The 72,089-nt window shown below is 42.0% G+C and overlaps 1 long non-coding RNA gene across 1 annotated transcript; it reads left to right on the top strand.

Annotated features, from left to right (window-relative positions):
• The first annotated feature begins 24,958 nt into the window (after positions 1-24,958).
• On the top strand, positions 24,959-69,603 carry LOC148147630 (uncharacterized). Its single transcript, XR_015759475.1, has 3 exons — positions 24,959-25,109; positions 44,666-44,803; positions 69,538-69,603. It is a non-coding gene; the product is annotated as an uncharacterized LOC148147630 (long non-coding RNA).
• Positions 69,604-72,089: the final 2,486 nt, after the last annotated feature.

The following is a 72,089-nucleotide window of genomic DNA, read 5'->3' as shown; positions in this document are numbered from 1 at the left end:
CTCTATGGATCTACATGCGAAACATAATAGAATGGATCAGCTACATTCTCATTAGATTTTATTTCAACAATTAACAATTAAAGCAAACATATCCCTCAAACAATGATTTTCAACAGAAATGCTGTAAAAGTTTTGCAGATGCATGCATTTAAAAAAGTATCATATTATCAGAGTGAAAGTCTTAGAATTTACCATACATGGGTACAACACTCAAATTCTGTATAAAATAAAACAAATCACAGCTGAAAAAATGTATCATTAGTTTAGTTGGCTGAACTGCAGGCTTACGATATAGAGATGAATTCCTAAACTGGCTGAGGTTACTATGAAGGATTCTCCTACTCAATCTCTCCCCTCATCTGAGGCATGCTGACCCTCAGGTTAAAACATACCAGGTATCTCTCTCCATTGAGTGACTAGCCCTATGGTCTGGGAAGACTATGGTGACTTTATTCTTTATTAACTGTTCTCTCCACCTGTCTTGCCTTATTACTTTGTGTACATGACCTGTGTACATATACTCCAAGGTCCATCTGATCCTTTGGCCCCTCACAATGTTGGATTCACCATTCAAGTGATCAACCTCTTAATCTATGCTGCATTCCTCTCTTTCATTGACTACTCCACTTCCTGGATGGTTTTCTATGCTATTGCATGCCTAAAGAAAAGGTATCCCATTCTGCTCCAAAGCCCAGTCAATCCAGCCCTTAAACTCAGTCTAAACTACATTCCTAATTCTTACCTACATCATTGAACTCTATGAGGTCTGACCAAGTCCATTTTTACTGCTATTTACTTCGTCAGTGAAAAGTAATAACCTAAAGGCAGTAACAGCAACTTAAGATATATAAATTAGTGGTTAATCCACTAACCAATTAGTGGTTAACCCCTGTGAAACTGTGTGCAACAAAACAACGTGGCTCATACAGTCAAACGCTGATGAAATCAACTGACACACCAAAAGTCATTCTTAGACTTTCCTTAAATTGAGCCGTGTATTGAATTTGAGTGAGTAGGTCTGGCTGATCATAGCTTTTATATTTCTTTTATATATTCTAAGATCATTTCCTTATTTTTGAATCCAGGATATCAGGATGTAGATGTTCCTGCAAACAGTGCACTGGATTCCTGGCCTCTTACTATTGAAGGTACTCTTGTCATGTTGATTGAAGACATGTCCTATTTATAACTTCAAAGAAGGACTGGGTTTCTTTTGGAGCCATTTTTTATATGTTTAAATTGAGGACTGAAAAAGTAATAAGATGACAACTAAGAGTCATGTGATCTTTGATTATACAATTAAGACTATCTCAATCTACAGAAAGTTCTATTTTAATCACTGTCCCTCCAATCAGAATTGGATTTACAGGATAAATGTTATCTATGGACTTCACTTGCCATTGTTCTATGTCTATTTCCAATACACAGTGATAGATCTCTAGACTTCCTGTCTCTAAATTTAATGCTTTCTGAAATAGATATTAAGAGCTATTAAATAGTGGAGTCACAGATGGATAGAATAGTGAAGAAGGTGTTGGGATGCTTTCCTTTATTAGTCATTGCATTGCAAAATATTGCATTGAGTATAGAAGTTGAGAGGTCATATGCAGCTGTACAGGACATTGGTTAGACCATTATTGGAATACTGCATGCAATTCTGGTCTCCCTGCTATAGGAAGGACCTAGTGAAACTTGAAAGGGTTCAGAAAAGAATGTTGCCAGGGTTGAGGGTTTGAGCTATATGGAGAGGGTGCATAGGCTGAGGCTATTTTCCCTGGAGCATCAGAGGCTGAGGGGGACCATATAGAAGTTTATAAGGGCCATGGATAGGGTAAACAAGGTCTTTTTCCTGGGGTGGGGGAGTCCAAAACTAGAGGGCATAGGTTTAGGGTGAGAGGGGAAAGATTTAAAAGGGACCTAAGGGACAAAGGGCAGTGGGTGAATTGAATGAGCTGCCACAGCAAGTGGTGGAGGCTGGTACAATAACATTTAAAAGGCATCTGGATGGGTTTACGAAAGGGAAGGGTTTAGAAAGATATGGGCCAAATATTGGCTAATAGGTTTATTTGGGATATCTGGTCCGAATGGAAGAATTGGACCGTAAGGATCTGTTTCAGTGCTGTATATCTCCATGACATTATGACGTTATAACTGCACAAAGGCCGTTATCCCATTGCCAAGTCACCCTTTATTTACATGTGGGTTATACAAGGTTTCTGACCAGCCAGCTCAGAGCCAGTCCCTCAGATCAGGAGACTCTCTGAATCCCCTATTTATTTATTTATTTTTTCCTTTAACCTCCACACTACCACCTAAGTGCGGTAGTGCTTATTCTTTTCCCCCAGCACCCATGGTGTGTGTGTGCAGGTGTGAGACAGTGAAAGACACAAAGTGCACCAATCTTTATTCAAATTCCACCACCAGGAAGATAGGAAAACACCCAGGTGGCCAGTGACAAACACTGCCCTTCACATCAAAGGGCAGTGCTGTGTGATCAAAACAGTGAAGGGGAGGGTAGGGACTAAATCAAAATAGAGTTGGAGGGAGAAATGATGCACTCCACTCCCTGCGGCGCCCACCTCTCCCTGAACAACTCCAGGGTGTTGGTCGACACCGCGTGCTCCTTCTCCAAGGACACCCGGGCTCTAACGTAACCGCGGAAGAGGGGCAGGCAGTCGGCCCTAACGACCCCCTCCACGGCCCGCTGCCTGGACCTGTTGATGGCCAGTTTGGCCAGGCCCAGGAGCAGACCCACGAGGAGGTCTTCAGACCTGCCCTCGTTCCTCCGTACCGGGTGCCCAAAGATCAGGAGCATGGGACTGAAGTGCAGCCAAAAACAGAGGAGAAGGTTTTTCATAAAATCAAAAAGGGAGTGCAAACACCCACACCCAATATATACATGGTCCACGGACTCCACAGCGCCACAGAACAAGCAGTTGGGCTGGGAGTCCGTGAACCACCCCCCTATTTATTTATTTATTTATTTTTAAAATCTTTTTCACCACCTAAGTGCGGTAGTGCTTATTTTATCCCCAGCACCCATGGTGTGTGTGTGCAGGTGTGAGACACAGTGAAAGACACAAAGTGCACCAATCTTTATTCAAATTCCACCACCAGGAAGATAGGAAAACACCCGGGTGGCCAGTGACAAACACTGCCCTTCACACCAAAAGGCAGTGCTGTATGATCAGAACAGTGAAGGGGAGGGTAGGGACTAAATCAAAATAGAATTGGAGGGAGAAATGATGCACTCCACTCCCTGCGGCGCCCACCTCTCCCTGAACAACTCCCCCCCTATTTATATCTGTCAACCAAGGCTCCCTGATTGGTCCAGGTTAACAACCCCAATCAAGGATCTCATATTCAATGAAACCCACCTGGCTCTGGTTCCATCACTACAGATATAAATGGTAAACAGGCAGTGGGCCGTGGAGGGGGTCGTTAGGGCCGACTGCCTGCCCCTCTTCCACGGTTACGCTAGAGCCAAAGTGTCTCTGGAAAAGGAGCACACAGTGTCCATCAACACCCTGGAGTTGTTCAGGGAGAGATGGGCACCGCAGGGAGTGGAGTGCATTATTTCCCCCTCCAACTCTATTTTGATTTAATCCCTGCCCTCCTCTTCACTGTTTGATCACACAGCATTGCCTTTTGATGTGAAGGGCACTGCTTGTCACTGGCCACTCGGGTGTTTCCTTTCTTCCTGGCAGTGGAAATTTGAATAAAGATTTGTGCATCTTGTGTCTCTCACTGTGTCTCACACCTGCACACACACAACATGGGTGCTGGAGAAAAAATAAGCACTACCGCAGTTAGGTGGGAGTGTGGGGGTAATGGGAAAAAAAAGAGAAGACAAAGAAAAAAAATAAATAGGAGTGTCAGAGGTTCTGTTCACTCTGAGAGCTGACTCTGAGGGAGCTGGATCAGAATCAAGGATTCTCCACGTGTAAATAAAGGGTGACTTGGTGACGGGATGCAGAAAAAAGAAAAATAATGGTAAACAAACTGTGCAGATAACATTTATCAGTTTGTTTAAAGACCACCATCTAAATTTTATGGGTTAGTGATGTCTTTGACCTTCAAAACCATCTGGTTAGACAATATCAGAACTGGTCAGGTGACTACATCTAACTGGAAATAACAAATTTTGATCTAAAGATCCAGAAAAGGCATGTGCCACCATCAAAAGACCACAAAAGACTACAAAAAAAAAGCAGCAAAAAGACTGTATCATCTTTTTGATTTAAGAATTAAGAGTTGCAAAATCTTTAAATTACTCTCAGAAACATTCCAAAAATGTCAAGTCCATGTCGAAATAAATTTGTCATCCTGGTACAGAAGCCACAAATACCTTTTGTTATGACCTGCTTAGCATTCATTTTTTTCAAGGGAATTGTGAACCAATCTCCATATCTGATCTTAGCTACTTTGGACCCCATCAGAATTACAATTGAAGAGCAAACAAATAGTCCTCTTTCCCAGTCTCAGATTTGTTAAACAAGTGAACTTTTTGTTTAACACTTGTTGAACTTCACCACATCTTTTAATGGCATCTTCCTTGATGGTGTGACACATGAATAATGTAGCATTTAAATTTTTTTCAGGGTGAAGTTTCTTTATTATTAAACTCATGAAAGTTTGCTGCTGTTTCTTGACCACATGCTAAAGGGGTCTTTGAGACACACGTCTCCCTTTAAAAAGACAACCAAACCATTTGCAGACAGTAAGCAGAGGGATCGGAGAGTTTCAAATTATTTCTCTTCCCACGTCTGTAACAAACAAATTAGCTGCGTGCGGGTTTGTCATCCATGGATAAGGCAGAAACAGCAGAGCAAAAGCAACAATCTGTAATCTCTGGGGAAAACAGTCACAAAGCATGCCCTTGCAACCAGCTTCCTCTCTGAAATTGGCTGACAGAACATCTCAGTACAGGTAAATCAAAGTTGAATTGCTGTTCTTTATGATGAATAAGAGCCTTGAGGGTAAACAACAAGATAGATCCATCACATAATTCTGCAAAGCTATTTCATTGAACCTTTCAAATGTCTTCATTCACAAAGCTTAATATTTCAAGATGCAAATGTCATCTGTTGTAGGAATGACAGGAACTTGGCTACTATAAAGTAAGAGACAACACACTTGCAGATTCCGGAATCCAAAGTAGACAGGCAGGAAGCTGGAAGAACACAGCCTCAGGCAGCATCAGGAAGTGGAGAAGTCGATGTTTTGGGTATAACTCTTCAGTCTTGAAGAAGGGTCACACCCAAAATGTCAACTTCTCCACCTCCTGATGCTGTCTGGCATGCTGTGTTCTTCCAGTCTCCTGCCTGTCTACTATAAACTAAGAGACAAGTTGTTGCTTCATGTTTCCTTAGAAGCAAGAAACATAGATTTTTGAACAAAGAATAAATGTGTTGAATGCATCCATTTATTTGCAAAAGTTTTCTTATTTATCTAAGTGCAGTTTAAAAATGAGTATTCAGTGCTTCTCCTTGAATTTGCAAAGGATCACTCCGATTGTGATTTATTATAATCAGCTGCATTTCCTAGTGCTTGTCTGAAAGTATATTTTAACATTGCGATTTTGACATAAATATAAATGATATATTTATCTCATTTGGCTCTCTACACTGGGGCACAACAAAAAAATGCAAGATTTGAACTAAGCTAAAATAATTGGTTTGCTAATTTCTTTGTTTGTACAAATTATTGCTAGAAAGTGGCAAGCCTAGAATGCACTGATTTATAACATCATTTCTAACTAAGTCTTTGTGAGCTTGAATTTGGAGAGCAGTTAATACTGGACAATCAGGCAACCAGTGCTGACATTTGACACTCCTGCAGAACATATAGTTCAGCTATGTGCAGAGTCTCTTCCATGACAATATGCCTCTGACCCATTCTAATGAGATTTTCATCTAATTAATCTGATTCAATTTGACCAAAGCCAGAAGGAAAAGCCAGTGTTTAAGGTGCTGCACAGTTCTCCAATGCTTAAATACTTCCAAAAATTACTTCCTTTATATTTCAATTTTATCAACACTCTGTATTCATCTATTTAGTCAGATTTCCATGCATGAGCAGAGATGATAGTTAAAAAATTCAGAGGTGTTGTTTCTAGATTACATTCCCTACAGTATGGAAACAGGCCCTTCGGTCCAACAAGTCCACATCGACCCTACGAAATGTAACCCACCCAGACCCATTTCTCTACCCTAGACTAATGCACCTAACACGATGGGCAGTTTAGTACGGCCAGTTCACCTGACCTGCACATCTTTGGATTGTGGGAGGAAACCGGAACACCTGGAGAAAACCCACACAGACATGGGGAGAATGTGCAAACTCCACACAAACAGTTGCCCAAGGCAGGAATTGAACCCAGGTCCCTGGCTCTGTGAGGCAGTAGTGTCAACCACTGAGCCACCCTTGCTATGAATCCAAATTTTCAAGATGACAGGGCAAGCAGGCATATTGCAACCCGAAATGCTCCATCTGTAGTATTGGTAAGAAGAGGAAAACATGCATCCAGAGCCTGCATCTGAATCAAACATATGCAAAGTAAATGTTTCATTCCTTTATTCAAAACAGCAAATCCTTACTCACACTTCTGACAGTAATGTTTTACATTGGTTGCAACAACATAGCTGAAATTTTAAATAAGTATAATTTACCATGTAATTTTAGTTGGTCCTGTTTTAAGTTAGAAATGACTGCTACCAAAAACAGCTGAAATGATATTCATTCATTTGCTATCAATGGAATCTTGCCATGCACAAATTGGCAAGTTCATTGCACTTCATTCTTCTTGTTGTCTGAGATTTCCTTAGGATGAAGGGCTACATAAATGCAAATTAATAATTTGCAATGAATAGATACATTTACTGACCTATTCCATTATTGTATTTTACTCTATCCTTACTTGTGCTCTGTTAAACAGTGCACACAATTTATGATGGAAGTTATGACCATACATTCTTCCAAATCCATGGTAAGCATTTTCAGTTAAAAGTTTGTACTTCTTCAAACAAAATATAGCAAATAAGCATTCTACTCTAGCTTTACATCTCCAAAGGATAACACCATCTTTTTATAGCACTTCACTGAACAGTTTGCCGGCTGTGCACTGCTTCTGTATCAATCATTCATTTTCATGAAGTAAATTCCTTTATGTGCTTCTACTGTGGTCACCACACAGGAAGGTGTGTTCAACATTTTTTCATCTCTGAATAGTCTGATGGAACGAAATGAAAATGCTGAATAGTAACAAAATTGTTTGGTTATTTACCCTTACAATAAATGAGTTAATATGTTTGTTAAAATAATTCTAATGAAATTTGATCACAATGCTTCAAATATTTAAATTACAATACCACGTGCAATAATTTCTGGTCATAAATATTGAACAGCAAAAAATATTGTTGTGCTAGATCCTATGTGCATAAAAGGAGAGAAGTTTTTTCCTTTTTTAAAAAGTTGACAGAGGCTATCAGATTGACAACGTTCTTGGAGCTAGAATGCACAATTAATGAATAACTGAGTATGCTCTACAGAGTACATATACTAGCAGTGATTAATAATGGAAGTATCTCATAGCTCTGCAAGAATAAAAGGTGATAATGAAGGTCTGAAATGGGCAGCACTTACAAACATTTGGCCCAAATTAGCTGGACCAAAATATTAGTTATAGGTTGATGAATAATTAGAAATCTTTAAACATGGGATGAAGAGGGTGACAACATAATTGGAATAATTTTAATTTTGTGCAATAGTATAAATTGAGCAATAACAAATCCCAATTTTCATTTTCATTGCCTTTAATAGAAATAATAATTGGAGAATTGGGATTATATATAGGGTCAGGATCCATACAGAGCATCACCATTTCCAGTTACCAGCTAGAAATGGAAATGCACAATTGGCCAAAAGGATTAGGATTGTCAGACATGAGGGGAAAGTGTCTCAAAATCAACAAGCATAAAAATTGTTTGGACCCTCTCGAATCACAAAAAGATTAGTGATGTGTATGCAGATACAACACATGATCAAGAAGGCTATGGGATGCTATCATCGAAGTAAGGATGTTGTGTGTCATTTATGCAGGGTATTGATGAGACCTTGGCTGAAAATGTGTTGCTGGAAAAGCGCAGCAGGTCAGGCAGCATCCAAGGAACAGGAGAATCGGCGTTTCGGGCATAAGCCCTTATTCAGGAATCTCTATTGATGAGACCTTGTCTTGAAATACTGTCTGCAGTTTGGTCTTCTTATTTCAGGGTTTAAATGCGTTGGAGGTAATGCAGAGGAGGTTTACTATTTTGATGCTGGCAGTAAGCGATTCCTCTTTTGTGGAATGGTTGGACAGGTTGAGTTTGTTTCTACTGGAATTTTAAAGAATGGGGGGAGGGGTTACTTGATTGAACTGAATAACATTCTGAATTGTTTTGACAAGGTGGATGTAGAAAGGCTTTTTCTGTTGTGGGTGAGTCCAGAACTAGTGACACAGTTTCATGACAGAGGTTTGTTATTTTCCTGAAAGTGTTGTGTGGTTAAGGAACTGTGCACCGCAAAAGGCAGGGGAGATGGAGGTCATTAGATATTTTTTAAGACAGTGATGGATTGATTCTTGTTCCACAGGGGAATCTACAGTTATTGAAGGTAGATGGGAATTGGAGTTGTAAATACTAACAGATGATCCATAACCTTATTGAATACAGAGCAGGTTCAAGTGGCCAAATGATTACTTCTCCTATTTTGTATGTTTTCCAATGCTGTTAATTAAGCCCTGAAGTGTTTAATTATCTATTGTTTCCACTGGCTGGATAACCAGTCCTTCTATCATTCCACTTCCTACAAAATTCAGCAAAACCAAGTCTGTGTCTCTGAGCCAAACTGATGGGAGTTTTCTCCTGTTCTCAGCCCCAACCCCTTCACCATCATCTCCAAGTTCTCTTGAAATATCTGCCCGAAGTAACTCCCTTTGTTAGTATTGAAACTGCTGTGCAGCAATGTAAGATCTGCATTATAATTTTCCTAGTGTCAATCTGTTTGTGCTGCAACAAAATTCATACCTGTCCAAAATGAAGTTGACAGAATGCAGTGATAAGTTGCATTTAATGTTCATGCAACATTTGACTGATCGTGACATCAAGGAACCGAAGCAAAATAAGAGACAATGGGAATAAAGGCAAAGCTCTCTGCTGGTTGCTTGTAAACCTAGCACAAAGGAGGATGGTTATGATTGTTGGAGGTCAGTCACCTCAATTCTGGGGCATCTCTGCAGTAGTTCCTCAGGGTTGTGTCCTTGGCCCAACCATCTTCAGCTGCTACATTAATAACCTTCCCTCCACCATAATGTCAGGAGGAAATGCACAATGTTAGGATCATTTGTGACTCCTCAGATGTGGACGTAGTCCATATTGAATTTCAACAAGACCTGAACAGTATCTAGGCTTATACTGACAGCTGTCATGTAATATTGTCATCACACAATTACCAGGCACAGTGGATCAGTGGTTAGCACTGCTGCTTCACAGCATGAGGCTCCAGGTTCGATTCCAGCCTCGAGCGACTGTCTGTGTGGAGTTTGCACTTTCTCTCTGTGTCTGTGTGGGTTTCCTCCCACAGTCCAAAGATGAGCAGGTCAGGTGAATTGGCCGTGTTAGGTTGCCTATGGTGTTGGGTACATTGGTCAGGGGGAGGTGGGTCTGGGTGGGTTATTCTTCGGAGGTTCGGTGTGGACCAGTTGAGCCAAAAAGCCTGTGTCCACGCTGTAGGGAATGTAATCTAATCAAAAGCAATTACCATCGTCAAAAAGAGAGAATCTAACCGTTGCCTCTTGTCATTCATTCATTTAATATAGTAACTTGTTATGGACTAGGCCAGACCCCCTCAAGATGCTTCAAGAAGATAGCCCAGACCCTAATTTGTTTAGTTGTTTTGAGCAGGTGGAAAGTGGATCTGCCAGGAAAGTTGCAGCTGGTCAAAACCCGTCAGTTTTAAGCATAACATAACTTATTCACTGAGTACCGAATGAAACACAAATAACAGAGAAAAGAAAACAGAATAACTTAATCTGTTCAAAAACCCAACAGATTATCCCAACTTAATAATGCTATTCCAAATCTTGCAACAATCCCCATGAACATCCCTTGGCAAAAAACGAAAAATCAAACACTGAATCTTACAGGAAAGAGGGATGGCAGAGAGATTCAGCATGGAACACCTTCTTCCATTAGCTGTTTCTTTGACCAGCAGCTTCAAACCAACTGACTGCTTGCTCTGAACAGCCAGACTGCTAAAACCCAAACCAAACCAGAGAAAAGCTGAGCTGGGAAAACTGGCCACTGCCCTTTCATTGGACAAGTGTTTTGTTTTAAACTTAAAAGCTTTCTGTCGATAAACACAGACAAAATGGAGCCTCTGAGTTTACGATCCCTCTAAAAATAAAACAAAGACAACCTAACCTTGCTAAGGGAGCAGCATCGTCATACATTTAATTATCCCATTATGATAATTCTGGGGGCTTATTGAGTAGCAACTGCAATGGAATCCCATATACATGATGCTACAAGAGTAGTTCAGAAGCTAGGAATGCTGCAGTGGGCAATTTACCTCCTCAGATTCCGTCCAACCCCCCACCCCCTCCAAACAAAACCTGTCTAATATCTACAAGGCACAAGTCTGTAGTGCAAAGGAATATTCTCCACTTGTCTGGATGAGTGAAGCTTCAATAACACTCAAGTACCTTGACACCATCCAGGACAAAGCAGCCCTCTTTTTTGGTGCTACATTCACTCACTCCAGCACTAAGGCACACTGGCAACAGTACCTATCATTTATGAGATGCACTGCAGAAATTCAATAAGGCTTCTTTGACAGCACTTTCCAAACCCATGAGCACTACTATCTAGAAGGACAAGGGCAGCAGTAATATGGGAACACCACCACCTGCAAATTCCCCTCTGAGCCACTTACCATCCAGAATTATCACTCTAGTATCATTCATTCCTGATGAAGGGCTCCGGCCCGAAACATTGATTTTCTTGCTCCTCAGACGCTGCCTGACCTGCTGTGCAATTCCAGCAACACACTCTCGACTCTAGTGTCACTGTCAATGGGTCAAAATTCTTTATTTCTCTCCCCAACAACAATGTGGATGTACCTACAACAAATGAACTGCAATGGTTCACCACCACCACATTCTCAAGAGCAACAATGAATGTTGGCCAAAGCATGAAACCCACATCCCCTGACTGAGTAAGTAAAATCTAAACAATCATTTCAGCACTTGCTTAGGAAGGTGCTTAATAACAAGTAGAACAGAACTTGCATTGGGTCTTTTAAGAGGGAGTACAACTCAAATGTAATTCTGATGAATGATCTATGTTTGAAATTATAAGACAAATGTTTTGAAAATGCTATTGAATTTTGTTCTCTGCGTTGTATTTTTAATTTCAGATTTACAGCATTTATCAATGTTCTTTTTCTTTATTGTGTTTCTGTGTTTTGGTTTTGGTTTTAAATGGATTCTGCCTTTATTTACCCCAAGTCTCTATCTTGCTGTTATACTAACTTTGTAAGTTAATTCATCCTACTTGTACTATCAGATGCAGTAAGACTTCAAGCTAACTTCCTGATTAATGAATCAGCGGAAACTGTTTAAAATAAAATATTTTTTTTTAATCACCAGAAATAAGGGAAACTTTTGTGGAAGTTTTAGTTTTGCTATACCGAAGAGTTTGATTTTTAAGGAAATTTTGGAAGTTCTATTCTAAATTCTGAAAAGGGGCAGGCATGGCAAAAAAAAATGAGGGAAATGTGAATTGTAGCTTTAGCTCTCTACATACTGGTTATTTATTTTATTGGAAATACTACAACCTACTTGACAATATCTGCTCATTCATTCATCAGATTGCTTTAGTAGTTACCAGAATGAATGAATACTTATCTTTACATATTCAAGCATATATAACATTGTAACTACTCTTGGAATGAATTATGGTATTGTTCATTTGCCAGGTTTGATTACTCTCAGAATTTTATGATGAAAATGGATCGAATTTATTTGGCCTCTGGCACTACAGATGATTTTGTCATTAACTGCGCACAGGAACACAAGGATTGTGAAAAGAGAGAAAAATTAAGGTTCATACCACATCATTACATTGTAGATATGATATCTTCTGTGTGGTTATTTTTGCTGGGAGCAATTATGCACTTAATGACTGCTGCTCTGACTTATGCAGTGCAATTGACGAGATGTTACTGCTTTCACTGACTGTATTTGTTCCAGGGGTAACAAGTCCAAACAGCTGAACAGACTTTATGAAATGTCTATATTCACTAGCAAAAGTCAGGGACTACAAGACAGTATATGTACTGTAGCTTTTTTGTTACAATAACACTGTAAAACCCTTCATGAGAAACCCAGGTGAGATTATACTACATAGGGTGAAACTGCATCTATTTCTGTTGTATTAATTTATTGACTCCAGATCAGACAGGTTGTGTACCTTTAAGACAATGAAATGAAATCATGGCATGTGACATTCCTGAATAAAAGTACCTGACTCATCCACAGTAGCTACTATTATTGTAGCAACAGAAGTAATCACAGTGACACCAGAGCGAACAGCATCCGAACTTTGAGTAATTCTGAAATTAATAATAGCGTAAATAGTTAAGGTTAATAAACTTCATGACAGCTGTCTCATCAGGAACTCAGTCTTCATGGCATCTTTACAAGAGCTAATTTATGAAAAAACTTTGACCATATCATATTAACAGTGGTCTTTCACCCAGGAATCACATCATGGTGGCAGCTAATTGGTATAAAAAGATGATAGGAGCAGCAGAAGTTGTAAAAACTTTTCCTAAAAATCCCTAATCATCTATGTGACATAACAGCTGGAGTTTACAGCAAACCACCCACGGCCAAAGTGAACTGATCTCTAGGGAAGTGCAGCAATGTTGTTTTCAGAATCAAGGTAAGCACCTTCCCTTTTCTGAAGGACCAATGTTCCCAGCTTCCCCAGTCAACAGTGCATTGTCTGGCCAGCAGATTCATAGTTGTTTTCTTGGTGAACTATCAGGATCTCTGTTCACACCAGAACACAGCTACTCTTCATTAACCTTTGCAGGGTCTCGGCAGAATTGTAGGTGATACTGCTCTCTCCACAGTTCTTTCCTGTCATAACACAGGGCGATTCTGCTATCTGGTCTTATTAAACATGATCTGAAAGCCACAAAAAAGCCCATGCGATAAAATCCAGGCTTCTCTTTAGGTATGATTTCTACTCACAGGCACAAGACCACTATTTTTAAAGTGACATTAAAAAAAATGAAGACAGTAATGAAAGAAACCAAGGAAACTCAAAGAGTATTTTTGTTTCTGCTGGCGTTTTCAAGAGCATAGAGCTACAACAAAATTGGAAAACAAATTATCCAGCCTGGCTGAGCAATCTAATGATATCCAATCTGAACTCAGGTTATTTAAATAAAGAAATCCTTTATTTCACAGAGCAACAAAAGACTAATAAGGAAGGGCAGGGAACCAAGCTCCTTGGAACACAGCGGATTAAGTATTTCTAATTATGACTGAAAATGTCCTGGCAAAAAGAAACAGCAGTTTCATAAGACCAGTTTAAATTTCAGTCAACTTTAAAGTATATAGGCTTGAGTTTATGTCATACCCACAACAGACAGATGAAACAGTTGACAAGGTCATAGGAAGATGATGATGCAAATGAATTTCATAGAATCCCTACAGTGTGGAAACATGTCATTTGGACCAACAAGTCCATACCCACTCTCTGAAGATTAACCCACCCAGACCCATTCCCCTAGCTTATTACTCTACATTTATCCCTGACTAATGCACCTAACCAAAACATCCCTGAACACTATGGGCAATTTAGCATGGCCAATCCACCTAACATGCATACCTTTGGATGGTGGGAGGAAACTGGAACATCCAGAGGAAACCCACAGAGACACAGGGAGAATGTACAATTTCCACACAGTCACCTGAGGCTGGAATCGAACCTAGGTCCCTGGCACGGTGAGGCAGCAGTATCAACCACTGAGCCACAGTGTCACCAAAGCTGACTTAACTGAAAGTCTTTCAAAACCATGGGCCCGTGATGTCTCAAATGCTGTCTTTGAAGTCCTGAAGGGAAAGAGTGACCAGCCCCAAGTCGTGGTCCACATAGGTACTAACGACATAGGCAGAAAGAGGGATAGGGATATGAGGCAGGATTTCAGGGAGCTAGGGTAGAAGCTGAGAGCTAGAACAAACAGAGTTGTTATCTCCAGTTTGTTATCTGTGCCACATGATAGTGAGGCTAAGAACAGGGAGAGATATCAGCTGAACACGTGGCTGCAGGGATTGTGCAGGAGGGAGGGTTTCAGGTATATGGATAATTGGGGCTCATTCTGGGAATGATGGGACCTCTACCAATAGGATAGTATTCACTTGAACCAGAGGGGTACTAATATACTGGGTGGGAAATTTGAAAGTGCAATTCAGGTGGCTTTAAACTAACTTAGCAGGGGGAATGGGAACCTGTGGTGTAGTTCCAGTGCACAGGAGGATGAGCATAGGGAGGACAGGGACATGATTTCACAGTCACTGGCATGTGCTGGCAGACAGCAAGCTGGTTTGAAGTGTGTCTACTTCAATACCAGGAGTATCCGGAATAAGATAGGAGAGCTTGCAGCATGGATAGGTACCTGGAACTTCGATGTTGTGGCCATTTCGGAGACATAGATAGAGTAGGGTCAGGAATGGATGTTGCAGGTTCCAGGGTTTAAATCTTTCATTAAGATCAGGGAAGATGGTAAAAGAGGGGGAGGTGTGGCTTTGTTAGGCAAAGACAGGATAACGGTGCCTGAAAGAACTTTTGACGAGGACTCGTCTACTGACGTAGTATGGGCTGAGGTTAGAAACAGGAGAGGAGAGGTCACACTGCTGGGAGTTTTTTTAAAGGCCTCCACAAAGTTCTAGGGATGTGGAGGAGAGGATTGGCAAAACAATTCTGGGTAGGAGTGAAAGGAACAGGGTGGTTATTATGGGGGACTTTAACTTCCCCCATTGACTGGAAATGCTATAACTCTAGTACGTTGGGTGAATCAGTTTTTGTCCAATCTGTGCAGGAGGGTTTCCTGACACAGTATGTCGAAGGACTGACAAGAGGGGAGGCCACACTGGATCTGGTGCTTGGTAATGAACCAGGCCAGGTGTTTGATTTAGTGGTAGGTGAGCACTTTGGAGAGAGTGACAATAATTTGGTTATGTTTAGTTTAGCAATGGAAAGGGATGGGTACATGCCACAGGGGAAGAGTTATAGATGGGGGAAGAACAATTATTCTGCAATTAGGCAAGATTTAGGAGACATAGAATGGGGTAGCAAAATTCAGGGGATGGGGACAATTGAAAAGTGGAGCTGGTTTAAGGAACAGATATTGCGGGTCCTTGATAGGTATGTCCCTGTCAGGCAGGGGGCAAGTGAGAAGGTAAGGTAATTGTGGTTTACTAAAGAAATTGGATCTCTTGTTAAGCGGAAGAGGGAGGCTAATGTGATGTTGAGACAAGATGGTTCAGATGAGGCGATGGAGAGTTACAGATTGGCTAGGAAGGATATACAGAGAAACTTAAGAAGAGCAAGGTATGGACGTGAGCAGTCTTTAGCAGGTAGAATAAAGAGGAACCCTAAAGCTTTCTATAGTTATGTGAGGAATAAAAGGATGACTAGGGTAGGAATAGGGCCAGTCAAAGATAGAAGTGGGAAGTTGTGTGTGGACCCTGTAGAGATTGGAGAGGTGCTAAATGAATATTTCTCATCTGTTTTCACTCACAAAATGGGGAATATTATAGAGGCGAAGACTGAGATAAGAGATATTAGACTAGAAAGGATTGAGGTTAGTAAGGAGGAAGTGTTCTAGAAGGCGTGAAAGTAGATAAGTCCCTTGGGCCTGATGGGATTTATCTGAGGATTCTCTGGGAAGCTAGGGAGGAAATGGCGGAACCTTTGGCCTTGATCTTTGAGTCGTCATTGTCTACAGGTTTAGTACCAGAGGGCTAGAGGACTGTAAATGTTGTGCCCTTGTTCAAGAAGGGCAGCAGAGATGACCCAGGTAATTATAGACCAGAGAGCCTCATTTCTGCTCTTAGAAAAGTTTTGGAAAGGATTATAAGAGATAGGGTTTATAATAATCTAGCAAGCAACAATTTGATTGGAGATAATCAACAAGCTTTTGTCAAAGGCAGGTCATGTCTCACAAACGTCATTGAGTTTTTTGAGAAGATGACCAAGCATGTGGATGAGGGTAGGGCAGTTGGCATAGTATACATGGACTTCAGTAAAGCCTTTGATAAGGTTCCACAAGGTAGGCTGTTGGAGAAAATGCAGAGGCATGGGATTGAAGATGATTTAGCAGTTTGGATTAGAAACTGGCTTTCTGTAAGAAGGCAACGAGTGGTGGTTGATGGAAAATGTTCAGCCTAGAGTCCAGTTCTAGTGATGTGCCACAAGGAACTGATTTGGGACCACTGTTGTTTGTCATTTTTAGAAATGACTTGGATGCAGGCATAGGTGGATGGGTTAGTAAGTTTGCAGATGACACTAAAGTTGGCGGAGTGATGGACAGTTTGGAAGAATACTGCAGGTTGCAGGGGGACTTGGATAAATTGCAGAATTGGGCTGAGAGGTGACAAATGGAGTTCAATGTAACTAAATGTGAGGTGATGCACTTTGGGAAGAATAAAAGGAAGGCAGAATACTGGGCCAACAGAAAGATTCTTGATGGTGTGGATGTGCAGAGAGATCTTGGAGTCCATGTACAGAGATCCATGAAAGTTGCCACTCAAATTGATAAGGTGAAAATGAGGACGGGAGATGATGGAAACCGGAGTTTAGATTACTGTGGTGCTGGAAAAGCAGAGCAGGTCAGGCAGGATTTCAACACCATTTCTGATGAAGGGCTTTTGCCTGAAATGTCGATCTTCTTGCTCCTCGGATGCTGCCTGACCTGCTGTGCTTTTCCAGCACCACTCTAATCTAATCTAAACCCAGGTTGATAATGTTGTTAAGAAGGCATAGAGTGGGTTAGGTTTTATTGGTAGAGGTTTGAGTTCCAGAGCCATGATGATATGCTACAACAATACAAACGGTAGTGCGGCCGCACTTGGAATATTGTGTACAGTTCTGGTTGCCCCATTACAGAAAGGATGTGGAAGAACTGGAAAAGGTGCAAAGGAGATTCACCATGATGTTGTCTGGTCTGGAACAAAAGTTTTATGAGGAAAGGCAGAGGCACTTGGGTCTGTTCTTATTGGAGAGAAGAAGGCTAAGAGAGGATTTAATAGAGACATACAAGATGATCAGGGGATTAAATAGGGTGGACAGTGAGAGTCTTTTTCCTAGGATGATGATGTTGGCTTGTACGAGGGGACATAGCTACAAATTAGGGGGCGATAGATTTAAGACAGATGTCAGAGTCAGGTTCTTTACTCAGAGATTGGTGAGAATGTGGAATGCCCTCCCCACCAATGTAATTAACTCAGCCACGTTAGGAGCATTTAAACAGGATTCTCTAAAGGTTGACTTGCAAGTTGAGTCTGTAGTTCAGAAAGCAAATGTAATGTTGTCATTTATCTCAAGAAGGTTGGAATGTAAAAGCAGCAGTGTACTACTGAGACTTTATAAAGCTCTGGCTAGGTCCCATTTAGAATACTATGTCCAGTTTTGGGCCCCATACCTCAGGAAGGACATACTGGCACTGGATGATGTCCAGCGGAGATTCATAAAGATGATCCCTGGAATGGTAGGCCTAACATATGATGAACGGCTGAGGATCCTGGGATTGTATTCATTAGAGTTTAGAAGGTTGAGGGAAGATCTAATAGAAACTTACAAGATAAGGTATGGCTTAGAAAGGGTGGACACTGGGAATTTGTTTCCAAAAGGTGGGGGTACTAGGACCTGTGTGCCTAGCCTTAGAACTAGAGGGCGTCAATTTAAAATGGAAATGAGGAGACATTTCTTCAGCCAGAGACATTTGGGCCTGTGGAATCCATTGCCATGGAGCCTAGTGGAGGCCGGGTCATTAAATGTCTTCAAGGCAGAGATTGATAAATTCTTAATCTCGCAAGGAAATGAGGGATATGGGGAGAGAGCAGGTAAGTGGCGTTGAAATGCCTATCAGCCATGATTGAATGGCAGAGTGGACTCAATAGGCTGAATGGCCTTACTTCCACTCCTATTTCTTATGGTCTTATGGTCTTGTGTTTACTTCCCTAACTTTCTTATCCCTATGGCGACTGGCACATGGCTTGGGCAGTAATCCGGAGATAATGGCCCTTGAGGACCTGTACTTCAATTTCCTTACTAGTGTTGGTAATTCCCAAACAGGTCCTCCTTCCTAGCCTTGCCTATGTTGTTAGTGTCAACATGGACCACAACAACTGGATCCTCCCCCTTCTGCTTCATTATCCTTTCAAGCCAGTCAGAGATGTCCTGCACCCTGGCACCAGGCAGGCAACACACCATGTGGGACTCCTGATCTGGCTTGCATAGGATACTATCTGCCCCCTAATTATTAAATCCCCCATAACAATTACTTGTCTTTTTGCTCCCCCATCTTGAATGGCCTTCTGCACCATGATGCCATGGTCAGCTGGCTCATCCTGTCTACAGCCTTTTCCCTCATCCTGCAGGAAGCAAGAATCTCATACCTGTTAGAAAGGTCAAAGGTTGAGGCTCCTCCAATCCTGAACTCAGAATCCCGCTACCTGCCTCACTTACAGTCACACCCTGTTGTTCCGGATCACTAACTGAATTTGAATTACTTAATCTACCGGGTGTGTCTGCCTCCTGAAACAAAGTGTCCAGGTAACTCTTCCCCTCCTGGATGTGCTGCAGTGTTTGAAGCTCAGATTCCAAATCATCAATTCTGATCCGGAGTTCTTCCAGCAACCAACACTTGCTGCAGATGTGCTCACTGCCGTTCACAAAGGGATCAGCCAGCTCCCACATCATACAGCTACAGCACATCACCTGTCCAGCTATCTCTCCTTATTTAATTAAATTTTACAATTTATGTATTAAATAATTTCTAGTACTTCTCTGCTGCATTCTTATTCAATTAACCAATTAAATGTTTATCCAATCACAGGATAAATTGAAAAGCCTTACCGTACAACGCACAAGAGTCCTTCTCAGTTAGAACTCCTACTCTTCCTGCTGTTAGAACAGAAATGGAGGGCTCCGCCGATCAAGGTAAGTTTTTAAAATCTTAAAGCGTTGACTCACTTTCCCTATAGGCCCCTGATCTAAGCTCCCTTTCTTCCTGCTGCGCATCTGTGAACTCTTAATTACGTTCAAGGAGGGTGGGAGAGAGGCCCGACTGTGTAGGACCTGGGGTTTAGAACACACCTACTTAAATAGCAATCACTTGCCTTCCCAACAGCATCTCTGTTCCGACTTCACTTCTTCCCAGCTCTCGCCGCTTTCTGCTGTACAAAAAGGACAACCATGTGATGAAGCAACGATGGAAGCGTAGTACCCCAGTCACAAGGCAGCTGTGGTTGGTACAATATAACAGTTCAGAATGAAAAGGAGACAGTTATGGTCAGGAAGCTAGAAACCATTAAAGTGGAGGACTGCATCAGAAGAGTCATGGATTTAGATTAAGGGAAACTGGATAAAGCAGGGGAAAATTGAGTTAAGATAGGAAGAAGTCAGTTCAATATGGTTAGGGCAGGCTGAAATGATACTTCTACCAGGTAATGTCCTGTTTGTGGATCCAGGAAAGGAGCTAGACTCTGCAGGTGTGGAATTAGGTGACTGAGGTTGGAGGCCATGGAATGAAAATCTCCAGAAGGGATGAGATCAGGTCCAGTTTGGATAAACACAGTGCTTGTTGGTGGCACTATAGTCCAAGTGCATGGCAAGTGGTGTCAGATGGTTGGTGAAGGTGCGCTTATCAAATATCCAAAACAAGTCAGTAGGTTTAACTTTAGAGCTGGTCCTGAGAGAATGGAAAGTGCATATTCAGGTTCGAGTGAGTGAAAGCTGTTGAGAAACTGAGATGGCTGATTTCACTGCACAGCATGGTTCTACCCCCCAATGAAAAGATTGAGATATAGTAAGAGGTTAGAGGACAAGTTCCAGGTAGAATGAGATTTCTAAAGATGGTGAATAGGTCTCCTGTGCCTGTGGATTGAAAAAGCATGGAAGTGAAGGCAATGTAGGAAGAAATCAGAATTTATTAGGATTGTAAGATGATGAAACTGAGAACTCCATCGAGAACAGACCATTTAGGGTGAGAGAAGGGAAGGTCGCAGAGGATAGCGAAGGCACAGTAAAAAGGGACTTCGGAAGGGGAGTATGGTCAGAGAAAACAAAGGGAGGAAGGATCCAGAGGGGTGTTGAAATCCAAGAGATATTAAAGCGCCTCCAAACGATAATCTTTAGATGAACATGTTGGAATCCTACTCACTTTAATCAGCTCGTGGGGCAAAGATATTGGCCTGAATCTTCCGTGGAGAGGCAATCATCATTGGCTTGCTGCTCTGCTCTGACTTTACTCCGCAGTAAAAAGGTTTCGCATTTCCAGCTGGGGTTTCTGAAGTCAGCTTCTTCAGAAATATGGTGAACATGTGGATTGTCAGGAAAAGGCAAGCCATGCCTCTTTTTATGACACTGGCCAATGCATTGTGGTAAGTATTCACTCACGAAGGCACTGAAAAGGTTTGACACATTTTAAACAGCTTTTCAGTGTGTCAGCAAAGGATATGAGTGTGATATATGGCTAGTGTGGCAGTTAGCTAGAGTGGTGAAGTTGGGTCAGATCAGAATTGGGCTGGGTGGAAATTTGGAGGATCTGGGGAGGGAGTCAGAAGGTCAAGTGAATTGGATGGTCAGGGATGGTCAGAGAGTTGGCATGCAGAAGACATTCAAGGAGTGGCTCAGTGAGTGAGGGGATTAGAGGGTCAGAAGGGACTTGGCAGGAGCAAAGGATTTGGGCAATAGACGGGTCCGTTGTATAGTTATCCAGGAGATTGACATAGTTTTTCCAGGTAAGTAAACCAGACCCGTCCAAAATCAGACTCTAACACGGAGTTGAAGACATTTTAGAGGGTCCCAGGGAGTGGGGCAACTGTCCATTGGAAATTCAAACATCTTGAGCCTTTCCTTTGGAGCCACCTTATTGGGATTTATGTAAGGGTCCAGACATGCATTATGAGCAGCACAAATATCTATCTAGAGACTGAATGGTCTGGGCATTAATCTCATCATGAGCATAAACAACATCCATACTGGTAAGTGCTTTCCCTTCAGCATTACAAAGGCAATGTTTTGTAATGAACCATGCCCGCTGTTTTATGATGGTTCATTTGCCTTTAAGCATTCAGTTCAAATAAAAGGCTGAACAAGAGTACAATAGCTACTTGATCAAACCTGAATAATTGTAATGTCAATTAAAAATTCAGTGAATACATTTTCCATTTTACTTTTAAATCAATCATACCAAGAACTTATTGTGGTTTCTTAAATCAGTAACATATGTGGTGAGTTGGTCATAGAGCTATGCAGATTTATCTGGTAGCTATAATGTTGAATATTAATTGAAACATGCCATTAGAACAAAATCGTATGTTATGTGTGCAGCCATCTGTATTGTCTAAATGTGCAAGCGCTTTAGTGGTTTATGTGGTTTAGTGTTTTTAAGGGTAGGTACTTTCTGGTCTAATGAGAGGAGTCTTGCAGAGTAAACATGATTTAGATTATTGCATCTCTGTAAATACTTCCAGGCTATAAGAATAGGTTGTACATTTCTATAAAGATTGTTGGGAAGACCAAGCCATGGATCAATTTCCTAAGTAATCCTACTTAACTCTTCCACCAAGTTCTAGTGAAATCATCACAATATTGTACTTATTGTATCAACCCATACAGAGCCAGATACAACAATGTGCTGGTTAAGAGGTGGTTCATTGTACACATGGAAGTTGTGACGTCAAATAGTATGAAACTAAGAGAATAATATATCATAGTTCAAGACTGAAGGAATTAGATAATTTCAGTAGCTGCACACAAGATCGATTGACAAATATTGTCTCGTCAAAACTTGATGGAAGTTCCATCAAGACTTTCTCTCAGGTTTTCAGTTTCTCTCTTGCCACTTTGTTTAGGACTTGTTACTACTCAGGAATGCACATCTGCACTCAAAACAAGGTGAACAAACATTTATTGGATTTATGTAAAATTATTAACTTGCCTGATGAGACACATGATAGGATTCATCCTCATGGCTCACTGTGTGCATGCATGTATGGACTGCCCATTTATGATACTTTATGCCCTGCTTTATTGATGACTGACTCTGCATAGCATGAATTGGCCCAGTGGTTGAGTGAATAACCAGTTTGGGGTTAGTTTCTACATACATTATGAAGGATTCCTTCTCTTTCACAAAGACCGTACAAGAGCCACATATCAAGAGCAATATTGTGTTAATGATCTCATTTGACATTGCTAGCTTTCTCACCAATATACCATGAAGGAAGCCATTGGGATTTGCACTAGGTCACTACATCATGGCAATCTAAATGTACACAGTTAAGTTCAGCTTCAACAGCACCACATAGAACCAAATAGATTGTGTCTGATTGTGTTATTTAAAGGACAGCGATCAGGAAAGAGGACCACAACCTTAAAGTAAAGGATTATCTATTCAGAACTGAAATTCCAAAACATTTTCCATATAAATGGTAATAGAAATTCAAAACTCTCTCCTCTCAAAACCTGAGCCAATAGGGGCTCAGACTAATGAATCTTTCAAGATTGAGATAAGTAAGTTGTGGTTAGGTTAGGACTTCAAGGTTAATTGAGTAAAGGCAGGAAAACAAAGTTGAAGTACAGATTTACCAATTGAATGACAGAGTTTGAGGAGGATAATGGCGCACTTAGCAGCATCAGAAACTCACTTACTTCTATAATTGGACAACAGGCCCAGCTAATTAGGAGGCTGAGATTGTTCTATTGCCATATATAAGGGTCTCAAAACTGATGGTAAAAATCAGCTCAAATTAATAACTCGTGAACAACATGAAGGAATAAGGTATTTCCATCATCTGTTTTCACATGAGATTTGCCAAATCCAAGTAACATGACATGGCTTTTAACACATTGTCACAACTTCAGTTCAACATTAATCAAAAGTTCTACCTCAGATAGGGTACACGGTTTTGTATTGTGCACAGTTATCAAGTCGTGGTCTCTCTGCTAGGTATTATTGGTAGAAAGTAAAGAAGCAACTTTGGTCAAATGCAAATTACATAATTCAACAGTAGACAATACATTGTGCAATTAGGATTTAAACAATGGCGATGCCATATAAATGTTAAAAATGTTCTTTATTTTGTCTCATATATATTAGTGCAAATGATTATCTACTTATAATAAATTGGTCTGAGCTTCTACACTAATTGTGTAGAAAAGGATTTTATTTAATTACCCTAAACATTTCCATACTTTATTCCATAATATAATTTCAAGGCCAGAGACTGACGTTTAATTGCAGCAGTAGCATAACTCACATAAATTAGTTCGTCTTTTCCTTTTCTGCTCTCTTGGGATAATAGTTGACAGGTTCATATAGTATGCCTGCAAACCATTAACTAGCTTGGAAGCATAAAATATTAAAAACTGTTTAAACTTTAAAGATTAATTCATGAGCAGCACAATTGAATTTCTTTGTATTAGCTGTGACCACTGAGAGACTGAGGTGATATGGCGAAAACAAAGTTATGGCCAGAAAAGGTGAGGTCAGGGCTATGATTGCAAGATAATTATAAAACAAAAACTAGCTATAAAGTTCAAAACTTCAAAATTTAATGTTTTGTTTTATAGACAATTGAAATGAGAAAAGTAGTTTCAGTGATTTATTATAGACCTATTAACAATTCCTGGTGGAAAAGCTGAACATCAAATTCTTAACTGGTAATGAAATACAAGTTATTCCTTACTTTTGGCTGCAACATCAAAGTGATGTTGGATTGAGTTTCTGATTTCCCAACCCCAGAATCAACCCTTACAATGATGATTAGATTTCTGATTGTACTCTAAGTGACTCAAATCTTTGCTGTTTGATAATCTGAAGGTAAAATGCTTCAGATTGCTGGAAACCAGAGTTTAGATTAGAGTGGTGCTGGAAAAGCACAGCAGTTCAAGCAGCATCCGAGAAGCAGTAAAATTGACATTTCGGGCAAAAGCCCTTCATCAGGAATACATAATCTGAAGGTACTTTCAATCATAAAAATCATAAATGTTGGCTTTGCATCGCCCCATGGTGCAGCACAATGTGTGCTATTTTGGCACCAAAATGGCATCCTCCTTAGACCTACAGGATGCCACGTGAAGTGTACTGATGGTTTTTTGTTGAGACCCTCAGTCCTAGTCTTAGGAGCATGCATCAAATATATATAGAGGAGTAGACAGATTGCAACAAAGTAAAACAAAGAAGGACCGTTGCTGGAAGTTTGAAACAAAAACAGAAATGGTGAAGAAACTCAGTAGAACTGGCAGTATCTGTGAAAAGAAACAAAGTTAATGTTTTGAGTCAAGTGACCCTTCTTCAGAACGTAGAAGACCCAGGGTATATATGTTCAAGGCTGGAAGGTGGTAGTCTGGTTTAGAAGGAGTGAGTGCTAAGGTGGACATGTAACCCAGAGAGAGAGAAAAACTGATAGGGAGACAAAGGGATGGTTGATAATATGACAGAGAAAATGAACAAAAACTAATAATAGGAAACCATAATTTGGTGAAAATGGGTTGGCTGTGATGAAGGCAGCCAATGTCACGGCAGGGACTGAGAAGTGGGAGTGGGTAAAGGGATTCTGGGTAATCCAAGATGGAGGATAGGAAAAATTTCTGGCAGTAACAGGCTCCTCCTTTTTTGAGGTATTTTAGGTGTTGGAGGTGATTCCCTCGAATTTCAGGAGCAGCAATTACTATTTTAAATGCTGTTGCACTGTTTTGGAACTTTGGAAAAAAAAGTCAAACCAACAGCATTTTTGAAAAGGAGAGGAACAGACAACGCAGCATATGGTAAGGTCAATGCAGAAGAGAGAGAGAGAGAGAGAGAGAGAGAGAAAGAAACCCATACTGCTCCCTAACAAAGCAATGAACCTGCACAGTTACTGCCTTTGCTGTATGAATTCATGTATCGCTGGATATCAGTGATATCTGTAAAAGTTAACAAAGAGTGAAATTAACAACTGCTCTTGAAGGAACCTGTTTGGCAGAGGTCACAGCACAGAAACAGATAAGTAAATAGTTTTAAGTGTAGCCTTACAGTAAGTCTGCAATATTGAGTAAAGTGAGTTTTTTTTAAAATGTTTTTGTCTTGATTATGTTTTATTGAGATATAATCTCTTGATTAAACTTAAAAATATAAGCCATAAGTATTAAATTAGCCTGGAGCAATGTTTTGTAGAGCAACAAGATGGTGCTATTTTCTGGGTCTGTAGATTGAAAGAAGCAAAAATGCCCTTTAGTTGAGTGATATGCTCTTCTTATCGGATGTGGGAGTTTAGGGAGAGTTTACGTGTCACTGAGGATTATATCTGCAATAAATGCCATTGGTTGCAAATCCTATTAGATTGAATGGATCAGTTGGAGCGATAGTAGGAAGAATTGAGGAATTTACAAAAGCAAGGGGATGTGATGGATGGCAGTTATAGGAAGAGAGAAAAGTCGCAGATACAGTCACATAGATGGGTTAACTCCATGAAATGTAAGAGAGGTACGCAGGTAGTGCAGGAGTCTTCTGTGGCTATCCCTATTTCAAACAAGTATGCTGTTTTGGAAAATGTAGGGGGTGATGGATTCTCAGGGGAAGGTAGCACAAACAGCCAAGTTTCTGGTATCAAGACTGGCTTTAATGCAATGAGGGGTATATCGGGTTCCAAGAGATTGATTGATTGTATTAGGGGACTCTAGTGTGAGGCACAGACAGGCGTTTCTGTGGCCAGTGAAAAATCAGAATGCTGCGTTGCTTCCCTGGTGCCAGGATCAAGGATGTCTCAGAGAGGGTGCAGAATGTTCTCCAGGGAAGAGGGCCCAGCAGGAGGTCATTGTACACATTGGAACCAATGACAGAGGAAGGTGTGGTGAAAGGGTTAAAATTGTGTCCCAATACATGTGTGAATCTAACCGAAAATGGAAGGTGTCGCTTAGTCCCGTGTGAATCTTATTATACACCTTCCCGTGTGAATCTTCCTATCTGTATGTAACCAGAATGGAATGTGTTTTTTAGCCTTGCTCTGCTGTTCACATGCATGTTTATATCTGGACAAGAGTATATCAGCTGGAAAAGTCTCCAGTTCGGTAGAGTCTGCTCCGGGGTTGCGTTTAACCGCCGAGCGTGGGTTGTTGGCAACCGTTCTACGAGAACTGACGGCTTCCAGTTCCGGTAACACGTAGAGTGAGTATAAACCAGACCCGTTGTAAGTACGAGACTGGTTGTGGCGACACTGCGGGGAATAAAACACTTATATTCTAGCAGACTCGCCTCTTGGTTGTTTGTTCTGTGTCAGACTACTTTCCTGCGAGCCTGGTCCTTGACCTTGAGAATTTTTAAAAACATTTTGGCGTAGTCGGCAGGATCAATCGCAATTGAGGAAAGATTTTGATACAGAACAATGTTTTGGAAAAAGGCTAAGAAACCAGAGGAACAAACTGTGGAGGTCCCGACCGTCCCGGGATGGCATGGGCCGTGGCATGGCGTGGCAGTTTGTTTGAGAAATGGTGGGGGGCGACCGGAGGACTGGGAGGCCGAGGGCGTAGGAACCCCAGGGTCGCTGCTGTCCACCCTTGAGAGGATCCCAGTCCTGCCGAAGAACCCATTGCCTGGGGTACAGCGGAGGATGTGGGCCTGTGCGGCGGCTTGTAGACAACAGTCAGACAAGCGCCAAAAAGCTGAAGCAGAATTAGCCCTCCTGAAACATGAGCAGGGACTCAGTTCGGGAGATGCCTCTATGTTGAGGCAGGAAATTATGAAGTTAAAAGCTGAATTGACAGCATTAGCTGAACTAGCAGGACGAACTATTATGTATCTGTCTGCTAAGAAACGGAAAGAGAAAAGGAAGGTCCCTCGAACCCCGGACCCGGTACAAGTACGGGCGTTTGTAGCCCAGTTAAATAACGGGGATCGGTGGGATATCGATCATTGGGATGGGAACATTTGGGGAGATTCAGATGATCAGTACGAAGAGGACCCACCCGTACTCCAAGCTAAACCAGTGGTTAGGAGAAAGCAGGTTCAGAGACGTCTCCCAGTGCAACGGGAGGTAATGTTAGATGAGGAAGGAAACCCTATACGGAATGAACAAGGGGAGGCAATTATGCATGAATTACCGCGGGCTCAGCCTCCCATTGAATTCTCTGAATTAACGGAAGACTTCACTACCGATGAGGTGCTGTTTATCACCCAGAAAACCCGACGTAATCCTGGGGAGCCGTTAGAGCTATGGCTAATTCGGCTCCTCGAGGAAGGGAGGCAACAAGTGCAGGTAGACTATCAGGATGCTCCCAAGTTTGGTGGATTAGCAAAGGATGCTGCCATAGACCTGGGGTACCGCAGACAAGCCAAGGATATGGTAATAGATCGCAGTATGGGGACCCTATTTGGGATGTATGCCAGGGCAGTGGCCGAACAGTATCCCTTCCCGTCCGATTGGCCCCCCTTGGAAGGAACTTGGACAACGATTAAGGAAGGGGTTCAGAGGCTAACCCGTTTGTGTGTGCGGGATGCCCTGTTGCTGGGAGTGCTGGACGAGGTAGATAACACAAATGTTAGTAGACAGACTAGAGACCACCTAGTGAAGACTGCCCCCCCCCATTATAAACCACTGTTATTAACCATAATGTTGAGTGGACGGGGAGAAACCCTAGGAGATGCCCGTAGTATGATGAGGGAGATGGGTGGTTTGGGGGATTGGGGACCCACAACCCGTGCTTCTCAGGGGGGCACGGAGGGGCGTCGCCCTGAGGCTCGGGCAGGGGGAAAAGTAAACCCTAATCAAGGAAATAACCAAGGCCCCTCACGGCGTGCTTTGTGGCAAGCTTTGATACGGGCGCAGGTCCCAGCATCGGAGATTGATGGCCTACCTACACCGGAATTAAAAGACTTATGCAGACGAAAGGGACTGAAGGTGTCCCGGGTAGAGACGGAGTCCCGACCCACTATGGAAGACCTAGTGGAATTACTAACACAAAAATGTCAGACACGGGGTCCGGTTGTTAAAGAGCCTCGAAGGGGTAGAACTTCCACTTCCCAGCGGTGGGAATCCTCGGAGGACGAGGAGGAGGAGGAGGTACGGCCTCCCCTCCGAGAGTGTTATAAAGTGGATAGGCGTGGCCGGAAACTTAGTAAGAAAGGCAAGAACAAAGAAGGGCGAGGCAAACGTCTTTATCCAGTGCTGTCTGGGGAAGATGAATGGGAGGAACAATAGGAATCGGGCCAAGCCCCAAGGGTTTGCCCACGAATGAGCCAATGGTCAGCAGACGACATTCGACCTCATGTATCATTGACTATCTATTGGCGCAAATCCGTCCAAACCGTTATGGCTCTAGTGGACACAGGGGCGGAGGCCACCTTAATCTATGGGACGCCCCATAAGTTTAAAGGAACCCCAGTCACGCTGGTTGGGCTGGGAGGTAATCTGATTGAAGGAAAAACAGTACAATTGCCCCTAAAGATAGGTACAATGCCCATTAAAACTTATTCAATTATCATTACACCGGTTAGAGAATGGATCCTGGGAATGGACATTCTGGCCGGTTTAACACTTCACCTCCAACAAGGGAAGTTTGAATTTGGAATCACGAAAATGGCTTTGCGCTGTAGGACGGTGTTAGTGGGAAAGGTTAAAATGGACCCCTTCCCCATCCCGATCGCCGATCGCGTAATAAGTCTTAGACAGTATAGGATTCCCGGCGGACATAAAGAAATATCCGCCACAATTAAGGATTATTTGGAAGCGGGAGTGCTTAGGACATGCACCACGGCGTGGAATAACCCCTTATGGCCCGTACATAAAGCCGATGGGTCATGGCGGATGACGGTAGATTATCGGCAACTAAACCGTCACACTCCGGCCTTGACGGCAGCGGTCCCGGATGCCGTCACTATTATAGGACGAATCCAACATCATCCAGGGGTGTGGTACGGAGTAATTGATTTGGCTAATGCCTTCTTCACAATTCCTATTCCCGAAGATAGGCAGGAACAGTTCGCATTCACTTGGGAGGGTAGACAATTCACGTTCACGCGATTGCCCCAAGGATATCTGCATAGCCCTACTATCTGCCACCGGATAGTTGCAGAACACTTGGCTGCCTTTAAAGTGCCTGACGAAGTGATGATCTCGCACTATATTGACGATATGATGATACAGGGGACAAGTCAGAAGCAGGTTCAGGAATTGCTGGACCAACTGGTTCAACATATGCGAGGATATGGGTGGGAGATCAACCCAGCCAAAATCCAGGGTCCCTCACAAACGGTAAAATTCTTAGGAATCGTGTGGAACAAGGGGGAAAGGGAAATCACTGCGAAAGCTAAAAATAAGATTCAGGTCTTTGCCGTCCCTCACACCCAGAAGGACGTGCAGCAATTTATTGGGTTATTCGGATTCTGGAGACAGCATATTCCCCATTTAGGACAAATTTTAAAACCTTTGTATCGAGTTACGAGGAAAAAGGCAGCGTTCGAATGGACGGAGGTCCATCAAACTGCATTTGAAATGGCCAAGCAAGCGATACAGCAAGCTGTATCCTTGGGAAAGATACAGTCAGGACCTGTAGAACTGCAAGTCTCAGCACAGGGGGATTATGCCAATTGGAGTTTATGGCAAAAACAGGAAAGAACCCGTAAGCCACTGGGATTTTGGTCCCGAAAATTACCCCCGGCAGGGGAACGGTATACCCCCTTTGAGAAACAGTTATTAACATGCTACTGGGGCTTGGTGGAAACCGAAGCCCTGACCATTGGACATGAAGTGATCATGAGAACAGCTATCCCTATTCTTCCGTGGGTACTTAGTGACCCCACTACCCACCGAATAGGAACTGCCCAAGAGAGCAGCATCATTAAATGGAAATGGTATGTGTCGGAGAGAGTGCGGACTGGACAGAAAGGAGTGTCAGTCCTACATGAGCAAGTGGCGGAGGCCCCTGAGGAAGGGGAAAAACGGTTTGAGGTGATTGAATACAAGGAATCACCCGTTAAGATGGGAAAACGGTATGATGAACTGACCCCGGATGAACAAGCCACGGCTTGGTTCGTAGATGGGTCAGCCCAATGGAAAGCGGGACAGCGTAGATGGAAAGCTGCCGCCTTTAACCCAAAACAAGGCACTACCCTAGAAGAATTAGGGGAGGGAAAAAGTAGTCAGTGGGCAGAATTAAAAGCAGTGCATATGGTAGTCATGCAAGCAGGGGTCATGGGAGTTTGTTTGTTCTCTGACTCGTGTTCAGTGGTTAAAGGCATGACACAATGGATGCCAACTTGGCAGGCCAATCAGTGGATGATCCAGAATAGGGAAGTATGGGGTAAACAGTTATGGGAAGATATATGGGAGAAAGCTCAATACCTGGTCATATACATCACCCACGTAGATGCCCATACATCTCGAAATGATGTGGAAGCTCTACATAACCGATATGTGGATGGTATCGTCCGAACCATGATGGTGCAAAGGGGCACCTCAGTGGACCTAGCTAGATGGGCACACCTTAAGGCTGGGCACTGGGGAGTGCAAGGAACCTTGCAATGGGCTCGAGACCGAGGAATAGATCTTATGGTAGATGATGTTAAGACTGCAGTAAACCAGTGTGAGCAGTGTCAACATCAGCGGCAGGGAGTGCCCCAACACATGATGGGACATATCCATCGGGGGGATGGTCCGGGACAGAGCTGGCAAATGGACTTTGTGGGTCCCTTACCCTCCTCACAAGGATGTAACCACATATGTACAGCTGTGGACACTATGTCTGGGGTTTTGGTAGCCCATCCCTGTCGTCACAACAATCAACAGGCTACCTTGCGATGTTTAGATTTGATTGAACAATTTTATGGATTGCCCATACAGGTCCAGAGTGACAATGGCTCCCATTTCACAGGAAGGGCGGTAAAGCAGTGGTGTCACGATAACCACGTGGAATGGGTTTATCATGTACCCTATCACCCACAAGCTGCGGGACTTATAGAACGAATGAATGGGCTTCTGAAGTCCTCACTACGAAAAGCAGGAGGTTGCAATGACTTAACGGGTTGGAGGAAGCAACTAATTCGGGTGGTGAAACAAATAAATTAATAACCGCCCATTAGGAAATGGGGTAACACCCTTGAATAGGATGATACGAGTATGTGATACCCCAAAGACTCAGCCTATTAAAATGTGGAAATTCGCTGAGGAAGCTGATATTCCCGTAAGGGCCACGCCGGCTTCGGCTGGACTGGACCTACGAGCACTAACTGCCCAGACTTTGATCCAACAGAAACCTACGGTGATTAAGACCGGGTTAGGATTGATTTGTCCCCCTGGAACCTATGGGCATATCCTCCCGCGGTCGGGACTGTCACTAAAGGGGATTGATGTGATGGCAGGCGTAATTGACGCAGACTACCAAGGGGAGTTGGGGGTGATCCTGGTCAACATCACCGCTGAACCTTACGTGATACAGAAGGGGGACAGAATAGCGCAATTGGTCATTAAGCCATGTAACCTTACAACGGTGGAAGAGACGGGAGCTCCCGTTACGGTTACTGAGCGTGGGACGGGGGGATTTGGGTCTACTGACACTAAGGGGGCCAAGGTATGGGTGCGCCAGACGACCGAACCCCCCAGGCCGGCCGAAATCATAGCACAGGGGAAGGACAGTCTGGTCACCATTATGTACCCCGGGGACCCGACCTGGGCAAACGTCCCGGCGAACCAGTGCTACTTACGTGAGACCTAAATAATGTTGTAATTGCTATGCACCCGCAGGCTGGCCCTCCGCCTTGAACATGGGGTGGTCATGGGGATTGCGACTCCTATTGGCGATGTTCGCGATCGGATGGCCACTCCAGGGCATCGGTATCACGGCCTGGACGCTGGTACCGGTCGCCCGCCATGAGGTGCGGTGGGAGGCCAGTAGCCAGCGACGGACGCAGGACAATTTTACATGTGAACCCGGTCAGCAGTGCGTTGTTCTGACTCTCACCAGCGACTGTCAATTGTACACGTGTGCACAGTGCTACATGCGCCGGGATGGGGAAAAATATGACATATCGTTCATACCGCCTAATTGCACCCTGGTGGTAAATGCCCAAGTCAAGACGTGTTTGTGGGACCGACGCACCCAGACATGCGGGACAACGGGGACTCATTGGAGCGTCACAGCTCGGGGGGAAGATCTGTGGCTGCGCAATGCCACCGATATTCGGAATCGTCATCGATTCATGTGGTTAATAATGGTACTACCCTCGACGAACGCCCCGTCTGAGGCGTTATTAAACCCCACGCGGGGCGGGCCAGCCACGGGGGGCGTGCGGTCGCATCGAACACAGTTGGCCCCTATTATGTCAACTTGTCAACAGATGGCCCGGGCGGTACTGCACACTGATGTTCATTGGCGGGTACAGTTGCCCCTCATACCCGAGTGTCATACCAAGAGGCGGTGACGAGCGTGGTACGACACCCTGCTGGGAGGCGCAGGAACTGTTATGGGTATCTCGAATGCCATTGACTCTGAGGTGACCCGTACTAAATTATCTAACACGGGACAGGCCACCTCACAAGGACTACATACTATTGGAAGGTGGATGCCATCCGTAATGATGACTCAAGGAGAGACAGCTGAAATAATGATACGATCTCTGCAATGGGAACTGGATATCTGGGGTGCCACTCAGGAACTGTTTGAGAACATTACGGCTCAGTTAAATTGGACTGCCTGTCATATTCAAATGTTGCATGCTCAAATACAGAAAGAACGCTTTTTGCGTGTGGTAACATCCCCCAATGTACAGGCGTGGAGGGGACTATGGAATGTATCTGAGAAATTGTGGATGATAACCCATCCAGAGCGAACATGGTGTAACGCAACTATGTGTAACGGATACTTTGTTACCATGAATGTAACCCACACTGTTACGGTCTGTCGATATTATGTATTACCAGTGATTACATCTTCTGGATATTATTTTCTGAAGACAAGGGGACAGTGGTTTAGCCCAGATACCAATATTACCTATGATCTGTCCGCTTGTGAACAGACTGATCAGGGGAAAACTTGCCTACTGATGGACAGGTATCGGGACCCTGGCTTGACTAAGGGAACGGCCCTGTGCGAATGGACTGTTGAGACTCCAAGGGACATGATGTGGCAGATTGGGCCACACACGCTCTGTGTGGCTAACAATAATCCACATCCTATGCTTCCCTCAGCACCGTTCTCGGGATGCCTCTCAAATGTCTATCAGTGGCACTGGCAGAATCACACCTATTTGTTGACCACTTATAGCAGTGCTCGCCACTTTACCAAGGTGCAGTGGAAAGTGCTGATGAATCCTTGGAACATTTCCCTGGATCGGTTTAAGCGAGCATTGGACCGATCCGAGGAGCTTAAGCAGATATTACGAAAGCATCAAACCAATGTCACCAAGGTTACGGTGTCTACCTTTATACATGGACAGGAGGTAGTACATGCTGCCCGTGTAGTGGACGTGGAGTCAGCTCATCATTGGTGGGACATATTGAGTGGTATGTCCTCCACTGCGGGGACATTCCTGTTCCCACCCTTGTCGATCCTGGTAGCGGTCCTGGTGATTTTAACATGCTGTAATGTCCTGACTTGCTTGTATATTTGGCGTGTACGTAGGCGCTTGTTAGAAAGAATACATATGGGCATAATGTAACACATGTATTGGGCCAAGCAGTGGAATGTGGTGTAAAATTATGTCCCAATACATGTGTGAATCATTATGCAACACATGTATTGGGCCAAGCAGTGGAATGTGGTGAAAGGGTTAAAATTGTGTCCCAATACATGTGTGAATCTAACCGAAAATGGAAGGTGTCGCTTAGTCCCGTGTGAATCTTATTATACACCTTCCCGTGTGAATCTTCCTATCTGTATGTAACCAGAATGGAATGTGTTTTTTAGCCTTGCTCTGCTGTTCACATGCATGTTTATATCTGGAAAAGTCTCCAGTTCGGTAGAGTCTGCTCCGGGGTTGCGTTTAACCGCCGAGCGTGGGTTGTTGGCAACCGCTCTACGAGAACTGACGGCTTCCAGTTCCGGTAACACGTAGAGTGAGTATAAACCAGACCCGTTGTAAGTACGAGACTGGTTGTGGCGACACTGCGGGGAATAAAACACTTATATTCTAGCAGACTCGCCTCTTGGCTGTTTGTTCTGTGTCAGACTACTTTCCTGCGAGCCTGGTCCTTGACCTTGAGAATTTTTTAAAACAGAAGGGAAAAGGATAAGGTTCTGAAGGGAGATTACAGAGAATTATGCAGGAATTTAAAAAGGAGATCATCAAGAATAGTAAGATCTGGATTACTTCTGGTGCTACAGGCTAGTGAGAGTAGGAATAGGAGGATAGAGCAGATGAATGCATGGCTGAGGAGCTGGTGTATGGGAGAAGGATTCACATTTTTGGATCATTGGAATCTCCTCTGAGGTAGACATGACCTGTACAAGAAGGACAGATTGCACCTGAATTGGAAGAGGAATAATATACTGGCAGGGAGATTTGCTAGAGCTGCTCAGGAGGATTTAACCTAGTAAGGTTGTGGGGGAGAGGGTGGGGTTGGTGGGGAGGGGGTTGGTGGTGGGACCCAGGGAGATAGTAAAGAAAGAGATCAATCTGAGACTGGTACATTTGAGATAAGAAGCGCATCATGCAGTCAGGGCAGGCAGGGACAAAGCAGAGAACAAGGTAGGACTGATAAATTAAACTGCATTTAGTTTAATGCAAAAGACCTAACAGGGAAGACAGATGAACTCAGGGCATGGTTTAGAGACATGGGACTGGGATATCATAGCAATTACAGAAATGTGTCTCAGGGATGGACAGGACTGGCAGCTTAATATTTGAGGATACAAATGCTAGAGGAAAGACAGAAAGGGAGGCAAGAGAGGAGGGGGAGTAACGATTTTAATAAGGGATAGCATTACAACTGTACTGAGGGAGGATATACATCCAGGGAAGTTAGTTGGGTTGAACTGAGAAATAAGAAAGGGATGATCACCTTATTGGGATTGTATTATAGATTCCCTAATAGTCAGTGGGAAATTGAGGAACAAATTTGTAAGGACATCTCAGTTATCTGTAAGGTTAATAGGGTGATTGTTGTAGGGGATTTTAACTTTCCAAACATAGACTGGGACTGCCATCATGTTTAGGGTTTAAATGGAGAGGAATTTGTTAAGTGTGTACAAGAAAATTTTCTGATTCAGAATGTGATAGTATCTACTGGAGAAGGTGCAAAACTTAACCTACTCTTGGAAAATAAGGCAGGGCAGGTGACTGAGGTGTCAGTGGGAGAGCACTTTGGGGCCAGCGACCATAATTCTGTTAGCTTTAAAATAATGCTGGTAAATGCTAGACCAGATCTAAAAGTTGAATTTCTAAATTGGAGGAGGGCGAATTTTGATGGTATTAGGCAAGAACTTTCAAAAGCTGATTGGGGGGAGATGTTCGCATGTAAAGGGACGGCTAGAAAATTGGAAGCCTTCAGAAATGAAATAATGAGAATCCAGACACAGTATATTCCTGTTAGGGTGAAAGTCTGGTAGGTGTAGGGAATGCTGGATGACATTGAGGGTTTGGTTAAGAAAAAGAAGGAAGCATATGTCAGGTGTGGGCAAAATAGATTGAGTGAATCCTTAGAAGAATATAAAGGCAGTAGGAATATACTTAAGAGGGAAATAAGGAGGGCAAAAAGGGGACATAAGATAGCTTTGACAAATAGAGTTAAGGAGAACTATACATTAAGGACAAAAGGGTAACTAGGGAGAAAATAGGGCCCACAAAGATCAGCAAGGCAACCATTGTGTGGAGTCACAGGAGATGAGGAGACAGTAAATGAGTATTTTGCATCAGTATTTACTGTGGAAAAGGACATAGAAGAAATTGAATGTAGGGAAATAGATGGTGACATCTTGAAAAATGTCCATCATACAGAGTAGGAAGTGCTGGATGGCTTGAAACTCATAAATGTGGATCAATCCCCAGGACCTGATCATGTGTACCCTAGATCTCTGTGGGAAGCGAGGGAAGTGAATGTTGGGCCCCTTGCTGAGATATTTGTATCATTGATAGTCAGGTGAGGTGCTGGAAGACTGGAGGTTGGCTAACGTCATGCCACTATTTAAGAAAGGTGGTAAGGACAAGCCAGGGAATTATAGACCAGCAAGCCTGACATCGGTGGTTGGCAAGTTGTTGGAGGGAATCCTGAGGGACACGATGTACATGTATTTGGAAAGGCAAGGACTGATTAGGGATAGTCAACATGGCTTTGTACATGGAAAATCATGTCTCACAAACTTGATTGAGTTTTTTGAAGAAGTAACAAAGAGCATTGACGAGGTCAGTGGTGGATGTGATCTATATGGACTTCAGTAAGGCGTTCGACAAGGTTCCCCATGGGATACCGGTTAGCAAGGTTAGATCTCATGGAATACAGGGAGAACTAGCCATTTGGATACAGAACCGGCTCAAAGGTAGAAGACAGGGTAGTGGTGGAGGGTTGTTTTTCAGACTGGAGGCCTGTGACCAGTGGAGTGCCACAAGGATCGGTGCTGGGTCCACGATTTTTTGTCATTTGTGTCAATGATTTGGATGTGATCGTAAGAGGTATAGTTAGTTTGTTTGCAGATGACACCAAAATTGGAGGTGTAGTGGACAGCGAAGATGGTTACCTCAGATTACAACGGGATCTTGACCAGATGGGCCAATGGGCTGAGAAGTGGCAGATGGAGTTTAATTTAGATAAATGTGAGATGCTGCATTTTGGGAAAGCAAATCTTAGCAGGACTTATACACTTAATGGTAAGGTCCTCGGGAGTGTTGCTGAACAAAGAGACCTTGGAGTGCAAGTTCATAGCTCCTTGAAAGTGGAGTCGCAAGTAGATAGGATAGTGAAGAAGGTGTTTGGTATGCATTTCTTTATTGATCAGAGTATTGAGTACAAGAGTCGGGAGGTCATGTTGCGGCTGTACAGGACATTGGTTAGGCCACTTTTAGAATATTGCATGCAATTCTGGTCTCCTTCCGATTGGAAGGATGTTGTGGAACTTGAAAGGGTTCAGAAAGAATCTACAAGGATGTTACCAGGGTTAGAGGGTTTGATCTATAGCTAGAGGTTGAATAGGCTGGGGCTGTTTTCCCTGGAAGGTCGAAGGCTGAGGAGTGACCTTATAGAAGTTTAAAAAATCATGATGGACATAGATACGATAAATATACAAAGTGTTTTCCCTGGTGGGGAAGTCCTGAACTAGAGGGCATAGGTTTAGGGTGAGAGGGGAAAGATATAAAAGAGACCTAAGAGGCAACGTTTTCACGCAGAGGCTGGTACATGTATGGAGTGTGCTGCCAGAGGAAGTGGTGGAGGCTAGTACAATTGCAACATTTAAAAGGCATCTGGATGGGTATATGAATAGGATGGGTTTGGAGGGATGTGGGTCGGGTAATGGTAAGTGTGACTAAATTGTGTTGGGATATCTAGTTGGCATGGATGAGTTTCCGTGCTGTACATCTCTATGACTCTATGACATGGAAGAAGGTGTTGGGTTCTAGAATGATTGAACTCAATATTGATTCCTGAAGACTCTCCAAGTGGAAAATAAGATGCTGCTCGTCCAACCTGCACTGAGCCTCCCTGGAGCACTGCAGCAAGCCCAAGAAAAAATGCCAACCAATATCTTCTTTCCCAACTCCTTTTCCAGCCCCTACCCATTCTTTCTCTTCAGCATATATGTCACCTTTTCCTACAGATGCAATATCTGAAATAAAAACAGAAATTGATGGAGAAACTCAACAGGTCTCGCAGCATGTATGGAGAGAAAGCATAATTGCTGTTTCAGATCCAAAGACCCTTCTTTGGAACAACATCTGTTTGCAGGTAGCGCAGATGCAATTCCAGCTCTCCCAATTTCAGCTGCACTACCTCACTAAAGCCTCTCTTAAAGTATATAGCTGATCTTATATGGAACTGCAGGAAGGATCCTACACCAGCGCTATTTACTAACTTTTCTAGTTAGTTGCTGAATGAGTTCCATTTCTGTCTGAAGTGCTGTCAATTCTGCCAACTTGTCAAGAAGACCTTCAGCCTTGGATCAGGATAAGAGTGGTATTGTCAATGGTGTCAAAGTGATCATAGCACTGAATTTCCTCAAATTGGGATCCTTGCAGTCTCAGACACTCACTTTGTCATCCACTGGACGTGGCTGATACTGTTTTTGCCAGAACAGGACCAAACTAGGAAATTTCTAGCCAGAGAGTAGCAGACAGAGCATACCTCTGGCTGGTATTATCACAATAATGGGCTTCCCCATGATGTACAGTGATGGACATTACTTCGCAGAAGCTGCACATAATTGTACAGATGTTCCACAAATGCAAAGGCTTCTACTCCTTGAATGTCCTATTGTTGGATGAGACATAGGGGTCTAAGAATTAATATTGAAGTGTGCCTTAAGCACCACCTACTATGAAGATATCATCAGGATTTCAGTGGGTTAACAGCTTAGAATCTTATAGGAGTAAGACTACCATCTGGATGTTTCTCATAGTCTCTCTGTAAAACTGTCTATCTCATCAGAGTGACTTGCCATCATAATAAATTGCATATGCTGAAGATAAGAATGTCTTATTTTTAGATTGCCAAGTGGCATTCCTCTACCATTCTTGATCGCTCGACTGAATAGGCCCTCTAGATTCTGAACTAGAAGGAGTGCGGTGGTAGCTGGTAGAATATGATGTACTGGAGTGAGAACTCATCTTACAGCATTATGACTGAAATAACTGCACCGAGGTCGGTATCCTGTCACTAAGACACCCTTCATTTGCACATGCACAGTGCACAGGCTGTGACTAGTCAGCTCGGAATCAGTCCCTGAAGTCAGGAATCTCCGAATCCCCCATTTATTTATTTTTCTCCTGTTTTTTTTCTTTTTAAAAAGATTTTCCCCCCCAAACTACCGCCTGACAGCGTAGTGCTTATTTTCCCCAGCACCCATGTCGTGTGTGTGCAGGTGTCATACATTGTGAAAAACAACAAGTGTGTAGATCTTTATTTATATTCTACCACCAGGAAGAAAGGAAACACCCGATTGAATCCCCTGTTTATTTATTTTTTCTCAGAGGATGTCAGACACTCTTGTTTTTTTTTCTTTTTATTTTTTCAATAATTACCCCCACACTCCCGCCAAACTGCAATAATGCTTATTTTTTCCCCAGCACCCATGTTGTGTGTGTGCAGGTGTGAATCCTCTGTTTATTTTTTTCTTTTTCTTTTTATTTTCTTCTTTTTTTTTCCTTATTACCTCCACACTACCACTTAACTGTGGTAGTGCTTATTTTTCTCCCCAGCACCCATGTTATGTGTGTGCAGGTGTGAATCCTCTGTTTATTTTTTTCTGACACAATCAGGAGAGTCCAGCTCCCTCAGAGCCAGCTCTCTGAGTGGATATGATGTATGACTTCTGTTCTTTTTTTTGTCGATCTCCTGGTTATTTCTTTTTTTTCTTTTTACCCCCACACTACTGCCTAACTACAGTAGTACTTATTTTTTCCCCAGCACCCATATTGTGTGTGTGCAGGTGTGAATCCTCTGTGTTTTTTTTGCTTTTTAAGGGCAGTACTGTGTGATCAAAGACTCCTGTTTATTTTAATTTTTTTCTTTTTCCCCCCCCACACTACCGCCTAACTGTGGTAGTGCTTATTTTTTCCCCAGCACCCATATTGTGTGTGTGCAGGTGTGAATCCCCTGTTTATGTTTTTTTCTTTTTTTTGTTTTTTTTCTTGTGATCAGACACTCTTGTTTTTTTTTCTTTTTTCTTTTTAAACTTAAATTAACCCCCACACTACTGCCTAACTGCGGTAATCCCTTGTTTATCTCTGTCAGCCAGAGGTCCCGGATTAGGCCAGATTAATAACCTCAATCAAGCAGCTCATAATCAATAAGATCCACCTGGTTCCAATCACTACAGTGGCAACTGATGTGGGACTCTACTTACACACTAGCAAAGCTGGAGGTCTGAATACCTCTTCAGAAGAACCTTTGGCAAGGCTGCTTATGCAGAGTCAGCAGCTGGAAGGGCTGTACATTCGAGACCTCTCCAGAAGAGAACCTGGCGGCCACATTACACAAGAGAGAATCTGCATTTCATTCTAAAAGCATTTCAGAATGATAAGGGATGGTTAGCGGAATGAGAGTGTTAGGAACCCCTTGAAGCTGGAGTATTTGGGAGTCGGAGGGGCTATGAGAATATTTGCGATCATTAGAAGACAAGGATAAATTTGTAAGAAAACAGTACAGTTTAGAGGCTGGACCAGCAAAATGTACATTTCAGATTGAGCATCACAGGCATAGCGAGTGAACACCACAAACACAGCACAGTAAGAGAAAATAAAGGATTTATTTTCAATAAGGTTGTAAATCCAGAAACATCACAAATCTTTAACGTGAAGAAGGCATGATTTGGAAGCCTAAGCAGAAAGGATCTAATGGAAGTTCGCAGACTATTGAGGTCACTGAAAATGCAGGAGATCCATTAATTAAAGGTGGAACTCATTTATTTAGACTTCACTCAACATATCTCTTCCAGGAAAAGAATCATGGAAGTAATGGGTCTTCATGTTATAGAGCCACAGACATTAGGATTCATATGGTAAAACTGATAAGAAAATAGGAATTGTTATCAAAGCTGCAGACAGCAGGATTAATTCAGTAAAGCTGTTAAGGTAATAGAAATCATTTATCAAGGCTGCCTTTAGCAGGATTCACTGAGAGGGGCTGCAAAAAGACAGGTATCATTAATTCTATTCAAAGAAGGGAGAAATTATCTAGTTTACTTGCAAAAGTTGGGAACCTCCATTTTGATCCCAAAAACATGTGAAACCTTCCAGTACAGCAGAACAGAGCAGCAGCTTAAACTATGCTGCAGAATTAAAAGCTTTTGAAACAAGGAAACAAAATGATCACATCAGGATGACATACCAGCAGAAATAAGATTATTAGGAAGAGTTACTTTTGGAGATAGCCAAATAGAACACAAAGTTGGACAACTTGGAAAAAAAGAATTCTTAAGATACAGAATTGCATCTAATTGGATATGAATTAGGTCCTGTAGGTGTATAATACTTGTATTTCCAGAAGACAATTGATAAGGTGTCACATTAAAAATTATCATGAGAAATACAAGTTAATGGTGTGAAGGGTAATATATTATCTTGGTTAGAAGTTCTGCTAGCTGGGAGGAAACGGTGTATGTATCAATGTGTCTGTCAGATTTAACAGAATGTGTTGATTCAAGTACTGCAGAAGTCTAGATTGACATTTCAATTTACCTCAATAACTGAGAAAGGGCGAGTGAAATCATGACAGCTAAGTGTGCAAATGACTCAAAGATAGATAGCAAATTATCTTGTGAAGAAGACATAAGGAGTTTACAGATGGATACAGATAGGTTGAGTGAGTGGGCAAAATCTAGCAGATAGAATATAATTTGGGAAAGGTGAATTTGTTCATTTTGTCAGGAAGAATGAAAAAGCAGAGTATTACCTTTGAATATAGAATTGAAGGGGCAGAGGTATTGAGGTGTTCTAGTGAATGAATCACAAAACCTTAGGGTGCACCTGCAGCACATCATCAAGGAGGTTAATGGGTTGCTATTTAGGAGAGAAATTCAACATAATAGTGTTAAATTTTAAGCATTAACATATTTAACATATAATACTTCAGTTATCAAGGCTAATAGTAAGATTGAGTCTCAAATACTGTGTGAAATTTTGGTCTGCTTATTTAAGGGAGAATATAAATGCATTGGATACAGTTCAGAAGAGGTTTATTAAATTGGAAACTGGAATTAGTTGGTAGTGTTAGAAGGATGTATTTGACAGGCTGGACTTGCTGCTATTGGAGTATAGAAGAGTGAGGGGTGATTTGATTGAAATATATACAACCTTGAATATTCTTCACAAAGTGGATATGGAATGTTTCCTTTTGTAAGTGAGTCTAAAACTATTGGGCATTGCTTTAAAATTATGGGTCACCCTATAAGGGCAAGGATTTAGAAAGAAATGAGAGGAACTGCTTTTTTACACTGAGTAAGTTCTCTGCCTTGGTGGCAGGGAAGTCATTGAATAATTTTATGGTGGTGGAATTCACCTTCACAGTTAAGAGTATGGACTGACATTAACTAATCAGGTTAGCTTGAAGTGATCCTAACCTCACAGGTATATGAAGCCCACAATCTGTGAAAGAAGAAAAAAATTGTACACCAGCAAATGTCCACAAAAAGCAATGTGCTAATGACCACATAATGGAGGTAATATTGGTTTTTCCTAGCAGTGCAAAATTGCTTGCACTGAATCAGCAGCCAATAGTGTTCTGTAACAAACATAGAGAATGCTGGAGAAACTCATCAAGTCTAGCAGTATCTGGGGAGAGAGAAAAAAAGAGTTCCAAGGGCAATATGACTCTTCTTCAGAACTCACAGCGAATAAAGCAAAAAATAAAATGGAACGGGGTTCGGGACAGCTCTGAGATTGCATGTGCCAATACTGATGGAGATAGAGTTTGAAAATGTGCATGTGGCAGCACATGGCACTAAGTGTGGATCTCAGGATGTGAGGGAGCAACTAACGAGGACCATTGTATGTCTCGGAGATACCTGTATTCATAGTTGGGTTTAAACCATGAAGGATGGAACTTCACTTGGAATCTGTATCGGGTAAGGTAGAGTTGGAGACAACCACTGAGGATGGAAACGCAACTCTGAAAGTGAGTTTTAGCAAGCACTTTATCCAATACCAGTGGGAGCTAGAAAAGAATGAAGGTAAACAAGCTGAAATGTTAAATGCCACATCTCTTCCAGGTAAGCCCACCTGGTATTCTTCAAGGTGGGCTTACCTGAAAGAGATGTGGCAGTGAATTAAACACTTGAATAAAGGCAAAATATAGTCAATGCTGGAAATCTGAAATAAGCACGGAGAATGCTGGAGAAACTCAGCAGGTCAGGTCGCAGCTGTGAAGACAGAAACAGAGTAACATTTCAAGTCCAGTATGACTCCTCTTTAGAGTTAATATAAGCACAAAACATTGTCTTTCTTTTTATTTCTCACTGAAACACTTTGCCAAGATTTTGAATTTCAACCAAGCAAAAATTATGTTGAGACTAGGAAATGTGGCTTACAAAGGAAAGGAGGATCAGGCATGGTGGAGATTTGACTGCTGATTCACATGGGTTATAAGGCTGAATGAGAGAGAGCCCCAGTAGATGTCCTGCTGATGTGTCTGAAGATTTTAACTTATCCTGATTCAGCAGCCAGGAGGATCACTGGCAGCATCCTCTCCACAGCACCTAATTGGCTGCTGACTGCTCACCATCTTGATTATAGATAGTTACCTGCAGTGACTTCTGGAAGAACAGCACACCATAGAAAGACAATGCCCCACCACCATGGAAGGACAATGTGCCCACCACCATAGTAAGACAATGCCTTCACCACCATGGAAAGGCAATGCCCCACAACCATGGAAGGACAATGAGCAAACCACCATAGAAAGACAATGTCCACATCAACATTGAAAGACAATGCCCTCACCACCATGGAAAGACAGTGTCCTCACCACCATGAAAGGACTGTGAGAAACAAAGCTCACACACTTCAATAATTTCAGTCCGAGTCAAAATCTGAATCAGTAGTGTCCTTTATTTTACTCTTGCAAGATGGTGTGATGTCCACTGTCTACAAGGCAAGGGACACACACACCAAATTCATCCAATACACGATATTTATATGATTTGGTTTCTATTTTTTAATTTCATTGCGCCTCCTCGTTTACATCTTCCACTTCTCTAAGACCGGCACTCATTACTCCTGTTTATCTCTTGCCTTATCTGGCCTTATCTGTGACAAAATGCTTATTTCTGGCCTCATAAGGCCATTTGACCACATCCCGCTGTGGGTCATTGTTAGGCATATCCTTTCTTCACCATTATCTACTCCCTCCATCTGTGCCTTCCCCTACCATACTGATCCTTCTGACCCTTTTAATTGGGGTTTGTTCCTGTGTTTCTGTAAAAGTGGGAAACAGATGTCCATACCTACTGTTTGTACAGACGTATCTGGCTTAACCTACATCCTCACAGCACCTTATCTATTTGTCTGTAACATCTACCATTGTTTTGCAGTCACATTTCATTCTTGCATACAATTTTAGCTAATACAAAAACAATTATGTATTTCCTCCACATAGTTTACATTCTAGTTGACTCAGCTCTTGTCTGAAACAATTACACACTGGTGTGAGTTCAATTACTTTGTATAGTAATTATAATTGCAGAAGTAACATTACTTTACCTATATCCCACAGGACAATGCCCTCACCACCATGGAAGGACAATTCCCTCCCCACCATGTCAGTGGGGTATAAGGGAACAACGGCCTGCCAGTGTGTCCCAGTAAGTGTGAGGGAGGATGTTGGTGAGAGCAGCCATAGCCATTACTGCAGGTAAGATTTCCTAAATAGGAGAACCCAACCTCAAGGTTACTGAGAGGCTGCAAAGAATTTCCTGGCTATCACCTCTTGCCATTTGTAATATGCCAGTAGAGGCCTTTTTTGTTACTTAAGCAACAAAATTAGTCTGTGGATGGGAGAAACATCCTGTGATTTTCCCACTGCTGCATGAAGGAATGGAGAATGGGAACAGGATGGGCACTCCACCCTGGCTTGTTGTCACCATTTTAAGAGATTGCCCCCTCATCTACCTCCTAAGTCCATTACCAGAGGACTACTCAAATTCATTCCATATATTCACAAAATCATAAAGACACTGAAGGAGTTAGTTTAGCCTATTGAGTCCTGCCAACTCTCTGTGAAGTTATCTAATCAGTCCCATTCCCCCACTTTAACCCCAGTGACCTGTAGTTTTTTATGATATACTAATAGCATGGACCAATTTTACTCTGTATGTTTTAGAGATGTTAGATGAGGGATAATATTCAACAAATCACAGGCGAGAATTCCTTTACTTGTCTTCAGAATAGTGCTCTGGCATCTTTTAAGCATTTGAGACTTCAGTTTAATGTCATATTTGAAAGATGTCTGCTAAAGAAAATGGTCCATTTTCAATCCTCACGTCCCTCTATGTGACAAAAGGTATTGTTTTATCAGTTTTTATTAATTAAAATAGTAAATTGATTACTAAATACTTTTTCAAAAAAATTAATAATAGACAAACAAGCATGTTAACAAAATCAAGATTAGCTTCCTGCAAATCTCCACACCAGTAATAGTTATCTATTTCCTCTTTTATCACAGCTAAACTGTAATGTTACAAATTTTCCCTCATGGCGCTGTAATAATGCAGGATTATTGGAGAGTGTGAAAAATGGCTGCTGCTCCAAGAATCAGATACCTGAAACAATTTAATGGGGCAGGCATGCAAATTGCACCCATTAAGTTAGACTAATGGAATAGCAGGTTCAGAAGCAGTCAGTTAAAAATTCGCTGAAAGGCAAGAACAGCAAGTTGTGGTCAATGCCTGTTTCTCAGACTGGAGAGTAATAATTAGTGGTGTCACTCAAAGTTCAGTGCTAATCTATAAGCATTTTGGAATGCAGAGTAAAACTTTGCTAATGATACCAAACTCAAAATTGTGGAAGACATTGAGGATGAAAAAATTTGATTGCAATAGAACACTGATAGGAACTCAGGAGGGGCAGGCAAGCAGGAGACGGATGTTAATGTAGAGAACAATGAGCTGATGCATTTTGGCAGAAGGGACAGGAAGAGGCTATCTAGACTGAATGGCACTGATCAAAAATGGGCACTGATCAAAAATGGACACTTTTAGACAGAAGGAATTACGGTCCATGTGCACAGGTCCCTGAAAGTGGTAGCCTCAGGGATCTTGCAGTTCATCAATTGATTAATTGAGTACAAAAGCAGAACTATTGTGTTGAATGTTGATGAAGCTCTGGTTAGACAACAACTAGAGTATGGTGTCCAGATAGGATCACTACACTTTAGGAAGAATGTGACAATACTTGAGAGGATGAGGAAGAGATTTACCAGAATGATCCCAAGAATTAGGAAGTTGGGTTTTTTCTCTTTTGAGCAAAGGAAATGGAGGGAAATTAGATAGGAGTTTGCAAGGTTGTGACAGATTCAGGTAAGATAGATAAACAAAACCTGGTGCCCTTAGTTGATGGTACATTGAGATATCATTGACTTTGGGCAAGAGATAGAGGAGGGTGTGAGGAAAGACTTCTTTTCAACAGCGAATGATGGTGACCTGATATTGCCAACATCAAAGGTGGTGGAAGTGAAGATGATGAGTGATTTCAAAAGAAAGTTACATGGGGACTCAAAGGAAATAAATTTGTAGGGGACTCAAAAGAAATAAACCTGCAGGGAAAATGGAACAGACTGGATTACTTTGCAGATACATGCAATGTCAAATGACCACTATCTAAGCCACAATGACTCTGACTAATGAAGTGACAAAATGCACAGATCTTTAACAATGTGCTCTCCACTGATTCCAATCACTGTTTGCATATTTAGAGGTTATACATCATTCAGCAGTATTGGGAATCTGGTCTGACCTGAAGTTCCTTCATGTAAATGTTGATTCAGCGTAAACAGCCAAAACTGTGACATAGGGAATCACTCCCTCATGAACACCTGCATCTAATTTATTAGACTGTAAAATTGATGGGGAGACCAACAGTACAGGTCCTTGTGCAACTTTCCCAACTCATTCAACTACTTATTCTTAAACTTGGGAGGAAAATGCTGACCTTTGTTTCTGAAGTGAATATAAGTGCTTAGTGCAGAACTGATCTTAATCAAATATGTCACTTACGTCACATTGCAATTTTTCCCAGGTTCAGATACCCCAAAATAGGATGAGATTGAAAGACAATTGAAAAGCTGGTGAAATAAGTGCATGACAAATAAGTTACATACCTTCTTTATGTATCTAATGAAACTCTAAACAGTTGGTACATGGCAGCAGGTAAAGGTTTTGAGCATAGTTGAGATGCACTAGTCTTTTAAGGAAGCACATGAAACAAAGGGTTAACTAGCAGCATGGATATGGAATTGGCTTAATGTCAGCAAGCAGAGGCTGGTGTATGGTAGATGCATTTCAAACTGGCAGGTGGATGGTATGGTATACCTCAAGGGTTAATTTTGGGTCCATTGTTGTTTTCAGTCTTAATGTAGAGGAGCCAGCATTGGACTGGGGTGGACAAAGTTAAAAATCACACAACACCAGGTTATAGTCCAACAGGTTAATTTGGAAGCACTAGCTCTTGGAGTGCGGCTCTTTCACCAGCATTTTGCTCCACAGCTACCTGATGAAGGAGCAGCACTATGAAAGCTAGTGCTTCCAAATAAACCTGTTGGACTATAACCTGGTGTTGTGTGATTTTTAACTTCAATCTTAATAACCAATGTAGACAGCAGCATTATATAATTGGTAAAGAAAACAAAACTAAGTAATATTGTAGTGGACAATGACGATGACTATAGTCTTCAGAATGACATAAATAGGGTGACAAAAAGGGATGAAGCATGGCAGAGACATTTGAAGCAGAGCAAGTGACAGTCACAAAGCCTCTGCCATCATGGTCATCTCCTCACCCAGCTCCAGACTGAAACCAAGGATCCCTCAGCAGATACAGTGGCAAAACTGTCTGGTTAGCCCTCCACCAGCTCAGATACTGACACCTCAGTGTTTACTTTACCTAGATTCACCTTGGCAGCACAATCTGGTGAGAACATCACTGGCACATCACTGGAGCTGGTCGAGAAAGAAATGCCCCAAGGTCACTGACATTGAAAAGACTGCCACAGATCAGGCACCTATCCAGCCCCAGATAGAAGAGGAGCCAATGGTGTTGACCAGAAATAATTCCAATCGAAATGCACAAATGGATTTGAGAGCAGTCGGCAAGTTGTGGCGAGATAGATGGTAAACTGAATCGACGGTGGACAGAACTGGGATGGCTCCAGGGAATGTGTGTTTGGCTGTCTCCAGGGCAGGTTGGTGGCTGCACTGGAAGCATAGGTCCACCCAAACACTTTGTGACTGCTGCTGATGCTTGCAGACCTGCATGCCATCACCTTATCTATTGTTGATCAGCATCAGCAGCAAGGTGAGAGGGGGAACAAAATCTCCAATCTCTCTTCAAGTGAACCTTCCCCTCAAGCTCTTAGTGCAGTCAATTTTTATTATATTTTTGTACATATTACTGTTTCCTTCCTGGACAGTCTAGCTTTAATTTTAGGATGATGATCCAAGGGGAGCTAGCCAATTGGATACAAGATTGGCTTGAAGATAGAAAACATAGGGTGGTGGGAGAGGGTTACTTTTCAGACTTGAGGCCTGTGACCAGAGCTGAGCCACAAGGATTGGTGGTGGGTCCACTGCTTTTCATCATTTGGATAAATGATTTGGATGTGAATATAGTAGGCATGCTTAGTAAGTTTTCAGATGACACCAAAATAGGTGATGCAGTGCACTGTGGAGAAGATTATTTCAGAGTACAACAGGACATTGATCTGATGGGCCAATGGGCTGAGGAGTGACAGGTAAAGTTTAATTTAGATTAAATGTGAGATGTTGCATTTTGGTAAGGCAAACCAGAGCAGGACTTATACACTTAATGATAGCGCCCTGGGGACTGTTGTGAACAAAGAAACCTAGGAGTACAGGTGAGTAGTTCCTGAAAGTGGAGTTGCACATGGACTGGGTGATAAACATGTGGCATACTTTACTGCAATTGAAACACACTTACATTGAGTTGGTAACAAACACAGAAATGGTTAGCATCTCCCAGCAATAGTCCTTGATAATCTGATGGACATAGTTTATCTCAATTATGCCAGTAATTCCTTTCAGGTATTAACTAATTAATACAACAGTGACTGATGCTTCTTTTGTTATAGCAAAGCAATTTATACACTTCCCCTTGGATGCAGACTGTTTGAATCCTTAACTGTATCCTTGCAGTAGCTGAGAATCTTCAAATTCCTCTGCTTCCACTACCATGAGCTGCACACATGCAAACATTTCTCTCCCAAAGAACATGGGCAATCATATCTCAGAGCGATGTTGTCTCTCTCATACACTGAGAATGCTCAGGTTGGCTATTGAAACCTCAACCATGGCAAAGACCTTAACATCCTACACCCTGTAGATCTGAAAATGTGTTGCTGGAAAAGCACAGCACGTCAGGCAGCATCCAGGGAACAGGAGAATCGACATTTCGGGCATAAGCCCTTCTACATCTACACCCTGTAGATGTCAGGCAAATTTCTCCATCATTTTCATTAATTGGCTGATCCAGAAATCCAGGATAAAAAAAGGAGAAAAAGACTTATTTCACCAGAATAGCTACCTTCTGGGAAGAAAGTGCAGGCAATTAAATATTGTCCAGGTAAGCTTAAATGTTAACAGCAATGTCTACAAAAAACAATGTCCTCCATGAATAATATTTGAGATCAAAAAGATCCTCTGGCGGAGAAATGATCCAAGGATCAGAACCAGAGTCAATAGTTCTTATCACTCTTCCAAATTTGAAGAGAATAGGTTATGGGAAAAGTGTGAAATGCCCAGACCACAGTCATATATGAATCCAGAGATCCGAGAAGAGTTAGGATAGTGACAAATGCAATGTAGTTATACACATGATAGATTAACTAAGAAGGGGGGAGCTGTTGTATAAAGTAATGGTTTCTAAGTGGTTAACGTTCAAGCTATATTGGCTCTACCCTTTCTACTGATGTCACAGCCTGAGGCTCGAGACAAGGAGTAATACTCTAAATTTCAAAGGCCTGAGATCTGTACTAGCTCTGTAAAATGCAAATGATTATACCTGATCAAATACTTATTGTTGTACTTATTGTTAACACACAATAAACCTCATTACTGTCTAGGAACAGTGCCTGTTCTGTAGTCTATGGGGGCATGTTCTTTACCACTAATCACTCAAGTGGCCTAAGGCAGAGAGAAAACAAAGAGGACTGATGGCAACAAACTACCTCAAACTATCCTTATCCAGTGCTATACACTGATGGAGCATGAAAACACCACATTGCATTTAAGTAGTCATCTTAGAAAATATTACAGTGCCCAGTGTACAAGGATTTCAGTGTCTCACTGCCCAAGACTTGTCCTTAGGACAAGCATATTCTAATCAGTTTAGGGGAAGGCCGCTATATATTTGTTCAGACATCGATCATAACTGTAAAACTTGAATGCCGTGTTTCTCTCTCTCTCTCTCTAGAGATGCTGTGTGACCTGCTGAGTATATCTGTTTTATTTCAGCTTTGCAGTTCTGTTTTTGATGTATTTTTGTATTGCTTCTTGTTGTTTCCCTGATGGGTCTTCAGGAAGGTCTCATAATGTGTTTGCAATAGCAGTCAGTTTAGTTAACCAAGGCAGCACAGTGATTATTATTGCTTCCACACAGTGCCAGAGAGCTAGGTTTGTCCCCAGCTTTGGGTGATTGCCTGTGTGGAGTTTGCATATTCTCCCTGCGTCTGCATGGGTTTCCTCCTAAAGATGTGCAGGCTAGGTGGATTAGCCATGCGGAATGCAAGATTCCAGGGGGATAGGCTGCTCTTCAGAGGGTTGGCGTGGACTTGGTAGACTAAATGGTTTGCTTTCACACTGTAGGGATTTTACGGTCATGTCATAAATGCTCCAACTTTACATTCCAAACTAGATGGCCATACTAGAGCCTTTAACACAGACTGTGATATCTCCATAATATGAAGTACTTTCTAACAATGGCAAATAAAACTTAAAAGCCGGACTGCCAAGCATAAAGTATAATTCTAGAAAAAAAAATCTTATTTTGCGAGCAGACTCTTTCTAGAGCCTTATTTCTTTAAGTGATTGCTAATGGGAATGAACGGCGCCATCCAATCATTACACATACATTAGCTGAAAAGTTTGCTAGGTTTTGCATTAGAACCATGCTGAAATTAAAAATTTCTTCCAGCACATGGGATTTGGGACCTGTGTAAACTAGGCAATTTGTTTTTGCACTGTGAGTGTCACTGGTAAAGGCAATATTTATTGTTCATCTCTAATTTCCCCTGAATAGATGCTGGTGAGCTACCTCCAGTTGAGTAGTTTGCTAGGCCATTTCAGAGGGCAGCTCTGAGTCACCCACACTACTGGGTGATGCAAAGTTAGACTTGACTAGGTAAGAAAGGCAGAAAGGTTGCCCTAATGAACATTAGTGAATCATGTGGGATTTTACAACAATTTGGTAACTTTACGATCAGCATTAATAAAAAAAGACATTTTATTCCAAAATAATTATTTGAATTTAAATTTCCCAAGCAGTCATGGTGGGAGTAGAAGTTATTTCTGCTGAGGATTAGTGCAGGTCTCTGGATTGCTAGTTCAGAAACTTCAGCACTATGCTGTCAGATACATTCTTGACCAGTTAGACAGTAGAATCTTTACTATCACATGTAAATAATTGAGACTCTGGGACTGATCTTTGAGGCATTCCACCAGCCAGGGCATTGACATATATACTACAGTGATGTACATTCCTTCAGATTTCGGAAAGTGCTTTAACCTGAGTGTCAATTTTGGACTGGGCTGACATGGTCAGATGTCATAGAGTAATAGAGATGTACAGTATGGAAACAGACCCTTCAGTCAACTCGTCCATTCTGATCAGATATCCTCACCTAATCTAGTCCCATTTGCCAGCACCTGGCCCATATCCCTTTAAACCCTCCATATTCATATATCCATCCAATGCCTTTTAAGTGTGGTCATTGTACTAGCCTCCACCACTTCCTCTCATTTCACACGCAGCACCCTCTGCATGAAAAGGTAGTCCCTTAAGTCCATTTTATATCTTTCCCCTCTCACCTCAAACCTATGTCCTCTGGTTCTGGACTCCCCCAGCCTATGGTAAAGATCTTGTCTGTTTATCCTATCCATGCCCCTTATGATTTTATAAACCTCTCTAAGGTCACCCCTTAGCCTCTGAAAACCAGGGAAAATAGCCCTGTGGCCTCCACTGTTGGTCCTGGGGGCAAAGTATATGCAGCTCCACCTCGCAGAGCTTCCTGACCCTGATTTCACCCCTTGTCTGCTATTTCTGTGTCAAATGTCAGAGACTGGCAAGATAGTTCTAGAATGATAGTGCTTGTTTGGGTGCACAGTGTTCTTTAGAAACAGCATGGGTGCAAGAGATGCTGGTGAATTCCAGAGTATCCTGTCAGCAGCAAGTTGTTCCAGGAATGGCACGTGGTGAAACGGGGCAGAAATTGGATGTGATAGTTGCCACTCGGGCACAAAATGCCAATTAATGCAGTGAGTTTGATAAGATATAACCAAGAAAACTCAGCCCTCACAGCAAGAATCACTCCATAAACTTAACAGGTTTTTGACTTAGCCAAAAGACCAGAAGATTCAGCTCTGTATCTTTTACCATACTGTACTTTGAATGACATTAGGAGAAATAGAAGTGAAAATGATTCCAAGGCTACAATCAAATCCTACTATTAAACTGGCATCAGGAACTGAGATAGTAAGCATTTGGACAATACAACTGCCATCAGCAGCCCAGGTCAGTTGACCCTCTCTGTCACTCCCAAACAAAAATTCTTTACATGAACTTTATGAGGTTATTTTATTCATCATGAACATACTTTGCTTCCAGCAGTAAAAAATGACCACAGGAACTAATCTGATTCCTGGGATGGTAGGACTGATGTATGAAGAGAGTTTAGATCGGGTAAGATTACATTCATTGGAGTTTAGGAAAATGAATGGGAGATTAGATTAGATTCCCTACAGTGCGGAAACAGGCCCTTCAGCCCAACAAATCCACACTGACCCTCTGAAGAGTAACCCACCCAGTCCCATTCCCCTCTGACTAATGCACCTAACACTATGGGCAATTTAGCATGGCCAATTCACCTGATCTGCACATCTTTGTGACTGTGGGAGGAAACCGGAGGAAACCCACGCAGACACAGGGAGGAAGTGCAAACTCCACACAGACAGTCGCCCGAGGCTGGAATCGAACCTGGGATCCTAGTGCTGTGAGGCAGCAATGCCAACCACTGAGCCACTGTGCTGCAAACGTTACGGATTCGAGCTGCACTTCAACGGAATTTTGAGCACAAAAGCCGTAAGTGTCACTCCAGTATGAGACTGAAGGAGTACTGCACTCTCAGAAATGCTGAACATTGACATTAAAAGATCACCTGGGCGTTACAAACCCAACATTTACTTGCAATGACAGAGGGGAAATTTAAAAAAAAGATTCTGTGCAGCTGAAGTTTACGAAGCAATGTTAGGAGGTCAGGCTTGCTTTCTTTGGGATAAAGGAAGGAAAGCAGGTCTTGTAATCCGACACTGCCCTTAAAGGACCACAGGATGCCCTCAATAAACTTTACAGGCAATTAGTTTTTTTTTAAGAAAAGTGCAGTCTTTGCTGTAAAGTAGGAAATCAGACAGTCAATTTGCAAATATCAACTTAGTAACAATCACATAATTTTAGTCATGTGGGGTTGAGGGATAAATATTAACCCAGTGAGTTAGCTCCCTCACTCTTCTTTGAAGTAAAGGCACAGAACCTTCTTCATCTACCCGAGGGGGCAAGCAGGGCCTTGGCTGAGCACCTTAACTGAAAAAAAGGCACCCTCTGACAAGGCAGTACTGCCCTGGAGTCTCAGCCTGGGCTTTGAGGAGCCTTTCAGGAACCCGAAAGAAGAGCAAGTCACCTTGACGAAGCGAGAAACAAACTTGTAAGGAGATCTCAGCTATCTGTAAGAATAACAGGGTAGTTATGGTAGGGGATTTTAACTTTCCAAACATTGACTGGGACTGCCATAGTGCTAAAGGTTTAGATGGAGAGGAATTTGTTAAGTGTGTACAGGACAATTTTCTGATTCAGTACGTGGATGTACCTACTAGAGAAGGTGCAAAACTTGACCTACTCTTGGGAAATAAGGCAGGGCAGGTGACAGAGGTGCCAGCGACCATAATTCTATTTGTTTTAAAATAGTGATGGAAAAGGATAGACCAGATCTAAAAGTTGAAGTTCTAAATTGGAGAAAGGCAATTTTTGACGGTATTAGGCAGATTCGAGGCAGATGTTCGCAGGTAAAGGGACGGCTGGAAAATGGGAAGCCTTCAGAAATGATATAACAAGAATCCAGAGAAATTATATTCCTGGCAGGGTGAAAGGGAAGGCTGGTAGGTATAGGGAATGCTGGATGACTAAAGAAATTGAGGGTTTGGTTAAGAAAACAAAGGAAGCATATGTCAGGTATAGTCAGGATAGAATGAGTGAATCCTTAGAAGTGTATAAAGAAAGTAGGAGTATACTTAAGAGGGAAATCAGGAGGGCAAAACGGGGACATGAGATAGCTTTGGCAAATAGAATTAAGGAGAATCCAAAGGATTTTTACAAATATATTAAGGACAAAAGGGTAACTAGGGAGAGAATAGGGCCCCTCAAAGATCAGCAAGGCGGCCTTTCTGTCGAGCCACAGAAAATGGGGGAGATACTAAATGAATATTTTGTATCAGTATTTACTGTGGAAAAGGATATGGAAGATATAGACTGTAGGGAAATAGATGGTGACATCTTGCAAAATGTCCAGATTACAGAGGAGGAAGTGCTGGATGTCTTGAAACAGTTAAAGGTGGATAAATCCCCAGGACATGATCAGGTGTAGCCGAGAACTCTGTGGGAAGCTAGAGAAGTGATTACTGGGCCTCTTGCTGAGATATTTGTATCATCGATAGTCACAGGTGAGGTGCCGGACGACTGGAGGTTGGCAAACGTGGTGCCACTGTTTAAGAAGGGCGGTAAAGGCAAGCCAGGGAACTATAGACCGGTGAGCCTGACCTCAGTGGTGGGCAAGTTGTTGGAGGGAATCCTGAGGGACAGGATGTACATGTATTTGGAAAGGCAAGGACTGATTCAGGATAGTCAACATGGCTTTGTGCGTGGGAAATCATGTCTCACAAACTTGATTGAGTTTTTTGAAGAAGTAACAAAGAAGATTGAGGGCAGAGCAGTAAATGTGATCTATATGGACTTCAGTAAGGCATTTGATAAGGTTCCCCATGGGAGACTGATTAGCAAGGTTAGATCTCGTGGAATACAGGGAGAACTAGCCATTTGGATACAGAACTGGCTCAAAGGTAGAAGACAGAGAGTGGTGGTGGAGGGTTGTTTTTCAGACTGGAGGCCTGTGACCAATGGAGTGCCACAAGGATCGGTGCTGGGTCCTCTACTTTTTGTCATTTACATAAATGATTTGGATGCGAGCATAAGAGGTACAGTTGGTAAGTTTGCAGATGACACCAAAATTGGAGGTGTAGTGGACAGCGAAGAGGGTTACCTCAGATTACAACATGATCTGGACCAGATGGGCCAATGGGCTGAGAAGTGGCAGATGGAGTTTAATTCAGATAAATGTGAGATGCTGCATTTTGGGAAAGCAAATCTTAGCAGGACTTATATACTTGATGGTAAGGTCCTAGGGTGTGTTGCTGAACAAAGAGACCTTGGAGTGCAGGTTAATAGCTCCTTGAAAGTGGAGTCGCAGGTAGATAGGATAGTGAAGAAGACGTTTGGTATGCTTTCCTTTATTGGTCAGAGTATTGAGTATAGGAGTTGGGAGGTCATGTTGCGGCTGTACAGGACATTGGTTAGGCCACTGTTCGAATAATGCAGGCAATTCTGGTCTCCTTCTTAACGGAAAGATGTTGTGAAACTTGAAAGGGTTCAGAAAAGATTTATGAGGATGTTTGCCAGGGTTGGAGGATCTGAGCTACAGAGAGAGGCTGAACAGGCTGGGGCTGTTTTCCCTGGAGTGTCAGAGTCTGAGGGGTGACCTTATAGAGGTTTACAGAATTATGAGGGGCATAGATAGGATAAATAGACAAAGTCTTTTTCCTGGGATTGGAGAGTCCAGAACCAGAGGGCATTGGTTTAGGGTGAAAGGGGAATGATATAAAAAAGACCTAAGGGGCAACATTTTCACCCGCAGGGTGGTACGTGTATGGAATGAGCTGCCAGTGGATGTGGTGGAGGCTGGTACAATTGCAACATTTAAGAGGCATTTGGATGGGTATATGAATAGGAAGGGTTTGGAGGAATATGGGCCGGGTGCTGGCAGGTGGGACTAGATTGGGTTTGGATATCTGGTCGGCATGGGCAGGTTGGACCAAAGGGTCTGTGTCCATGCTGTACATCTCTATGACTCTATGACTTGCATACCTGAGAAGGAAGTGGAAAAATCAGGTAACTGAATGTTTCTGCAGGAAAAGGGTGGGAAAGTAAAAACTCTGCACTGCTTGGCAGAAGATAGTCCAAATAAGCTTCAGAGAATTGGTGGGTATTTCTCGGTACGAGTTTACATCTGGGAAAACGTGACAGCATCGAGATTACTCCTAGCTCCTTAAATTTCTATTGAATTCCTTGCAGACTACTGTCCACTTCACCTCAATTAACACAGTTAAAGGATTTCTGAGTTTGAAGGGTCAGCTGATTGGGATGCTGCTGTGTCTTCAACCTAGCCATTCATCACCAGTTAACAAAGCCTTTAGCTTGGTCTTCTCTGCACTGAACTTCTCCCCCAATAATAGCAAGAAAAGAGTAAGCAATTGTTCCCCTCTGCACTATTGACAAGGCAGCTGGTCTTAACCCTGGTACCATCACCCAAAGCCAACATGGAAAAGGAGAGAGCTCCTCCTGCCCCACTGTTGGCCGGCGGTGTCTCTTCCTCCTCAGTTCCAGGGTTCTGGACATCGATCCTCATCACGGATCTCCGCGCATGTGGTCTGCACTCGGCCATCCGCATCGCTCTTGCCCACTGAACTGGCTCAGATGCTCTGCTGCACTGGGAGGAAGGGGTGAAGGTTTGGGAGTAGGGTTGGGGAGCAGTGGTGTGATGTGTCTCGAAAGGTATTCTCGGTGCCGTATTCCCCCCCCAACACCCTATTAGGTGCTTGGAATGTGTGCGTGTGTATGTGGATGTATGGAGGAGGGAAAAGAAAGACTAATTTCTTCTCCCTCTAGTAGTTTGTTCTGCTCTGTGTCTCTCTCTTTTTGAAAGATGGTTTGTGCCCACTTGTGTGTGTAAACTGCAGTCACTCCCAGTTGTTTTAAGTACTGATCTAAAGTGAGGATCTGACAAAAAAATGTTGCTAATCTTTTAGGCTTCCTACAGGGAGGCTGCACTTTGTTGCTTGCTGTCACAGAGTCATAGGGATGTACAGCATGGAAACAGACCCTTCGGTCCAACCCGTCCACGCCGACCAGATATCCCAACCCAATCTAGTCCCACCTGCCAGCACCTGGCCCATATCCCTCCAAACCCTTCCTATTCATATACCCATCCAAATGCTCTTAAATGTTGCAATTGTACCAGCCTCCACCACATCTTCTGGCAGCTCATTCCATACACGCACCACTCTCTGCATGAAAATGTTGCCCCTTAGGTCTCCTTTATATCTTTCCCGTCTCAACCTAAACCTATGCTGTCTAGTTCTGGTCTCCCCGACCCCAGGGAAAAGACTTTGTCGATTTACCCTATACATGTCCCTCATAATTTTGTAAACCTCTATGAGGTCACCCCTCAGCCTCCGACGCTCCAGGGAAAACAGCCCCAGCCTGTTCAGCCTCTCCATGTAGCTCAGATCCTCCAACCCTGGCCACATCCTTGTAAATATTTTCTGAACCCTTTAAGTTTCACAACATCAATCCGATAGGAAGGCGACCAGAATTGCATGCAATATTCTAACAGTGGCCTAACCAATGTTCTGTACAGCCGCAACATGACCTCCCAACTCCTGTACTCAATACTCTGACCAATAAAGGAAAGCATACCAAACACTTCTTCACTAGCCTATCTACCTGCGACTCCACTTTCAAAGAGCTATTAACCTGCACTCCAAGGTCTCTTTGTTCAGCAACACTCCCTAGGACCTTACCATTAAGTGTATAAGTCTTGCTAGGATTTGCTTTCCCAAAATGCAGCACCTCGCATTTATCTGAATTAAACTTCATCTGCCACTTCTTAGCCCATTGGCCCATCTGGTCCAGATCCTGTTGTAATCTGAGGTAACCGTCTTCGCTGTCCACTACACCTCCAATTTTGATGTCATCTGCAAACTTACTAACTGTACCTCTTATGCTCGCATCCAAATCATTTATGTAAATGACAAAAAAGTAGAGGACCCAGCACCGATCCTCGTAACTCTCTACTGGTCACAGGCCTCCAGTCTGAAAAACAACTCTCCACCACCATCCGCTGTCTTTTACTTTTGAGCCAGTTTTGTATTCAAATGGCTAGTTTTCCCTGTATTCCACGAGATTTAACCTTGCTAATCAGTCTCCCATGGGGAACCTTATCAAATGCCTTACTGAAGTCCATATAGATCACATCTACTGCTCTGCCCTCATCAATCTTCTTTGTTACTTCTTCAAAAAACTCAATCAAGTTTGTGAGACATGATTTCCCATGCACAAAGCATGTTGACTGTCCTGAATCAGTCCTTGCCTTTCCAAATACATGTACATCCTGTCCCTCAGTATTCCCTCCAACAACTTGCCCACCACTGAGGTCAGGCTCACCGGTCTATAGTTCCCTGGCTTGCCTTTACCGCCCTTCTTAAACAGTGGCACCACGTTTGCCAACCTCCAGTCTTCCGGCACCTCACCTGTGACTATTGATGATACAAATATCTCAGCAAGAGGCCCAGCAATCACTTCCCTAACTTCCCACAGTGTGCTAGAGTACACCTGATCAGGTCCTGGGGATTTATCCACTTTTAACCGTTTTAAGACATCCAGCACTTCCTCCTCTAACCTGGACATTTTGCAAGATGTCACCATCTATTTCCCTACAGTCTATATCTTCCATATCCTTTTCCACAGTAAATACTAATGCAAAATATTCATTTAGTATCGCCCCCATTTTCTGTGGCTCCACAGAAAGGCCGCCTTGCTGATCTTTGAGGGGCCCTATACTCTCCCTAGTTACCCTTTTGTCCTTAAAATATTTATAAAAATCCTTTGGATTCTCCTTAATTCTATTTGCCAACACTATCTCATGTCCCCATTTTGCCTTCCTGATTTCCCTTTTAAGTATACTCCTACTTTCTTTTACTCTTCTAAGGATTCACTCGATCTATCCTGTCTATACCTGACATATGCTTCCTTCTTTCTCTTAACCAAACCCTCAATTTCTTTGAGGTAAAAACAATGACTGCAGATGCTGGAAACCAGATTCTGGATCAGTGGTGCTGGAAGAGCACAGCAATTCAGGCAGCATCCAAGGACAGGCAAAATCGACATTTCGGGCAAAAGCCCTTCATCAGGAATAAAAGCTTTTATTCCTGATGAAGGGCTTTTGCCCGAAACGTCGATTTTGCCTGTCCTCGGATGCTGCCTGAATTGCTGTGCTCTTCCAGCACCACTGATCCAGAACCTCAATTTCTTTAGTCGTCCAGCATTCCCTATACGTACCAGTCTTCCCTTTCACCCTGACAGGAATATACTTTCTCTGGATTCTTGCTGGTAGGTATAGGTAGGTATAGGTATAATTCTTAGGGCTGAAGGTATCAAAGAGCATAGGGAAAAAGCAGAAACAGGGCAGTGAGTTGGATGATCAGCCGTGATTATATTGAATGGGGGAGACAGGCTCAAAGGACTGAATGGGCTACTTCTATTTTCTCTCTTTCTATTTACAGCATGTGAAACTGATAGAAGACGGTATGTGCACAGATTGATTAAACTTTCAAAGGATATTATTACAAAACTTCACAAATATGAACAAATTATAGAGACTTGCTGTAGGCAAAATGTATCACAAACATTTAACAGCATCTTCTATTCATGCCTTCAATATTCAATTTGTAAAATATGTAATGACTGTTCAGTCTGCAGAATCATTATTTAAAGAGAACTTCCATGAAAAACCTTTCAAGGTAAGTTGAAAATGAACAAGATTTAGTGGATGGCTTTTTTTTAAAGTAGTGCACTTTTATGATCTGAAATCATACTGTGGTGGAAGCAAATTCATCGGTGACTTTTAAAAGAGAATTGAATACGTCATAGAATCATTCCACATGGAAACAAACCCTTTGGTCCAACCAGTCCATCCCAAACTAAACTAATCCCACCTGCCTGCTCCTGGCTCATATCCCTCCAAACCTTTCCTGTTCACATACTTATCCAAATGTCCTTTAAACATTGTAATTATATCCACATCCATCACTTTCTCAGGAAGTTTATTTCACACCCGAACCACCTTCTGTGTAAAAACAATTGTCCCTCATATCTTTTTTAAATCTCTTTCCTCTCACCTTAAAAATATGCCCCCTAGTCTTGAAATCCCCCATCCTAGGGAAATTACAACTACCATTAACTCTATCTATACCCTTTATTAACTTTTAAACTTCTATAAGGTCACCTTTCAACCTCCCACACTCCAGTGAAAAGAATCCCATCTGATACTCACCTTGAAAAGGAAAATGCTCCTGGGTTATGGGGAAGTAGCTGGAACAAACTTAATTCCTCTTTTAAAGAACTGGCACAGATGGAATGGGCTGAATGGCCACTTCTGGTGCTATATAATTTTGTAATAACCTTACCAAATGAAAGGGCAAATTTATTTGAAGAGAATGACAATATTCTGATGAAGGGTTACATATGAAATATGAACTTGTTTTTTCTCTTTTAACATACTAATCAGACAAAACATGCATTTCCAGCATTTTATACTTTGAACCTGATTTTAGTTTGTTTCCTGATGCTAATGTGGCTTGTTCTCTCATGAGAGGATTTGTCCCTGGTTGAGAAAGGACCTCGAACAGATGAATGATTCGAAATCTACTCAATCTTTTACACTGCAAACCAAACCAATTTTGTTTGATACTGTTTCAGGCTGAAGTGCAAGGCTTTCAGATATATTATAGTTTTATTCTCTTCATTATTTATTCTAAGAGTGAAAAATGCAAAGTGTGCTGAATGTGGCAAAATGCTGTTTGTGATTTGGATGAACCTTTGTACCAATGAAGTGTGGATAATCCCTGAGAGACCATTAAATCCAAGAAACTCAGTCTTAATGTCAGTTCTTTTAGCCCAAGATTTTCTTTCATTTTAATGAATCACAGGTCATGGACCCATGAATTGGAAATGTGACTAAATCCCATTATGTGCTTCTTACACACAAAGTGCTATGCTGGGAGAGCTGAAGGTAAACTAAAATAAATAATCATGTGCCACAACTCAACACTTTAACTCTATCAATGTGATTTTTCAGTTTTCCACACGGGCTATCTTCAAGTTCCACCTGATGAAGCCATCAATTCTATAACAATTGACATCCAATTGTCATTAGTCTTGAACTGACACCTGTGGCTGACAAGAAATGTCTTGAGATGAATAAAATTGATTCTGGACTTCAACATTATAACAACAACTTGCATTTATATAGCATTTTAATGCAGAAATGACCCAACAGCCCAGTATTAGAAATAGAATATGAAAATGTATTCCATTTTTTAAAGACTGATTCAAAACTAAGTCCCACAGGCAGATGCAGGGCAGCACAGTGGCTCAGTGGTCCCAGGTTCGATACCAGCCTTGGGTGACTGTCTGTATGGAGTTTGCACATTCTCCCCGTGTCTGCGTGGGTTTCCTCCCACAATCCAAACACGTGCAAGTCAGATGAATTGCCCATAGTGTTAGGTGCATTAGTCAGAGGGAGATGGGTCTGGGTGGGTTACTCTTTGGAGGGTCGGTGTAGACTTGTTGGGCCGAAGGGCCTGTTTCCACACTGTAGGGAATCTAATCTAAAAAAATGTGCTCACCCATTGCATTATTTGCATAGTCAATCTGTTAACCCTCAGACTTTAAAAGTTTGGTATTTGTTTATTAGTTTGTGCATATTTGCCTGTTCTAACAGTTTGATAGTTAGAGTTTTCATGACAATTACCTTAATGTGTAACTTCATTTTCTTGAACCTTGTCCAAATACAAGAATTGATGCCAAAAAAGCCCATTTGTTTATTGGCAGCATTTCTCCTTCCAATGGTTTGGTTTATTGTTTGACAATATTCATCTAAGCGCCCCTTGACTACAAGAGGTCTATTCATTCAGTTTTATTTTTAATTAAAACATTTAATGATTAACTGAGGTCCATGGATTTGAAACTAATAGTATACAATGGATATTGTTTTGCTGCTCTACACCTTTTGATGTCTCTGCAACCAAACCATGAGCTATAATGCTCTTATCTTCTGAACAGTATTGAATGCAATTGATGATTGAGGTTCACTGAATAGCATGTTTAAAATGTTTTGAAAAAAATGCAATGGTTAATTAGAGACTGTGATTTCTTTTTTTGAGTCTTCTAAGTGAGGTCACTTATGTTGTGACTGTTTTGTTTAGTTAATTTAAATACTGGAATCTACACATATGACATTACATTATAGAGTCAGGTCTTTAGCAAGACATCACACTAAACAATCCAGTATCAGCACTAAATTTTGACATATTTCATTATTATGTTGTGCATATATGGATCTTATGAATCATAAGCTTGTTTTGCATGATCCAGTGTAAGCATACAGATAATCCATGCTTCATGATACATCGAGTCATAGAGTCGTACAGAAACAGATCCTTTGGTCCAACTCACCCATGCCAACCAAGTTTCTCAAATTAAACTTGTCTCACTTTCCTGCATTTGACACATATCCTTCTAAACCTTTCCTGTTCATGTATCTATCCAAATGTTTTTTAAATGTTATAACAGTACCTGCATTTACCACTTCTGCTGGAAGTTCATTCCTCTCTGTGAAACAGTTGGCCCCCCGGTCCCTTTTAAATCTTTCTCCTCTCACCTTAAAAATATGTCCCCTAGTTTTGAACAGTCCCAATCCTAGGGAAAAGATCCTTGCTATTCACCTTATTGATGCCTCTCATGATTTTAGATACTTTCATACTAATTTTATCTTTCATCTGAAATTTAATCCAGATGATACTAAACCCCAGTATATCAATATCTTCTAATTGTTCCATTGCTATGGGTAAATTATCCACTCTATTTGTTACTATAAACACCAGTGACTATTCTAGACGATTAAGACATACATGTGTACATTTCACACATCTCATCATCTCTTTAATATTAAGGAAAATACTTGCTCTTAGGCCCATTTATAAAATTATCCCATATTCAGTAGCAAGATGCTTTAAGTCATTGCTCATTGTGTACTGATAGCACAAAGTTTCCTAGGTGGATAATGGTACTTATTAGCAAGTAATTGCTGAACACAATGACTGATTCCACAAACAGCCAAGGGTATTGAGGTACACAAGGAGTATGGAGCTTCATTTCTCCAATGAGCAGTTACATTTCTTCATCTTTTCACTTTTTCAATATTATGCTAAAACATTGTTCTTTTGCTTAAATGAACCAGAATGATTATTTATGGTGATGGACCAGACCACGTTCAATCAATCATCTTTTACACATCTCTTCGATTTTCATTTCCAGAAGCCAATGGAGATAAGGCTTGGAATAATTGTATAACAAGTGTCTAATCTAACAGCATCCTCTACACACCATTGCTGAAGTCAAACATTACCACTTAGAAGTCCACAACTTTTAAGATTAATGCTACTCCATCCATAAATCTCTAATGGTACATTTTGCTGCAGGGAAAACATTTATTAAAATGCAAGGTAGAAGCAATTTGCTGTTACCACTATCCCTCATGGGCAATGATCTGTTCATTTAAAAATTGGGAAAAGCTCTATAAAACATTACTGATTTAGGTTATCCAAATATTCTTTGGATTTGGTGCAGCAACAAAAGATGTTCTGAAAATAAGCCTGAATCCATTCAACAGTAAAGAATTGCCTTCAGAACAGATTCTGGACTATCAGGGTTTTCTGACCTGCAAACAAAACAGTGAAAATAGTATGCAAAAATATACAGACACACACACTCCCACACTCACACATGCACCCTCTCACAGACTTAGACCCCTTTACACTCACACACATATACACTCTCTCTCACAGACACTCACAACCCCTACCCCAGACACACACACATACAAAAACCCACATGCACACATATTCATATACGTTTATGGGGTGAATTTGTACTTGCACAGTTACATTGTACTTTGCTCAAAAACTGCATGCAACCATGTAAGAGTCTGTTAACTCATTTTTTAGATTAGAATCAGTCTAAACATTATGGCACAGACAGGGAACACGGGGGGCTAACACCTTCAACATCTTCCCTGGGCTGACATCAATTGTTAAAGTTAACCTGAGAATGTAACTTTTTAAATAAGTATTGTGATTTACATATGAAAGAAGTGAAACTATCATGGTCATTCTAACAGATGAGAGACTTAAACAATCACAGTATTTTTCAATGTATAACTTCAGTTACATCACACTGTAAACCTTTGCTATAAATTCTGTGTCTTACAATTGTGTACTCCACAACCACCTGATGAAGGAGCAGCGCTCCGAAAGCTAGTGCTTCCAATTAAACCTATTGCGTGATTTTTAACTTTGCATACCGCAGTCCAACACTGGCACCTCCAAATCATGAACTTCAATCTGAGTTATCAAAGACCTTGTGACAGGCACCCAACATCAACCCCATGCCTTTGAATATAGCAGTTGTACTTACATAAACGAATACCATGGCCTGATGTTTTAGCTATTGATATACATTCAGTTCTCAATAGTTAATAACTGGTCCTAATCTGGAATTAAGTGATGGAAAATTCAAATTTGATGGAAGGATGGAATAAATGGTAATTAATTGATCTCCCATTAATCAGATAGACCATAAATTTGAATTTCTGCGACAATTAGACACCTGAATTTATATATCAAGTCTGCTGTGTTTTGGGAAAGCAAATCTTAGCAGGACTTATACACTTAATGGTAAGGTCCTAGGGGGTGTTGCTGAACAAAGAAACCTTGGTGTGCAGGTTCATAGATCCTTGAAAGTGAAGTCGCAGGTAGATAGGATAGTGAAGAAGGCGTTTGGTATGCTTTCCTTTATTGGTCAGAGTATTGAGTACAGGAGTTGGGAGGTCATGTTGCGGCTGTACAGGACATTGGTTAGGCCACTGTTGGAATATTGTGTGCAATTCTGGTCTCCTTCCTATTGGAAAGATGCTGTGAAACTTGAAAGCGTTCAGAAAAGATTTATAAGGATGTTACCAGGGTTGGAGGATCTGAGCTACAGGGAGAGGCTGAACAGGCTGGGGCTGTTTTCCCTGGAGCGTCGGAGGCTGAGGTGTGACCTTATAGAGGTTTACAAAATTATGAGGGGCATGGATAGGGTAAATAGGCAAAGTCTTTTCCCTGGGGTCGGAGAGTCCAGAACCAGAGGCATAGGTTTAGGGTGAGAGGGGAAAGATATAAAAAAGACCTAAGGGGCAACATTTTCACCCAGAGGGTGTATGGAATGAGCTGCCAGAGGATGTGGTTGAGGCTGGTACAATTACAACATTTAAGAGGCATTTGGATGGGTATATGAATAGGAAGGGTTTGGAGGGATATGGGCCGGGTGCTGGCAGGTGGGACTAGATTGGTTTGGGATATCTGGTTGGCATGGACAGGTTGGACCGAAGGGTCTGTTTCCATGCTGTATATCTCTATGACTCTATGATTCTATTTGCCGATTATAGGCTAGTTTTGGGTGGGTGAATTGACTGTGCCAGTGGTGTGAGCAAAATACAGTGTGCTAACAAAACTTAAAAGATTGTTGAATTAAAGCAAAGTATTGCAATAAGGCAACAATAATACTGAAATCCTTTCAAGAAAAGATCAAAGTCCATCTTAATCTATTAATAATCTTAACTAGGACTGAAAGAGCAAGGTATTAATAAGTGACTAGGGTAGTCAAACTCCAGGAATCTGCAGGCAATTGATGAAAAAAAGTAGCCTCATTTGATAGACATTGGAAGCAATGGTGCATGTGCTAATTAGAAACCTAACACCTCTGCTCCATTTCACTTTAACAATCTCAAATGTCTACATGCCCAGCAGGAGGTAGTACCCACACTAGGTTGTTGTAAATCTATTTATAAAGCTGGTGGATGTTAACAGCAGTGATCCTTGCAGCAGATATCTATACTCTACTTTTGGTTCTATTTTTCTACTGACTCTGATCTTGTCACCTACAGACATTGCAAGGTAGGTTTATCAATGTCTGTGAATACAATCTGACATACTTTCCTGAAGAAGGGCTTATGCCCAAAACGTCGATTCTCCTGCTCCTTGGATGCTGCCTGACCTGCTGCACTTTTCCAGCAACACATTTTTCAGCTCTGATCTCCAGCATCTGCAGTCCTCACTTTCTCATACTTTCCTTCATGCAAAGTATGAAGATGTGTTAATTAGTGTTTTTCAGAAGCTGCATCAAGGCTTTTAGATATATTTGTGCCTTGGGTTGGCTTTTGATTGACTTGATTTATTATTGGCACATGTTAACCAGACAAGTGATACTTTACATACGTGTGTCAGGGCAATAGAACAGAATGTTGTGGTTCTGTTCGCCGAGCTCGAAATTTGTGTTGCAAACGTTTCGTCCCCTGTCTAGGTGACATCCTCAGTGCTTGGGACCCTCCTGTGAAGCGCTTCTGTGGTGTTTCCTCCGGCATTTATAGTGGCCTGTCCCTGCTGCTTCCGGTTGTCAGTTTCAGCTATCCGCTGTAGTGGCCGGTATATTGGGTCCAGGTCGATGTGTTTGTTGATGGAGTTTGTGGATGAGTGCCATGCTTCTAGGAATTCCCTGGCTGTTCTTTGTTTGGCTTGCCCTATAATGGTAGTGTTGTCCCAGTCGAATTCATGTTGCTTGTCGTCTGCATGTGTGGCTACTAAGGATAGCTGGTTGTGTCAACAAACACATCGACCTGGACCCAATATACCGGCCACTACAGCGGACAGCTGAAACTGACAACCGGAAGCAGCAGGGACAGGCCACTATAAATGTCGGAGGAAACACCACAGAAGCGCTTCACAGGAGGCTCCCAAGCACTGAGGATGTCACCTAGACAGGGGATGAAACGTTTGCAACAAAAATTTCGAGCTCGGCGAACAGAACCACAACAACGAGCACCCGAGCTACAAATCTTCACCCAAGCTTTGAATAGAACAGAATGCCAAATATAATGTTAAAGCAATAGGGAAGGTACAGAGAAAGATCTAATATATGAGAGGTCTGTTTTTAAGACTGATAACAGCGGGGAAGAAGCTGTTCTTAAATCTAATGGTACATTTTTTCAAACTTTTGTATCTTCTGCCCAATGGAAGAGGGTGGAAAGGAATATAAATGGATAGGAGGGGTCTTTGCTTATGTTGGCTACTTTCCCAAGGCAGCAGAAAGTGTACACAAAGTCAATGGAAGGAAGGCTGGTTTTCATGATGGACTGGGCTATGTTCACAACTCTCTGTAATTTCTTGTAGTCTTGGGCAGAGGAGTTGCCACACCAACCTGTGACGCATCTGGATAGGATGCTTTCTATGGTGCATCTATAAAAATTAAGAGTCATTTTGGATGTACTGAATTTCCTTTGCTTTCTTAGGGAAGTAGAAGCGTTGGCTGGGACCACTGCTTTTCGTCATTTATATAAATGATATGAATGTGAACATAGGAGGGATAGTTAATAAGTTTACAGATGACACCAAAATTGGAGGTCCAGAGGGTAATGAAGAAAGTTACCTCAGAGTACAATAGGGTGTTGATCAGATGAGCCAATGGGCTAAGGAGTGACAGATGGAGTTTAATTTAGATAAATGTGAGGTGCTGCATTTTGGAAAACCAAATCAGAGCAGGACTTATGCACTTAATGGTAAGATCCCGGGGAGTGTTGCTGAACAAAGAGACCTTGGAGTGTCGGTTCATAGTTCCTTGAAAGTGAAGTCGCAGTTAGATAGGATAGTGAAGGTGTTTGGTGTGCTTACCTTTATTGCTCAGTACATTGAGTATAGGAGTTGGGAGGTCATGCTGCGGCTGTACAGGACATTGGTGAGGCCACTTTTAGTGTGCAATTCTGGTCTTCTTCCTATAGGAAGGATGTTGTGAAACTTGAAAAGTTTCAGAAAAGATATACAAGGATGTTATGAGGGTTGGAGGGTTTGAGCTATAGGGAGAGGCTGAATAGGCTGGGGCTGTTTTCCCTGGAGCATCGGAGGCCAAGGGGTGACCTTGTACAGGATAGGGTAAATAAATAAAGTATTTTCCTTGGGTTGGGGAGTGCAGACTAGAGGGCATAGTTTAGGGTGAGAGGGAAAAAATTTAAAGGTGCCTAAGGAGCAACTTTTCCTCGCAGAGGGTGATACGTGTATGGAATGAGCTGCCAGAGGAAGTGGTGGAGGCTGGTGCAACTGCAACATTTAAAAGGCATCTGGACTGGTCTCTGAACAGGAAGGGTTTAAAGGGATATGGGGGAAGTGCTGGAAAATGGGACTAGATTAAGTCAAGATATCTGGTTGGCATGGATAAGTTGGACCCAAGAGTCTGTTTCCGTACTGTATGTGTCTATGACTCTATGAGTCTATGTGCTCTCTTGATTGTAGCATTGATGTGGATGGACCAGGATAGATTATTGGTGATATTGAGTAGGAACTTGAAGCTCTTGACGATCTCCACCTCAGCCCCATTGATACAGATTGGGGGTGTGTCCTCTACTCTGCATCCTGAAGTCGATGATCAGCTCTTTCATTTTGTTGACATTGAGGGAGAGATTGTTGTCTGTACACCATGCCACTAAGCTTTTTTTTATCTCTTTCCTGTGCTTTGTCTCATTGTTCTTTGAGATCTGATCCATTACAGTGGTGTCATTGTTACACCAAACTTTTAAAGTTTTCCATTTGTAAGGGACCACATAATTCTCCTTTTTGGATTATAAACAGGATTTTGGAGCTGGTTCTTGAGCTGAAATACAAGGAGAATTTTGCAACTTAGAAAATATTAAGTATAGCACATTTTAGCTCCTGTGACAATGTTGCTTTTCAAGGCAAAGATGGGGTACTTTGTGGTACAGTGGCACCAAGCATCTTGAGTTAAGGAAAGATTGTCTCACAACAGCCCTTAGGTTGGTAAAGCTACAGTTTACTCCAGAAATGTATGTAAATTTGGTTCTCAGTCATTAATAATCTGTTCTAATCTTATTTACAGTGCAGACCAGACAGAAATCTTCAAAGCTAGGAATTTGTGTTGCAGACGTTTCGTCCCCTGTCTAGGTGATATCCTCAGTGCTTGGGAGCCTCCTGTGAAGCGCTTCTATGATGTTTCCTCCGGCATTTATAGTGGTTTCCGGAGGAAACATCACAGAAGCGCTTCACAGGAGGCTCCCAAGCACTGAGGATGTCACCTAGACAGGGGACGAAACGTCTGCAACACAAATTCCCAGCTCAGCGAACAGAACCACAACAACGAGCACCTGAGCTACAAATCTTCTCACAAACTTAGAAATCTTCAAAGCCGTCAAAAAGAAAATACCTCTCTCTTCCCTTCTCCTGGTGGAAGGAAAATAAAATCAGAAAAAAAAGTAAGCTTAAAAGAAAGAATTCTAACATGAAAAGATCTAGGTCCACCAGATTAACCATTGAGCAGTTTAGGTTCCTTATTTCTGGAGTTTAGATGAATGTGAGGAGATCTAATTGAAGTATACATGATGCTTCAAGGAATTGACAAAGTAAACATTAAAAAGAGTGTTTTGTCATGTGGGACAAGTTAGAATGAGACATCCTGCTTTTATTGTAAGAGGTAGCTGATTTAAACCATAGATGAGCAAAAATTACTTGTCTCAAAGGTCAATGGAATTCACAACCCCAGCATGTGGTGAATGCTGGGACATTGAGTAAATTTAAGGAAGCAATAGACAGGTTTTTAATTACTAATGGGCTGAAGGGAAATGGAGAGCTGGCAGAAAAGTAGGGTTGAGACGAAGATGAGATCAGCCAGAGTTGCATCAAATGATGCAACATGCTGGAGAGGTTGAAATTCCTAATCCTGCTCCTTGTTCTTGTCATTGCTACAATTAAAAGGAATCTTGAGAGACAAATTAACCCATGTTGTGATCTGTATTTTGATTAGCAGAATTTTATTCTCTATATGCATTTTTTCCACCTGTAATTTCTGTGTCAACCTGTCTGTCTTTTATCTGTCTTAATTATGTGCATTTGTGGTTTTTAATGTCTAAATCACAAAATAATAGTAATAATTTCTTTGAACTGCCATTTGTTAATGTGTTACAATAAATAGTTATTCGAACTTTGAAACTTATGAATTGCTTTTTACCTGAATAAAAGTGAGTCAGGGAAATAGGTCATCTTGGTGGTTTATTTGGGATTTTACACATTTTGTCATGGCTTGTGTAACAACAGGGCATAACTATTGGTGCACTCTTCCCACTTAGACCATAACAAAACTTGGTTGATGAGGACCATTTCAAAATGGATTTGGAGTTAAGGGAACTGATAAAGAATAAAATAACAGATATCAGGTTTGTTATTCTAAAGGAATATGGCAGTAGAACAGTTAAAACCATCCTACAGTTATGAAAGATATCCCCGATGGATTTACAGGACCTTTTTAAAAAAAAACCAAGGCAGAGAAAGTTAGCAAAATAAATTAGAAGTGGAATTGCCTGCCCGAGCTAAGGAGGCAGAGGTCATTGAAATATTGGCAAAGCATTTGTGGAAATACAAGATGGTCTAGTTATGCCAAACGATGACCACTTGAGTTAGCAAGAATTCACTCAGAGTTAAAGCAGCTTGAACATGAAACAGAGATAACAAATTAGAAAATGAAAGAGCTTTCGAATCAAAAAGTATGGATAACAAACTGTAAACCTAAAACTCTAACTTCAGACAGAGGAGAAAAAAAAATTCAGAGAGAAGAAAAGGTACATGAAAGAAAATTTAACATGTTGGGACTGGAGATTTAGGAGAGAAAAAGAAAATGGTAAAAGTATAGAGAAATAGGGAACACTGGCTTAAAATTATGAAATTTAAAAAGGGACTTCAGATGTTGAAGAAGGTTCTGATGAGATAAGCCTTAATTATAATCAAATTCATAGACAAAATATTTGTACTTGGATAAGTTTGAGTCAAATTTGAGGAATGATGTGGAAGCATTCTTTGTGTCATTTGTAAAAAGGCGACACTTTGCCTCACAACGCCAGAGACCCGGGTTCAGTTCCCACCTCAGGCGACTCTCTGTGTGGAGTTTGCACATTCTCCCCGTGTCTGCGTGGGTTTCCTCCGGGTGCTCCAGTTTCCTCCCACAATCCAAAAATGTGCAGGTTAGGTGAATTGGCCATGCTAAATTGCCCGTAGTGTTAGGTGAAGGGGTAAATGTAGGGGAATGGGTCTGGGTGGGTTACGCTTCGACCGGTCGGTGTGGACTTGTTGGGCTGAAGGGCCTGTTTCCACACTGTAAGTAATCTAATCTAATCTAATCTAAATGAAGTGGCCAAGACAAAACTGGACACTGTTCATGCAAAGCAAGTTGACAGGTAGAGCACAAGAAATTTATCTTTTACTGTTAGAGAAGATTTCTAAGGATTATGACATTAAACAAAAGGATATTCTGGATGTGTATAAGTAAGCTTCTGTAGCATACAGATAAAAGTTTTAAAACTTGAAGAAACAGGCTGGGCAAGCTTGTATTGAGTTTAAAAGGCAAAACCAAAGTAATTGTGACAAGTGGGTACAAGTAGTTGG

The sequence above is a fragment of the Chiloscyllium plagiosum genome, unplaced genomic scaffold (genome assembly GCF_037043375.1).
Source record: "Chiloscyllium plagiosum isolate Xiang-an unplaced genomic scaffold, Cpla_swu_hap1 HiC_scaffold_15, whole genome shotgun sequence".
NCBI classification, from domain to species: domain Eukaryota; kingdom Metazoa; phylum Chordata; class Chondrichthyes; order Orectolobiformes; family Hemiscylliidae; genus Chiloscyllium; species Chiloscyllium plagiosum.
Note: the sequence above shows the minus strand (reverse complement) of the source record. Positions and strands in the feature narration are given on the sequence as shown.